General features: G+C 45.0%; 5 protein-coding genes across 8 annotated transcripts in view; 2 read left to right on the top strand and 3 right to left on the bottom strand.

Annotated features, from left to right (window-relative positions):
• Window positions 1–369: 369 nt before the first annotated feature.
• Window positions 370–51,157, top strand: LOC119194786 (disheveled-associated activator of morphogenesis 1-like). Of its 3 annotated transcripts, none has more exons than XM_037449161.2 (26): window positions 370–530; window positions 35,269–35,562; window positions 37,209–37,298; window positions 40,697–40,768; window positions 40,954–41,048; window positions 41,392–41,725; window positions 41,817–41,927; window positions 42,038–42,141; window positions 42,390–42,456; window positions 42,580–42,697; window positions 43,501–43,639; window positions 43,866–43,924; window positions 44,006–44,193; window positions 44,634–44,942; window positions 45,041–45,148; window positions 46,018–46,047; window positions 46,349–46,446; window positions 46,743–46,827; window positions 47,154–47,260; window positions 47,945–48,033; window positions 48,204–48,372; window positions 48,565–48,672; window positions 48,762–48,822; window positions 48,912–49,043; window positions 49,985–50,155; window positions 50,504–51,157. In XM_037449161.2, the coding sequence occupies exons 2-26, from the start codon at window positions 35,377–35,379 to the stop codon at window positions 50,714–50,716; spliced, it is 3,243 nt and encodes a 1,080-aa protein (XP_037305058.2). In that variant the 5' UTR covers window positions 370–530; window positions 35,269–35,376; the 3' UTR covers window positions 50,717–51,157. The 3 variants fall into 3 exon arrangements, with proteins under 3 accessions (XP_037305058.2, XP_037305060.2, XP_037305059.2); XM_037449162.2 differs by lacking the exon at window positions 370–530 and adding an exon at window positions 21,688–22,030; XM_037449163.2 differs by lacking the exon at window positions 46,018–46,047.
• Window positions 10,458–13,775, top strand: LOC134107838 (uncharacterized). Its single transcript, XM_062559755.1, has 3 exons — window positions 10,458–10,715; window positions 11,856–11,906; window positions 12,328–13,775. Exons 1-3 carry the CDS (start codon window positions 10,539–10,541, stop codon window positions 13,468–13,470), a joined length of 1,371 nt encoding a protein of 456 aa, XP_062415739.1. The 5' UTR covers window positions 10,458–10,538; the 3' UTR covers window positions 13,471–13,775.
• LOC134107839 (uncharacterized) lies at window positions 15,038–20,591 on the bottom strand. 2 transcript variants are annotated; one of them, XR_009942831.1, is made up of 7 exons: window positions 20,332–20,590; window positions 19,143–19,193; window positions 17,315–17,737; window positions 17,014–17,077; window positions 16,312–16,395; window positions 15,740–16,026; window positions 15,038–15,251 (listed from the first exon to the last, which is right to left on the bottom strand). XR_009942831.1 is itself a non-coding variant. In XM_062559756.1 (5 exons), exons 1-5 carry the CDS (start codon window positions 20,506–20,508, stop codon window positions 16,352–16,354), a joined length of 759 nt encoding a protein of 252 aa, XP_062415740.1. In that variant the 5' UTR covers window positions 20,509–20,591; the 3' UTR covers window positions 16,271–16,351. The 2 variants fall into 2 exon arrangements, 1 of the variants encoding a protein (XP_062415740.1); XM_062559756.1 differs by lacking the exons at window positions 15,038–15,251; window positions 15,740–16,026 and having other exon boundaries at window positions 16,271–16,395; window positions 20,332–20,591.
• A 930-nt stretch (window positions 51,158–52,087) lies between the features above and the next one.
• LOC119195400 (trans-L-3-hydroxyproline dehydratase) lies at window positions 52,088–54,881 on the bottom strand. The gene is made up of 7 exons (XM_037450314.2): window positions 54,766–54,881; window positions 54,632–54,687; window positions 53,213–53,697; window positions 52,966–53,135; window positions 52,759–52,881; window positions 52,554–52,691; window positions 52,088–52,374 (listed from the first exon to the last, which is right to left on the bottom strand). Exons 3-7 carry the CDS (start codon window positions 53,688–53,690, stop codon window positions 52,249–52,251), a joined length of 1,035 nt encoding a protein of 344 aa, XP_037306211.2. The 5' UTR covers window positions 53,691–53,697; window positions 54,632–54,687; window positions 54,766–54,881; the 3' UTR covers window positions 52,088–52,248.
• Window positions 54,882–58,640: 3,759 nt separating this feature from the next.
• LOC119195428 (potassium voltage-gated channel subfamily H member 5-like) overlaps window positions 58,641–69,819 on the bottom strand; it is an 11,875-nt gene continuing 696 nt past the window's right edge. The window contains exons 2-12 of the mRNA XM_037450362.2: window positions 69,065–69,188; window positions 68,786–68,892; window positions 68,557–68,685; window positions 67,690–67,805; window positions 67,043–67,435; window positions 66,860–66,952; window positions 66,267–66,696; window positions 62,937–63,136; window positions 61,939–62,191; window positions 61,650–61,846; window positions 58,641–60,449 (exon numbers count right to left, since the gene is read on the bottom strand). Coding sequence (XP_037306259.2) covers window positions 59,352–60,449; window positions 61,650–61,846; window positions 61,939–62,191; window positions 62,937–63,136; window positions 66,267–66,696; window positions 66,860–66,952; window positions 67,043–67,435; window positions 67,690–67,805; window positions 68,557–68,685; window positions 68,786–68,892; window positions 69,065–69,188 — 3,140 coding nt within the window. The 3' untranslated portion in view covers window positions 58,641–59,351. The remainder of the gene's footprint in view (window positions 60,450–61,649; window positions 61,847–61,938; window positions 62,192–62,936; window positions 63,137–66,266; window positions 66,697–66,859; window positions 66,953–67,042; window positions 67,436–67,689; window positions 67,806–68,556; window positions 68,686–68,785; window positions 68,893–69,064; window positions 69,189–69,819) is intronic.

Raw genomic sequence — 69,819 nt, forward strand, 5'->3', positions numbered from 1 at the left:
CACAACAAAAAGCAGCCTGCCTTGCATGTTTTGCAGAACATCTGTAGTACTCATTGTTTACATTTGACTTATTTTACCTGAAATAAGTGTGTAGTATTTTAGCCATTGCATATCTCACCAGATTCCCTTTTGATTTTTATGCGAAAGGGGATTATTGTCATGATTAGGTTTGATCATCAAGAAACAAGAATATCAACCATATAATAGAAAAAAATACAGACCACCAAAATTATATTTTATAAGATTTTACAGCTGCGACTGCCACGGTTCGTGAGAGGAGCATTACTGACGTCCTACACTACAATACCCATCAACCACCGCGAACAAAGGACCACGCATGCGCGTTAACCGCTCGACTAAATCGATGACATCACGAGCAGCTCGGACCAACCGGTCCGTTGAATTATCCTCGAGCCGTCCGGCCTCTCGCGTCTCTTCTGGGCTTTTTTTTTCCTCCTGCAGCTTCACTTTTCTGCCGACCCGATGAACTTGTGGACGCGGTGACCGAGGACAATGTTCAACGTGACGAGGTAAGGACGATGTCAAAAGTCTTCAACGTAACGGCTGAACAGAAAAGGGAGAAAAAAAAGAAAAAAAAAAAAAAAAACACAGACCGAGGTAACCTCCGTACCGGCGCCGCCAGGCAACACAACAGCCATCGTTAACGTGACCCTCGCCCGGTACGACGCACAGAGGAGTCGGTCGGCATTTGCATCTCTTTTGCAAACTTGTTTGTTTGTTTTGTTTTGTTTGGTGCGTGGGGGGAAGGCGGACCTGTCCTCACGGGGACACCGCGCGTCCAACGGCATTAAAAAAATAAATAAATCCAGGAACGGCTATCCATGCGGTGGTGCGGGGACCTTGCGGGGGTCCCCCTGAGAGGGTCCTCGGGGGTCTCCCATCAAAGAGAGGGAGAGAAAGGAAAGGTCGTTCCGAGCTCTGGCTTGGACGTGAAAGGGGGTGTGTGGATCCCTGTGATCGTTAATGTCTTGTAGATTTATGTAACTAAAGGTCGGGTCTTTTGTTCCCTTTACCTTTTTTTTTGGCATTTTGCTTTCACTGCGACATAAACCACACGCGGATTGAAGGTGTGCTGAAACACTGTTGTTGCTTCATGGGTATGAGGTGGGAAAGGGTCGATGTTTGGGAGCATAAGCAATGAAATAAAGCTGAGGATAGTAACTGATTAATAAACTTGGCTAGTGATTTCTTTTGTTTGACCCAGTGTCTAAAGTGTAGCGTGACTAATAGACAAAAACCAAACCAAACAAACCTTTTTGAAGTGTGACCAAGATGTTGGGCATTTTACAGTTAAATTATAGACGTATAATGGTGACTAATAGACTTACCGGTGGTTTTAAGGGGGTGAACTATGCAACTTTAGTGATTGCTGTTTTGCAACCTACTAATAAAATATTCAGCAATATTGATTACAATATTGTAACATATGTGCCGGGGCAGGTTTGTCAGGGAGTCTCTAATCTGCAGGCGAACTCTAACTTGCCCTCATTGGTTTTCGTGGGGATTATGTTTTGATTTGAGCTGTCAGTCGGGTGTGTTAAAAGTCGGTGTTGATTGTCTCTTTGCGTGTCCCAGTACCATGTTGTCAGTAAATTGACTTCACACGGTCTCCCGGGCCCTCGTAAAGCAACACGCTACCCACGATGAAAGGAACGCGACCCCTGGGCCTTTCAGACACGCGATACTTCACCTGTTCTCAGTTAATATTCGGTTCTATCGCTTCGCAGAGAAGTGGAACGACTCGCTTGTGAAAGCCACAAAGTTTACAGGTCAGTCACGAAGCCCTGCGCAGATTACCAGACCGCAATCCTTCCAGCGGGCGGCTTATTCTCATTTAGACGCTAGTCAGAAAAGTCTTGCATTCCCGAGAATTAAAAAAAGCACTAAATCATCGACGGAGGCCTGTGTGTGCTTGTAATGGGCCGCTGCGGTGCGATCCGCAGACGTGTTTTCACTGTCAACACGGGAGAAACCTGACGTGACGTACCGTGCTATTATTTTGTCCACAGCGTTGATGCTCAGACGGGGAGTCGGCTGGTGCCAGGTCAGCATTTGACGGCATTGAATCACAGGTCTTGTTTTTCTGAATAGGTGCACGCAACAGATGATTAGTATTTGTTTAGAACGGCATGCTTTCCCTCTGCAGATGATACGATGGACCTATCAAAGATATTGGTGTTGGCTCGTGTGCAATGGTTTTCTATAGTCCTGTTAAAGTAGAAGCCCATTTAATGCTATGCTCAATTCTGCCTCAAGCGTCTTTGCATTAGTGATTATACATATGGACATTCACACAGTGGCCTTCTTTAGGTAGCCAGTGTCTTGGCCTGACTGTAAACCTGAAGATTAGATCAGCAAACACAATAGGCTTCACGTTTAGTCAGACTAGCTCGTGCCCTGTCTAATGAGTTGACGTTGGCAGCCAAACCAGTCGCCTTTAACAATCACCAGCGCGCCAAGTGACGGTGCTCCCTCGTCACCGGCTACGGGCCTCCGGCTACACCCCCAGGTTCTTAGGCCGCGGTTGTTTGTTGACGTTTCGTCCCGTTGTCACGGGCGCCGACGAAAGCGGAGATGGATGAAGATAAAGAACTTTCTGTTGGCCCCGGTCCCTGATCGGCTCTATCGGTTGGATCACGGCCATGAACTGGGCCCCCGTCACCAGAGCTGGCGGCCCGCGGTAGCCGGCGGTGTGTTGCACCTCGCTGTGAAACGCTGCTGGAGCTCTCTCAGGCAACTGGGTTAATGAACTGAGTGTTACGTTTCACAGGAGTGGCATCGAACCCGGCATGGGAGAGGGCAGCGGTGTGTGTCTGGGGGAGGGGGGGGGGGTGGGGGTGGGGGGGGGGGGGGTAGCCAGCCTCCCTGGTTGGCTCTAGTTAAGCACTACAGAGAGAAATACAGCTCAATGGTGGATGTCATTAAGGCGTGAGCCCCAGCTGAGGCCCTCAGACCCCCCTCCCGCCACGCCTCATCTCAGCGTGGTCCCTGTACGTTGATGATGCTCAGAGGGAGCCGTCGAGCAGAAAACGGAGACGGTGCATCCTTATTTGAGGTGTCTTGTTTTTATGTCGGCTTTCTCTTTTTGGTGTCCCAATGATGTTAGTACGTAGTTGGTAGACTCGGTTTAGCTAATGACCGAGGATGCGTGTTTTATGCTTTCCTTCCTCTCCTCGCTCCACACAGCTGGTATCTCGTGACAATGTACCGTGTACTGGGAAACCATATGTTTGCCTTTACCATTTCTACATTTCCATGTCATTGTGTGTGTGGTCGAATATGGCGATGTTGGAATTTTAGATTAAATGTCAAGATGATGGACTTTATTTCTCTGGTATTTAAGTGGGTGCAGTTCCACCAAAGAAACTTCACTCATATTGTGCTTTGGTTCTACAATTTGTCCGTTTTACACATAGTGTTTCAGAACAAGCAGCTTGTCTTTCCTGTCAGACTAGAGTTTACCTTGACGAAGGGATCTAAAGCAGTTTGGGTCGGAGCTTCACGTTCTCAGATCCAGGGACAAACTGAGGACCTGCAGCAGCGCTCTGCCGGCCCGTCACAACAATAGGCCTGTGCGACTGTTTGAATGATCCTTTCTTTGTGCGGTGTGGTTCACTTGGGCCAGACAATGGCTTCATTTAGCATCCCTCCTCTGTCCTGAGCCTGCTCTGTCACCATGGCACCCCTGCCATGCTCCCCGACCCCCCCCTCCCCCGTCTGGTCCGGCTTTGCACTCGTCCTCGCTGTCGGGACAGCTGGGCTTCGACAGCCGCTTCTGGCCGCACCCCAGACCCCGCGCTCGCATTGTGAGGATAGCTGCCATGAAAAGTTGACCTCATTGTTAAAAGCCAACGGAAGGCAGCCAGCCACACCTGGGATGAGGACCAGCTCCTCTCTTCTGTATCGTGATACAGATGTAGATGTAGTACACATGTAGAAACACGGTATCTGGTGCAGCTATTGTTTAGCAAGTCACACACATACCAATAATATCACGAGACAAGAACATGGAGGGCAACTTTTCTTTTAGAACTTTACATATACAACTGGTGTATATTTCAGGAACACTCTGCTTATAGCTTGACCAATATGTACATTTTGCAATTTGATTTATTAAAAAAATAAAATAAAATGATGCCCTTCCTCTTTTACATTGGCGGGGGGGGTATTGATAAGGTTCAATACCTACTCAGCAGTTGCACACCGCACGTCCCCTCTCTAGACCGCTGACTCCTGACCCCCGGGATTGTTTAGAGGTCAAGGGGCAACGCGCCCTTCTTCCAGCTCGGCCTTCAGCGGTGGCAGATTTCTAATTAACGGCCTTAAGGTCGACCGCTTTCAGACCCTTTGGTGAGTAATTGATCCTTCATGGCAAGTCATTCCCTATTTCCCCAATTTTTTTTAAAACAATAAATCTAATTAAAAAAAAACAGCAATAACTGCCTACAGATGTCAATAATTACATTGAGATGAATCTGTAGGATCTTGAGAGTTTTGTGTTAAAACCTAACATGCCTGACTCCTTAGACACCCCCCCCCCCCTCCCCTCCATCCACTCTTCGGTGTGTCTTCAAAGCCCAGCCCATCACTTGTTGTTGCAGTACTGACTCATCTGCACCATGTAACTGCAGACTTTTGTTCTATTGCTAGAACTGGGTGACCTGTGAAAATGTATTCTGGGCCGATCTGAACTTGTTGCAGTTGTGCCTTCGACAGCCCAGCACAAGCTGTTCTACTTCTGATGCCTGCAGAGATGCTGCTTCTACTCTCTTCCAAAGTGTTTTTCTAGTCTAATTTTGGCAGAAAAGTTCTTTTGGACTCACAGGTGAACTATAGTGTAATTAGGACATTTTACACAAATCCACATTCCACTTGGATAAAAATAATGAAGCAATGAAATGTTGTACAAACATGGCTGGTAAACCAGAACATGACTGACTACCATATCTTCACTTGTTTTATTCTGCAGACAATCAAGTTTATCTGTTAAGAAAAAGGGTATTCCTTAAGAAAACATATAAGACCAAAGAACAGAATAAGTGAGGTCTTTAAATATACATTAATAGAGGACATAATGGTTTTGTGCACACTGAGCTGTAATTTACTCCCAAAGCTACAAAGATGAATTGCTGAATTTACGAAATGATGAAATGCTATTCACTGTAACAGACATTTTGTAATAAACACATAATTCCTGGTTGAGTGCCCGTCATCTGGACTGACATAATAGTCTCAGGCTGCTACAGTGTGTGTCGTGACCGAGCCTATACTTACTCGTCTGTCTTGTTCCCCGGCCAAAGTCTTTCCAACGTGTAACGCTTTACGGCTTGCGTCATATGTTTTTGTTGTTGATCGATTGGCTTTGTGTCTCCCTGCTCCAAAGTTAGAAAAAGTGACTGATCCCCAGGCGGACTGAGAGGATGGAGGCAAAACTCCGATTACCATGACAATGAGCATCCAAATGAATCACGTGTGGCCGTGGTGCGGCTCCAACAAAGGGGAGCGTGTGTGTGTGGGGGGGTGTTGTCCCATCACCGAGATGTTGGTCTAGCAGGATAGATGGAAGAGGCCAAGTGGGATTCATCCCCCTTTGTCTTCGGCACATGATCGGTGTTAATCCCCAAAAGCGGGGGAGCTGGAAGGAAGATCATTTTTTGGAGTGAGTTCACATTCGTGGTGGGTCTCTTACCGTCTTGGTGTTGTTTTAGGTTCCAGCTTCCAACTGGTCGGCCGCCAGCGTTCTGTGCGGCCATCAGTTAGCGCCGCTCCTGGTGTTTATTGCAATAACGACTCAATCACGGGAAAAAAAGAGAAGCTTGAGCTTTAATACGACCAGAAAACAAAGCTTACTTCAAAGGGGATAACCTTAAGGCATCATTTCAAGCCTCACAGGTATATTATATATATATAATGTGTGTATATGTATATGTTCATTGGACCTTTTTAGAAATAGCATTTGTGCATGGATTAGCAGAATATGCTGTGCATCCTGTTGGATTCATTCCTTTTGATTTAAGCGTGTCTGGTGCCAACGTGCTCTCTCTCTCTCTCTCTCTCTCTCTCTCTCCCTGCGAATCAAACCGGAGCTCGTCCAACGCGCCTGGAAACAGCCGGCGGGTGTCCGACTCGGCGGCGGGTCGTGCCGAAGCCTGGCATGCGTTTATGCTGCTCCTCTAGACACGCCGCCCCGCCCTGCGGACGACACGCTCAAGTTCTGACAAGTTATCAAGCAGAGAGAAAAGCTTCTATCTGTTAATCGTTGGTAAATTGTTGCTATTGTGTGAAATCCCAAAGTTCACAACAGCACAAAGCAAAGGATTAAGGATTAAAGGGCAAAAGTGAAATTCTTTGGACCTGAATGTGGTTAACTTGCTCTGCATGGTGGATGGCCTTGATTTAAGATAATCCTCTGCAAACATCATGGGAATAAATGCAGCCTTTGGTTTATTAGTTTGTGTGTGTTGTGTATGCAGGCCTCTTATGCTGAGATGTTGTTGGTATTTTGACCGTAGGAACGTTATTACCCGTTAGCTGAGTTGCCGTCTCTCTGGTGCCGGTGATGTTGGTCACGCACATTTCTCCTGAATTTTGTAGAATTGGGGATTGTTTCAGAAAGCGCCTGTTGTTTGTTATCCTTTTTTTTCCGTGGCTTCTTCCAAATGACTCCGGTTAAAGTAACGCACCCCGGCCAGCTTTATAAAAGCGACGCACCGCCGATCGGCAGGTAGGGAGCCGAGCGAGTGTCCTGGTTTCTCAGGGCGACCAGGTTTCCCACAGTATAACATGTCTGTGTGATAACATTACTGTAGAAAGGCCGTCAAAACAGTCGAACCAAACCAGCTGCGTCAACAGCTGGATGTTCTCCGGGAGCGATTGTGTTTCATGCTTTTCGTGGCAAACCGTTGTCCACGTCCATATTTCTCCCCTTTTTCTCACCACCCTGGGACTGGTTTCCCCCCCCCCCCCCCCCGTTATGATTTTGAGGGCGATCCCCTTTTTGAACGACCGGTTCATCCCGTCCGTTCTCCGACCCTGAGAGCAAAGTGTCCCATGAGTCTGTTTTCAGGAGGGTTAGTGAGTGAGTGAGTGAGTGACCCTGAGCCCAGGGTTGTTTGCGTTGCAGCCGTTGATAGCAGAGAGGCCACAGGGCCGATCCCGTTAAACAGCAGGTGGCTGCATCAGTGTCCCCTAACATCCCTTTTTTTTCTGCCATTGGTGTATTTTGGTTTCATTTTTCGTCGCACTGTCCGGCTTTGGGCTCAGCTTTAGATATTTAGCTCCGGCCCGTCTGGTCTCGGGTTGTTTTTCCTCTCCGCAGAGATTATAACACACTTCGAGATAAGCAGCTTTCAGCTCAGTCGCACAAGATGGCCGCAGGCGGTACCCCGGCTCGGTTTTGTACTCTGCCCGCGTGTCAGCCGATCGCTCCCGGGCCGGACATGAGCCAGTCCCGCACCCTCGCACATGAGGCGCAGACCTCTGGCCCTTTTTTTTCACATGGGTTTAGTCTAGTGAGCTAATTGGCAGAGCATCCATGTGTGACGTTAGCTAAAAGCCGTGCAACGTTTTGGAGCTGTCTTCACCCCCGGAGCTGATTGGCTTACGTGGGATTAGCGTTGACTCCATTTGATCTGTTTGTCCGTGTATATGTTTTTCTCTGCTGTAATGCTCGGCTGCTTTATGCTGCCTCCTCATTTTTCTTATCTCTCGGCTGAGATCGCTCACCGCTGGTTTCTCGGCGCGGTGAGCTTGGCCTACATCTGGAGGGATCAACAAGTTAAGCCGAAGCCTTTTAACCCTCACGTTGTGGCAATCCGTTTGCAGCCATTCACTCCACAATCCTTTTGCAGCAGTGTGAAATTACAGAAAATCATCAATAAGAAAGACCACGAGATGCGTTGAATGGTCCAGCTAAAGCTAAAAGCCAATAAGAATAGCAGACTCTCCCTCTCGATAATCATATGTATAATAACTGTATTGAATGAAATGTGAAGGGAGACCACTCTGACAATCTATTGAACTTTAACTAGCTCATGATCAATAACACAATGTGAGCTCACCATCCATGATTCAAAAGCCCCTCTTAATCTTTCCATCTTACATGTAATTGTCTAAGCTACAAAGTGTTGCCCGCTTATCCGAGCTTCCTTTTTAATGTTCTAAAGATTAGCGGACGCACGGCGTCGCCTTCTGGGACGGACCTTTCTATTCCAGTGGGTAAATTACAAGCTTTTCAGAGGGTGGGCCTCGACCAGCAGGACCGTTTATTTTTTTTTTCAATCCCGGCGTTTGATTTGTCAATGTTAGGGTCTCCTGCTAGGGAAGGGCTGCGTGGGTGGAATTTATGGCCATTGCCCCACCCAAAATAACACATGTACGGTGGAGCCCTGCTCCCTCCACCACATGACAGGAGCCAAAATACAGCGTCACCCCTTCACACATCCCTTGGCCGCTGTCAGAGAAAGTCTTTTGCTGTTATTGTGTAAGCGGACTTATCATTAGCATTTTCTTCTGTGTTTACCAGCACCAGTAAAACCTAAACCTCTGTCGACCGGCTTGTTATCGCAGCGGAACGTCTCGGGGTCGTCTGCAATCTGCAGCCAATCCGATTTTCCTGTCTCCTTCTCCCACCGTACCAACTGATAGCCACGCTTTAGCAGCTTTCAACTCTTTACTTCATTTTGCCCAATACGATATATCCCACCAGAGTAGTCGCATCTGTCATTGGGGGTTGTGTGTTTTTTCTTTTTTTTTTTGTCTATATTGCTTCTTGCAGGTCAACACGTGACACAAAATCGAAGAAGTCGCACAGCAGCAGAAAACGGTTGAAAACCCAAAGGGAAAAAGGTCACGTCGAATTTTTATCTCTTGGCAGCTTAATAATTAACAGGGAAATGCAGTAAAGAGAGAGAAGGTTCACACGGACACAATTCTCTCTTGTTTGAGTAGTTGACGAAGCGGATGTTGTGACGCTTCTTCTTATCCTTTTAAAGGGGAATATGCAACAGGCCGCTCCCAGCGCCATCTCAGCCTCCACTTGTCATCCACTGATGAGTCTGCAACGCCAGGCCATGCGCCGATGGACCGCACGGACCCCGGTGCCTTGATATGAAACGACGGCGCGGTCTCGGTTGTGGCGGTTTACCAAAAAAAAAAAAATGAAACGGAAAGTCTCGATACCTTCGTGGTGCATCGGCGACCATGACATGTGACTTGGGAGGGGTCCAGAAACATTTAAGCCGCTGGCAGCTGTGGGGAAACTTGGATGTTTTAATAGCCCCCAAATCACGTAAAATGACCATGATGGTCCATAATCCTAAATGGAAAGTGGTGTGTTTGTGCTGCTTTGTGGTTAAAGGGTAAAAAAAAAGCTGGGTTTTCAGACACTTGTTCAGGAAAAAGGCACAATTTTGCTTTTGGGATTTCCTTTTGGCAGAGAGGAAGTCCATACCCGCGTTAATAGTCTCCGTTACAAGGCATTTGATACTCTGCTGTGGTCCCACCACATTTCTTGATAGTGCTGATTGGACGATGCTATGTTGTGCGACAATAAGGCACAACAAATGCCCTTGTCTTGGGTTACGCCTGACTCACTTCTCAAAGAACAGGAAGTGCATTACGTAAAAAGGTGAAACTTACTCTGTCAACACCCGCGCACACACCTGAGGGGACACGACTTCTGTTCTCTCGTGGGAACTTGTTTGATTTTTGACATCTACCGCATTAACAAGGACAAAGCGGTAATCGGTTTGGGCGTCTTGGCTCACGGATGACCTCAGAGTTTAATCACCAGGCCCTCTAGTCTCAATAATACCGTGACGTCATGAACTTCTTCATAACAGAATGGACATCCTGACCCGCAGGGCTGTTAATGTTGGGTATTTAACCGCTCCAGCATCATCATGTATGGGGCGCCGTTTGTAAAATGTTGCACGTTCTAAAATCCTGCGCAGTTTTCGTACATTTAGCGTTATCATATGAATAAAAAAAGCAGGACAATATTCACATGTCACTTTTTCAAACATTTAGAGACAAAATCATGTAAATACATGCAACAACTTTTCCAAGTACAATGTTTGGCAGTAACAAAAAGTTGTTAAATAATATAAATATTAAATGTAAATATAAGTGTTAAATGTAAATCTAAATGTTAAATCTATATCTAAATGTTAAATCTATATCTAAATGTTAAATCTAAATCTAAATATTAAATCTAAATCTAAATGTTAAATCTAAATCTAAATGTTAAATCTATATCTAAATGTTAAATCTATATCTAAATGTTAAATCTATATCTAAATGTTAAATCTAAATCTAAATGTTAAATCTAAATCTAAATGTTAAATCTATATCTAAATGTTAAATCTATATCTAAATGTTAAATCTAAATCTAAATGTTAAATCTATATCTAAATGTTAAATCTAAATGTAAATCTAAATGTTGAGTTGGCATGTTAGACTCGAGGATCGAACATTCCCATATTTACGGTAATTGTGTTCCCGTTGTGTAACAACGCATGGAGAAAGCGCGGTATTTTAGTCACTTCATGCTGCAAGGCAAGATGGCCAGTCCTGAACTAGCCCTTGTCATAGAGCGAGCTGTTGCAGCTGGCGTTAGGGCGGCCCTCCAAGACCGACCGACGCCTACACCAGGAACAAGTCTCGTCGCAACAGACACCACATCATTGCCGTCGGTAAGTTCGTAAATACGGTTGTTTTTTAAGGGGGAAGGGTAGCTAGCAAGCTAACTATGCTAGCTAGCTAATTCTCCAATTAGCCATGTTGAAGCCTACAAAGCTACCACAGGGATTAATGGCAGGTCTTGACATTAGCACCCGCCAAATGCAGATACATTTCGGCTGCGGCGGGTAAAGCGGTCGCTCCCGTTAGCCACTTTGATGGGTGGAATTCTATATATCTCCGTGTACTTGTTATACGGACTGTCTCGTGTTCAGTGTGTTACGTCTAAGATATTATGTCCCTTAAAATGCTGCCGTAGGGGAAAACGGGTGGTTATAGGCAAAAGGGTGTTGGTACTGTGTCATGAGTGCATCCTCCACCAGCCCAGAATGCTCTGTTACTTTGGTGGCAGCGATGGTTCATGTGCACCGACTACGGCCCGCCTCGACTAAGTGACGCGTCGGCATCTATGCGCCTCCTCGGTTTAGCTTAGCTCTTTCAGATTAGCTAGTAGGCTGAATCCACTTCTGAGAGCTATGCGCCGCCGGAACCAGGCGTAGAGATGAAGACCCGTTTAACAGCTCATGGCTATTCGGCAGATGGTCGGCCAGCTGAGATCCATATTGACCTGCCTGCGCCGTTTTCTAAAATAATAAACTCATTGTAGGGTTGTCAAGCCTCACGCATTATCCGTGAGACACACGCATTTCAACCACCTCACACGCCACACTTTGATAAGGACACGCCAAACAAGTTGTCCTGCTAACGTTGATGCTGCGCACGTATCATTTTCCCCTCGGCGTACGCTCGTTACTAGGCAACATACAGCGCGAACACACGTGTCCGGTGGATGCTTTTGATGAAACAAGGCGCATTTAACATTTAGTGACTGTACATATACATATATATATATATACATATATACATAACTATATATATATATGTATATATATAGTTTTTTCTTGATTTGGCTGTTGCTGATTATTTTAACGGAACTGACAACCCGGTTCATAAATTAGACCAATTAATAAAATGTATGCAATACTGCATACTAAAAATAAAAACTCTACCTAGTCAACTAATGACGTGCCTGTGTCGATAGCAAATGTTATTATTTGGAGCACTGCATTAATGTGATGTTTTAATTTCTTTAGGTATCAGCAGTGATTTCATCACCAAGTACAGCGACCACATCACAGAGATCGGTAGGTTTTGAATTCATGAGAGACCTGGTACCAAGCCTGTTATGTTGTTATCAAAACCTCCTCCATCTTTTCACCAAATTCAAGACCTGTCATTTTTTGTAAGCGTGTTTTTTAGTCGTTTTCAAACGAGGTCCTGCGGGTACCATTGAGTAGTATGTAGCTGCAATTGCAAATCTATGAATTATCTAGGTCATATCTTGTCGGAAATGTTGCATTCATACATTTGCAAGAGTCAATTGCCCATATACATTAAGTTAATTTTTCAAGTTAGATAGAGAATGTTTGTTTCTGTTCAGTCACAATTGAAATTGTTTAAACACGGTTGTTGGAACTTAAATCTTTTGGTATCTTAAGTAAAAAGTGAATGACTGTAATTCAAAGCTGTATTATGTTTCAAGTATCCACTTTGCTGTTCTTCCAGGATGGTAACCTTGGACAGCAGAGCTACATTTCCAAACAAGATATCGAAAATGTGCTGTCATTAAAGACCACACTGACAGAAGTTGCTTCCATCCTCTGCATTTCCAGACCAACCCTGTACAAACTCATGAGGGAGCACAACATCTCAAGAACAAAGTTTGTACAATTTAGTGATGAGGAATTAGATTCTGCAGTATCTCAGATTAAAGCAGAACATCCTCATGTGGGAGAGGTCATGCTTAATGGACATATGCGTTCAAGGGACATTGTGGTGCAAAGAAAGAGGTTAAGAGAGTCAATTAAAAGGGTTGATTCTGGGGGTGTTGAGTCCAGGCGGAGAACAACGATATCCAGGCGTGTTTATTCTGTGCCATGTCCAAATTTTATCTGGCACCTGGATGGTAACCATAAACTGATAAGATGGAAATTAGTTGTACATGGTGCAATGGACGGCTACAGTAGGATGCTCATGTTTCTCCAGTGCTCTAACAACAATCGGTCTGAAACCGTTAAACAGCTTTTCACTACAGCAATAAGACAGTTTGGCAGACCTCTGCATATCAGAACTGACTTGGGGGGAGAGAATGTTCTTGTTTGGGAGGATATGCGGGAAAGCAGAGGAGAAGAATCTGTTTTAACAGGAAGCTCTGTACATAACCAGCGCATTGAACGTTTTAACAGGGACTTAAATAATAATTGCAGTCATGTCTACTCACCCATTTTTTATGAACTGGAGTCAATGAATGTGCTAGACTTGGACAATGAAACAGATATATTTGCTCTTCATTATGTTTACATTCCTAGAATTAATCGCACATTAAATGAATTCGGGGCTGCTTTTAATAATCATTCAGTGTCCTCAGAGGGAAACCGAACCCCTCTGCAGCTTTTCACATTAGACCGCCATCTGCAGAACCTCCACAACCCAGACACTGCATTAGAACAGCTCTGTAATGAGCCCGCAGCACCAACTCCTATGTATGGAGTAGATTCATTTTGCCCATTACAAAGATGGGATTTACAGGAGCTTTCCCTCACTGTAAACCCTCTTGAAAATGACCATAACAATGGAAAGACATTATTTCAAAGAGTGCAGCAGTTTGTTTTCAGTAAAATTGTAAGCTCACATTTGCATTCTGAGTAATGCCCTCTTGGATTTTCCCATCAACATTTACCATACATGTTCTGTTGATCAGTCTGCTTATTTTCTACTGTTACTTGTTTGGTTCCCCTCGGGTATTGAAGTTGTGTCATGTGTTCCCTGTCTGGTCGTCATCTAAAGTCTGTTAAGTGCCCATGTGGGATAAGTTTTGATTTGTTTTGTTTTTCCTTCTCTTGATGGAATTTTGAATTAATTTAACCCTTTTTGGAATCATTATTTTTCAGATACTTTGAGTGTAACCTTAATAAAAAAAAAAGTTTCTGCTCACATCTAGTCTTTATTTGGATCATATCCTACAAAACCATCACAGCAACATTTGTAGGTTATCCTAAACATTGTAAAGTTAACTATAGCCACTGGAACATAAATATACAATGCAGTTGACAGGTCAGTAGTCGAAACACACTTAAACCATGTGTGACAATGTGCCGTCACTACAAGTGTCCTTAAATGGTGCTAAACAAGGCTCCATTCATCAGGGCCACCACAAAGCAGTACTCAAATTCGTCATCATCAGCCATGTTTTTGGCATTGACAAATATGAGAAGCTCATTTGAGCAGGTGTGCGCAACCGGATGACGCTTAATCTCGTCATGAATGAAGACGATTTTGGGATTTGGCTGGAATCCAACAGCTGGAATTTTGCTGCTCCCTGTTGCAAAAGCCAGGATGTGACCGAGGCCCAAGTTCTGAACGAAGTCCTTCTCTTCTTCAGTCAGTGTTCTGGCCCCAAGGATTTCACCAAGCTCTTTATCTTAAAACAAAACAACCCACATATGAGAACAACATTATTGCAGCTTCAAAATAATTAGCACACGGTCTCTACAGACACAAGTGGCATGAAGTGAAGAGTGCATGTGCCCACTTACTCTCCACACACTGGAGAAATTCTCTGAACTTTACAACCATGAGCTCCTCTTTTGGCCTTTTGTTGCTGCCCAGGACAGAGTAGCTTGGCTTTAAGAGGCAAGCAAGAACTTCTGCTGTGACCTCATCTCTCTTCTCAGGCATGTCAAAAAAGATTCTCATGCTACGATGTTCCCTCAGAAGTGGAAGTACCTTTCGGGGGGAAGAAAGGAACCATGGGAATAGTTTTTGTTGCAGAACTCGCTGTTGTGTACACCATGGTTGATGTTTGTCCCATAAGTAATACATTACTTTCACTTACTCCATAGTAGGATAGACCATCCATCAGTTGATTGAAGCAACTTTGTTGATGCAAGATGACATGATACAATGTTGCATTCCTAATAAATTCATTTCTTCTGTCCATGGTGACTGGGTTTGGAAGACCCTCAATCTGAAATCTCCATGTGTCACAGCAGTCCAGCGCTTCCTCTAGCTCATCCACTGTGCTTGCTTGTTTGACGTGAAGATGAGATCAATTGCAGAATTTACTATTTAGAAATTACCTTTTCATGTAACAGCAAACTCAGGAAACAAGATAAGGCCCACATTACCATGGACATTCCAAGAAACAGACAACAGTTGAATCTGTATCCCATGCATATTAAAGCATAATTGGTTTTATACTAATACCTTCTTCAGAGAATCCCTTAACTCCGCGTCAGCTATGTCATCAGGAGTGACACGTACTTGCAGGATATCTTCAGTCACAATGTAGTCCACTACATGTGGTGCAAGGAATGCTGGTGGTTCACCACCTTGGACTATTATGGTAGACATCATCTTTCCAATGGTTCTGTACACTCCGTTTTGCACATGAGCTATGTTCAGCTTTGGAGTAAACCCGTTGGGAGACTCTGAGGAAAAGAAAAACAAACATAACAGCATTATACAACAAAATCAGCTCACCAGGTCAACTGGCATGCATGCTACTTTAAAAACATTTTAAAGACTGTTCAAGTTCAAACAAGCATCGGAGGAATATATTAACTAGTGTCAGTGGCCACCACTGTTCACACATTGCCCCCACAATTCAGTGGCTGGAATTGGAGTAAAGGTGTAGGAAACTAAAATCTTAAAGCTGCAGTGCGTAGGATTTAGTGGAAACTATTGGTGAGGTTTCACAAACGTCCTTTTGGCAAATCCTCAATGCAATGTATGTGTGTGTAAAACCACACACGTACAGTGAAAAATCCTGTAAAGTCCTCAAGAAACACCATCTCAATCGTGTGGCAACGTCAAACTGTGGGAATATTTCTCAAATGCAGGAACTGGAAACTTTAGGTATGGTGAGTGGAATTACAATCTACACAAAATAAGGATTTCCTAGACACGGATATTTTACCTTCAAATGCTCCACTGCCTTGGAAGATAGCCCTCACAAGCAAACGAAAGAACTCTCGTCGTGGCCCTCCCAAATCTTCAGCATCTTCCTCCATTTCATCACTTGCAAACGTGACATAAAGCATTCCAGAGCTCTCTGAAAATCTGGGTCTGTTGAATTGCCGAAAGGCAGTGGTCCAAACATTACTCCGGCTTATGAAGATTGGTCTCGGCGTTGGGGTAACAACCATTTCGGCATGTGCTTTCAGAATTCCAGTTATCTCTTCTCTGGTCAAAACTTCTGAAGACCTTGAAACCAAAACAAACTGAATATAAATAGGATATTTGTCACAGTGTTTTATAGCCTTGTGTACTTAATCCATTTAGAAAATCTGTGTTGCACAATTAAACTAAATACATAGTACTTTGGATAGAAATACGGTGTTAATTATTATAGAGGCACGTTCAATGTGATTTACTACATAAATGGAATAACTAGACAGGAAAATATGAATAATAGTTTGGATAGTATTGTTTAAAGATAATTCAACAGCACTGCATATAATACAAGACATTTTTTTATGAAAAATATACCTTGAATCAAGCAAGACCGACTCTTCCAAAAGACTGCGTCTTATGGCCTCATCCACAGCTTCATCTTCCTCATAATCCACAGGGCTGAAACAGGTGCATTGTTAAATAGTGGGAAATAATTGAAACAATTATTGAACTACTGGAAAAAAAAACATGTTTAACATGCAGTGTAATTTCGTAGATTAAATACTAGATAATATATTTGTAAAGGCAATATTATTATATAGTGAACATGCAGACATATACATATCACTGCAACATTTTATTGAACACAAAAAAGTACCGTACAAAAAATCTGCAAAGTGATTAGGGATCACATGTGCATCCAGCCTTCCAGTCTGTCCTTCCCTTCCCCACTCTGCCTGAGCTCTGGACTCTGCCTGCTGATCTGCCTGGGATCTGGACTCTGCCTGCTGATCTGTATGGGATCTGGACTCTGTATGGGATCTGGACTCTGCCTGCTGATCTGTATGGGATCTGGACTCTGCCTGCTGATCTGTATGGGATCTGGACTCTGTATGGGATCTGGACTCTGCCTGCTGATCTGTATGGGCTCTGGACTCTGCCTGCTGATCTCTTCCTTGAGTTTCCATCAGGGATGTACACAATGCCTCTCCCCGAGTCACTGAATGATAAAAAACACTTAGTCTCCCTTCAGATACAAGTCTCACTTCTTGTAATAGCACAAAAACATTGACCAACCTCTCCTTCTCCGTGGTGCAGGATCTTCAAAGTCACTGTCATCAGACACTGCTATAAATTCCTCCTGAGCAGAAAGAGGGTTGTTTACCATTAGCCAAAAAAGTTATTTCATATGTTTTTTATTTTTAATAATCAGATTTATTTCACTTCATGCAAACATTGACACACTGTGTGGGCCTAATATCTTAGAATATAGCAGGGACATACCTGAATATAAACTGTAATACCTCTTATATTACATATTTATGTAAATCAAAAAGAATAATAACTATACAAAAGATTGGAAGAGAAAAATGTTTACCTCGGCAGGTCTCTGCATTCCTGCTAAAATGTACAGGCATGTGTTTGAGCAGATGGACGCAACTTCTTTTCCTCCCCATGGAAAAGAGTTGGTGACCTTGGGTTTCATCAGTTTTTTACATCCCTTTATGGTGCATAAATATTCAAATGGGAATTCCTGGTTCTCCGACAATCCGAACGTGGCTCTAAAGATGGCTGTTATTTCCAATTTTAATTGGACTTCAGACCACTCGGATGAAAATGATATTTTGCCAATGAGGCCATCTTCCGCTAATTTCGTTCTGGTGTCTCCTCTTGGTATGGAGAAGATTGTGTTTGTCGACCAAGGCAAACACACAATGTCCTTTGTGAATGTTTTGTAAGGTCTTCGTCTTATTAACCCCGGTCTTGCACCACTTCGTTGGGGAAAAGATGGAAGAGGTACCTGTGTTAAGAGTGAACAATTTTAAATATGTGAAATCACAACAGGGTCAATGCCCTAACCTCTTCAGCATCTCTTAACATGCATTGCAGAAAGTTGTGGTGGAAGATTTTGCACAGATAATCGTAAAGTAAGAAACAAAGGCTCTGAGTCAAATATGTCTTTCTCTGTTTATTTCCTTGCAAGGGAGGAAAGGTCACAACAGCTACGTGCTCTGCAGACTGTCAAGAACCTCCTTGCCCCCTAACAGAACGAGGCAGTTCTTATACCTAAGTTCAGTTATCGGTGGCGTCAACAGAAACCTTGACCACCTTGTTGAGTATCTACTGCCAGGATACTGGGGACATCTAATCCATGTCATGACACGTCAGTTGTTTGTCCATGGCCAGTAATTTTATGGTTTTTACTAGGGCTGCAACAACGAATCGATGAAATCGATTAAAATCGATTATTAAAAGCGTTGGCAACGAATTTCATTATCGATTCGTTGTGTCGCGCGACTATTATGTTTGAGTATTAAAAGAAAGTTGCGCGCGCAGAGCTGAGAGAAAAAAAAAGTTGAGCGCTCGCGCAGCAGAGCGTTGCTAAGAAAAATAAATAAAAAAGAGCAGAGCTGAGGTAAAGGAAAGACCATCGGAGAGACCCTTAATACTGTTCTGAAACATGCGGAGGCAGAGAAACCAATGCGACCTAAATCCTCCCAGGTATTTCACACTGAAATGGGGGGTGCGGGTCCTAGCGGCAACGGGGGGGGGGGGGGGGGTGCTGCGGTTGTCTTTGCAGCGCCAGTAGTTTCACGTTCTAATCGCCGCGCTCGACTTCAAGGTGTAACCTTTATTATTGTTCGGTCTGAAACAGCGCGCCCAGTGACGGGTGGTGCAGCAATATTGTTGTCCGGGTGGAAATCAGGAGAAAGGTCGGTCCGGGATATTTTCGTGAGGGGCTTTGAAATTCGACATGGCCTGGTACGGGAGCACCACGGCAATGATTCATGATTTTGTGCCTAATATATTTAATTTGGCGGCTGTAAAGTATACATCATGCAATGTGTGTATGTTTTTTGTGTTAGTCCATTTTATTTGCTTACTTAGGGATGTTCAAGGAGCAATCTGTTTGTGCACTTTCTAAATATGTTTTGCACTGTCAGTTCTATTTTTCAATAAAGGGTTGGAAATTAATGTTTTTACATTTTTTATTTTTTTATCCGATTCATCGATTAATCGAACAAATAATCGACAGATGAATCGATTATTAAAATAATCGTTAGTTGCAGCTCTAGTTTTTACCATGTAGTTATTTATGGTGGTCAATCACAGGTTTACTATAATCGGGGCTGCCCCGCAGCCAAAAGGTTTTGATAACAACATAACAGGCTTGGTACCAGGTCTCTCATGAATTCAAAACCTACCGATCTCTGTGATGTGGTCGCTGTACTTGGTGATGAAATCACTGCTGATACCTAAAGAAATTAAAACATCACATTAATGCAGTGCTCCAAATAATAACATTTGCTATCGACACAGGCACGTCATTAGTTGACTAGGTAGAGTTTTTATTTTTAGTATGCAGTATTGCATACATTTTATTAATTGGTCTAATTTATGAACCGGGTTGTCAGTTCCGTTAAAATAATCAGCAACAGCCAAATCAAGAAAAAACTATATATATACATATATATATATAGTTATGTATATATGTATATATATATATGTATATGTACAGTCACTAAATGTTAAATGCGCCTTGTTTCATCAAAAGCATCCACCGGACACGTGTGTTCGCGCTGTATGTTGCCTAGTAACGAGCGTACGCCGAGGGGAAAATGATACGTGCGCAGCATCAACGTTAGCAGGACAACTTGTTTGGCGTGTCCTTATCAAAGTGTGGCGTGTGAGGTGGTTGAAATGCGTGTGTCTCACGGATAATGCGTGAGGCTTGACAACCCTACAATGAGTTTATTATTTTAGAAAACGGCGCAGGCAGGTCAATATGGATCTCAGCTGGCCGACCATCTGCCGAATAGCCATGAGCTGTTAAACGGGTCTTCATCTCTACGCCTGGTTCCGGCGGCGCATAGCTCTCAGAAGTGGATTCAGCCTACTAGCTAATCTGAAAGAGCTAAGCTAAACCGAGGAGGCGCATAGATGCCGACGCGTCACTTAGTCGAGGCGGGCCGTAGTCGGTGCACATGAACCATCGCTGCCACCAAAGTAACAGAGCATTCTGGGCTGGTGGAGGATGCACTCATGACACAGTACCAACACCCTTTTGCCTATAACCACCCGTTTTCCCCTACGGCAGCATTTTAAGGGACATAATATCTTAGACGTAACACACTGAACACGAGACAGTCCGTATAACAAGTACACGGAGATATATAGAATTCCACCCATCAAAGTGGCTAACGGGAGCGACCGCTTTACCCGCCGCAGCCGAAATGTATCTGCATTTGGCGGGTGCTAATGTCAAGACCTGCCATTAATCCCTGTGGTAGCTTTGTAGGCTTCAACATGGCTAATTGGAGAATTAGCTAGCTAGCATAGTTAGCTTGCTAGCTACCCTTCCCCCTTAAAAAACAACCGTATTTACGAACTTACCGACGGCAATGATGTGGTGTCTGTTGCGACGAGACTTGTTCCTGGTGTAGGCGTCGGTCGGTCTTGGAGGGCCGCCCTAACGCCAGCTGCAACAGCTCGCTCTATGACAAGGGCTAGTTCAGGACTGGCCATCTTGCCTTGCAGCATGAAGTGACTAAAATACCGCGCTTTCTCCATGCGTTGTTACACAACGGGAACACAATTACCGTAAATATGGGAATGTTCGATCCTCGAGTCTAACATGCCAACTCAACATTTAGATTTACATTTAGATTTAACATTTAGATATAGATTTAACATTTAGATTTAGATTTAACATTTAGATATAGATTTAACATTTAGATATAGATTTAACATTTAGATTTAGATTTAACATTTAGATTTAGATTTAACATTTAGATATAGATTTAACATTTAGATATAGATTTAACATTTAGATATAGATTTAACATTTAGATTTAGATTTAACATTTAGATTTAGATTTAATATTTAGATTTAGATTTAACATTTAGATATAGATTTAACATTTAGATATAGATTTAACATTTAGATTTACATTTAACACTTATATTTACATTTAATATTTATATTATTTAACAACTTTTTGTTACTGCCAAACATTGTACTTGGAAAAGTTGTTGCATGTATTTACATGATTTTGTCTCTAAATGTTTGAAAAAGTGACATGTGAATATTGTCCTGCTTTTTTTATTCATATGATAACGCTAAATGTACGAAAACTGCGCAGGATTTTAGAACGTGCAACATTTTACAAACGGCGCCCCATAATCATGTGGATAAATGTTGATTAAGTAGGTGGCGGACACGTTGCAATAACAGCAGTGGCCTTCTAAAGTCCACCTCATTTTCATCTACACGGATCCAACTAAACTTTTGATACAGCCGCCCCCCCCCACCTAAAAAAATTGTATTGTCCGTATTGTAGGGAATGTTGAGCGATATAATGCAACTGATTATGTGAAGGAGTCACGTTTGTGCTGTAAGTCCATTGTCTGGGATTGTTCCGATTCAACTCAAATTAAAGGCAGATCGTTGCAAGCGTGTTTTTGGATGGAGCGCGCGCGCCCATGTTTAAAGTGTGGTTCTAATGCAGCGGATCGATCCTTCTGGATGTCCGCTTCTGTCTGCCATCTCGCACCCACGTTTACACCGCACACGTTTTACACCTTGGCGAGGTTTCTCCTCTTCTTCTTCCACCCCCCCCCGCCTGCAGCTCTCCAAACAAACCCTTAAACAAGTTGCCCAAAGCCAGCTTGGGGGGGGGGGGCTGCATCCTAGTAGGACTGGGAGTGCTGAAAAGGGGTGTGGCCTGGAGCCCGAAACATCTGTGGTGCCTGTTCCCTCCGCGGAGAGAGACAGCGGAAAGGAGGCCAAGGGAGGGCGTGGATCGAGTTGTCTGCCGGCTGACCGTTTGCAAGATCATCCAACAACGCCTGACGCTGCACGGCTGCGCCCCCCCCCCCCGCCTCTCAACCCCCCCTGCATGTCCGCAGGGAGTTAAGAAAAAAAAAATCCTCCGCGGATGACACCCCTCGCGTAGGAAATGCCCAGCTGCGCGTTGTGTTTTTTTTCCTTCTGTCGACAGCGCAGAACGCCGGATACCGCAGCGAGCTGTGGGATTTAAAAGAGAAAAGAGAAAAGGGGAATGCAAACGGAGGCGCGCTCCCCCCGCAAAGGGTAAGACGAGCCCGGTGGATCTGCAGCCGGGAATCAAACAAGGGGAAGGGAACGCACGAGCCGGCTTGCTGCGTGCGTGCGGACTGCATGTGACTGCGACCTGGTAGATAGTTCGAGGGCTATCTGTGTGTGTGTGTGTGTGTGTGCGTGTGCGCGCGCGTGCTTTATCAGACTGGATTCCTTTTTTGTCACGTCTGTCTCATTAGGAGGTGTCAGTGCGGAAAAACGGTGTTTGCCCTAGTAACGGGAGGGGGGAGGTGGAGGGGGCAGGCTGGCTGCTCCCATCTGCCCCACCCCAGGGCTGAGTTCTTGGTGGGAGAGTTGTCCCGTCTATGCGGGGAATGCCCCGTAATGACAAGGCTGGTGTGGAGACGGGGCGAGGTGGTGGTAGAAATATGCCACAGGCTGCTGCCTCCCACCAGCTCCTCTCAGCCTCATTACCAGTGTCAAAACTGTGTGTGTGTGTGTGTGTGTGTGTGTGTGTGTGTGTGTGTAAGAGAGAGGATGGCCCACTTTTTCCAGGAGGAGTGGAAGCAAAGTGCAGATAATCGGGTCAACCTAAAGGAAAGTCACCTTGAGCACAGGGTGGGGGGGGGGGGGGGGGGGGCTGCTCGTTTCCTGTGGCTGCCCATCCTTCTCAGGTTCCACTCTCTCTTCCTCGGCCGCGATTACTCTACATCGCGTGTAAACACGATACCGGCCGGCGTATTATAGAGGGCCGGCTGGCTGATTGTGTGGCGTGGCGCTGCAGGATTTCGCGGCGCTGCTGAGTGAAGGCGAGCTCCGTCTTAGTAGTCAGAATTCCTTAATGGTTGTGTTGTTTGCTTTTTTTTTTCTCTGCTGAATTAGAGAGACAATCCTATTTTCTCTCCTATAAACATCCAGAGAAGATTAAAAGGGAGGATAATGTGCGGTGGAAGGGGGGGGCTTACATTTAAACGCTCGCCCGCCCGGCTAGCACCGGTCACCCTGCGCTCCGGTTACCATGGCAACAGAGAAAGAGATAGAGCTTTTTAGGACGGGCTGCAGCTCAGGGTGCCTTAGAAGAGATTGTGACCTCTCCACGCCCGATTCATCGATGATCTGTTTTATTTTTGACTGTATTCTGTTGTGTGCTCTGCTGAGGCGCTTATCTCCATGTTTACTGTTCCTACTCGCTCAGATAGAGGGGTCATAGGGACGGCTGCCGGGGCTCCTCATGTTTTCAGTCGTTCAAAGTCCACAGCTTGCGCCTCAACTCATCTGAGAACCATGTACTTCATGGTTTTAGCCATCTTTTTCTATTGTTCAACTTTTAACTTAAAATTACTTTTCTTTAATGTAATTATATTGACATAATATATCAAGATACCCAATACTATTGTCTAAATTGTTTAATAAGAACCATATTTTAATCAGAAAATCTAAATTCATGAAATTAGTGCATATCAGTCGGTTCATAGGTGGAGATATTTCAGATTTCTTTGAGCTGTGACTGATGTCTGATGGGCAGCTGTGCCCTGTGTGGTAGCTCCTGTCATCAGTGTATGAAAGGGTGTGAATGGCTGGATGGTGACATGTACTTTTTGTACAGTTTAAGTGCTTTGAGCCGACGGGAGAATAGAAAAGCACCACGCATAGTACATTCTACGCATAGTACAAATACTCAAACAATACAATACAAACACTCTCCGTAGGAGATTGTCTTTCTAATGATCAAAACATGCTGTTGTGAACTTCTCTTCTAATCTATTCTCATCTATTAATATGATAATGAGAAATACAAATAATAAAAGTAAGGCTGCTGTTGTGAAATAGGCACGTTTCCTCAAAAAGTCAACAACTATTCAGTTCTTTTCCTTTTTCTTCTTAATATTGTAACTGCAAAATTCGGTCTGGTCGCGCTATTTTTAAACCAAACTATTCTCTTTTCTTCCAGATCAAAGCCAACTGGCAAGTAAATTGTCGCCTGTTTTGAGAAGTTTCCTTCTTTGTAACCTCCACTCGAAGGGTTGACCCAAGGAAGAATGCTAACATGTTATGGGTGGGGGGTTGGAGAATCTGTCTGCAGAACGGGTTTGACAACGTTGCCTGCGGAAAGGAGCAGCCTCTAACCTGCTTTTTAATCTCTGTCCTCCCTACATTTCAGCCGCACACTCCCCGAGCCTAAACGTACATTTTTGGTCTTTGTGCCATCATTCATGCATGTGAGAGTTAAAGAGAAATACCACCGAATGACTCTCCAAAGGCAGTTAGATGACCGTGTGCTCGCCTCACAAACAAATTTGGGAGATACAGATCTACGTGTTCAGAGCATCCGGTAACTCCTGTGAATTGGACGTACGCTTGAAGTCTGCGTTCCTGCTCGGTATCCACACACTGGGTCTCTCAGTGAATGCACCCTAGGTCTTTTTAGCTCATTGCTGGCACCTCTGCAGAAATAACTTGTAACAGGCTAGCGGGCACCGCAGAATAAGAGCCTGAATCCCTCCCAGGCAACGAAACCACATTGACAGTTCATCGGCAGAGCGCTTGCACAGACCTCCTGTTCACAGAATGAAGCCTGTGGGCTCGGGCACCAAGAAGAACACAACGCGCCAGTCGGGCTTCCTGTGATCAGCGCCCTTATCTCCCCGCGCCCGTTCAGCCGCCATCTCGGTCTCGAGCTAATCGGAGTCATCGCGCACTGATTGAGAGTCAACGTCTCCGGATGAAACGTGTGAAGACCACGAGTCTGTTTAAATGAGGAAGGATGTGGATAATGATTAGATTACCTTAATGCCAGATGGCTGATAGAGGGCCCCTGTTTTCAGTCACAAAGGATACTGCAGAGCGCAGAATACAATTCAGCTCCAAACGTCACGCACATTTGGAATGATACAAACCTGGATGGAGGTATGATGAATCAGCTCCTATATTGTTGGGTCTGGTTCAAGCCTATTAGCTCATTTGTTATTGTTGGCTCCAAATCGATTCGCACGCGGGCCAACGTTGTCATGAAAACTGGAACAACTACCACACCAAAAAGACTCGAAAGGACCGCTTCCGTTTTCTGTCCGCGGCGCTCTCCCTCTCTCACTTTGTGTCTCTGCCTCTGTCCTGTAATCTGATTCAGCACGGCTCCCTTGTGTGACATTAACGCTGCAGAGGCAGGGCCTTTTTTGTCACATGTAGACGCGTGACCCCGTCGTGCAAAATGCACCACGAGCCCGGAGGCGCCCGCGACACTAGCTCTCGCGCCCGGGGGGGGGGGGGCGGCTTTTGACGGGCTCTGCGACGTCCGACCGACGGGTGAGATTTCAGTCTCCTCCCAATCTGCAAAAGCAGCATTTCTGTCTCTGCCGCTGATGTTTCTCTGATGTGTGTTCAAGTCCGCCGGGTTTTTCTTTTTTTACTTGGGGGCAACATTTAAGTAATTGGCGAAACAAGCGTGAACGCATGCTATTGGGGGACAATTGGACCCCAGTGAGGCTGGATCCGGAGTGGACCGGACAACGCGAAGCATCACTTCCAACATGAAAAAGTAGCCGGCGCGTTTTTAGAAACAAACACGAGTCCGTTCACTGTCAGCTGAGACTTGCGTTTTCTTCTGTTTTCGTTCCGTGCAGCTGCAGTGAGAAATGGGAGACTGTTTGGTTCCTTCTGACTGTTGCTTCTATTGAGCATTTCGTGGTGGATGTGGGTCAACAGCGTTTTGAGTTTCACAGGTTAAGCAAACGCTCCGTGTCCAAATACCGGGTTGCTGATTGATTTTCAGCAGGGCAGCGCCAAGCTGAAAGGACCGCCAGCCGCTTTCCCCCCGCGTGACTCCTGAGCCTTTTGTTTGCAGCTGTCCAAATTGATCCAATATAAATGAACAAATGTCGTGCACAACAGTCGAGGGGGTTTCCGAAAAAACCCCAAACCTTGTGAGCAGAGCTCACTGCAAATCCCTAAATGATGAACCGTCTTAATAGAAGTACACTCTGAATTGGTCAGTGGGGGGAAAACACCGTAACGCAGTGTCGAGCTGCCTTGCTTTGAAAATCCTGTGGTGGGATGATCACCAAATTGCAAGTCTGATCCATCCCAAATCCTAAATCAGAAAAGGAGATTAAACTTCTGTGCACCAAATGGATTTCTGGTCCGCCTATACAGCAGCTGCAGCCACACTTGGTCGGTTATCAGCGTCCACAGGGTTTTATTTTTCCCTCATTACGGCCAAATCCAAAACAGGGCATTAAGTGATGTTTTGTGTTGGGTAGAAAAGCACGAACGAATCGGCGCTCCCTCGGGTTAGAAGAACGGCATAAAGTCAGGATGGTAATAATTGTAACGTGACACTTAATTGACTATTATCCGTGACAATTTCTTGTTGTTTGCTTGCCGGCACAGAGAGGTCAAAGGTCAGGGTCGGCTGAGGCAAGGTCTCTGATGCAGGAAGGGGGTCCTACCCAAGGACTTTTCAAAGCGCAAGATTATTCATGATGATTAACTCAAGAGGTGAAGCAACCCCGTAGCCCATTGATTATTATTACTAGTCCAATACTCCCATTGTCCTTCTTTCAATCTGTTCTATTCCCGTCTTGTCCCAACCAACCCAACCCGGTGCTGCTGCTCATTCAGGCAGCCGCACATATCAAAAATTAACAGCACACATCAGTGTGCTAGAGAGAGCTGATGGATGCCAGCTGGTGCAAAAGAAGGTATTTCACACATCTGCTTTCAATACACTACTGTCCACTGTGCTCTCTCTCTCTCTCTCTCTCTCTCTCTCTCTCTCCAAGGGCAGATTCCTGCTCCGGCTTTAAGTGGACCTGTTAGTATCCAGAGATTATAGACACAAAGCTAGCTTTTTTGTGGCGGTGGCTAATTGATGACAGACTACTTAGTAAAGATTACATCATGTGTCTTTACTGTGATTTGTTTTGAAAGGATGCCGTTTGGATTGCACAGCTCCGCCGATCCCCTTCTTGTTTGGCAGTGTTGGATTTTGACTTTTTCCAAAGTCCTCGGAAACCAACACCACACGTTTCAATCAGTGAACGGGTCAATCTCAGGGCAATTAAGGCCATGTATAGTATGCAATAGGGTTGTTGCTAATAGGGTTGTTGCTAACATATATCTTACTGTCTCTCTCCCTCTGCGCATAGCGGTTTAAATGAACAACAACAATAAACAAATGTGGAGTGCCGATCAAGAGTTTTGTGCAAGCAATGTAAGTTTGCGATTCTTGTCCCAAATATGGCAGGCTTCATCCAGTGACTGAAACAAACATTATTAACATTAATTGAAGTCTACAGAACCGATGTTGAACGCTCCGAGCGAGCTGTGCTGTGGTAAACACAACCCAGTCTCCAAAAAAAGCGTGAAATGGCTACGTTGGTCCACCGTGATAAACGTAGTCATGTTACGTTTTCCCCCAAAATAACGTTACTATGTTACGTTTCTTTTGGCCCATTCATTTACATTGCTTTGCAAATAGGTCACGTGACTATCAAGTTTCCCGTTAGTGAAAAGAAAAACATGGCGGACGGTCAGCATAATCTCCGTGAAAAACACAATATTTTAAGAAAGCATCAGCATTTGTATGCATTTCGATGGCATTTCTAGCGAGAAGTATGCGTTATTCTTTCATAATCTTCTATCAGAGACTGTAGAAGACCTTCCGTTTATTCGTTTCTGCGAAGATTTGAGTGTCCCTTTGGGAAAGCGTGATTACGCAACGCCTTTAACGGCGCATTATTAAAAAAACACTTCCAGTGGGGGCGTTACCGTAAAGAAGCGTTCAGCCTTAAAGCCACTAATCGCCAAACAAAACAAACTCAAAGAACTCGAATCACATTATGACTTTTTAAACATAAATTCCGTTATTTTTATGAGTTTTCAATGAAAGAATGCATCATTTCCGGGGGTAGGCATGCCCGGGACATCCCGAATTATGGGCAATTTTGATTTGTCCAGCTTTTTGACAGCTCCAGTCCCGACTTCCAATCACAGCCTCCTAAGTCAATGACGCGCCTAAAACTCTCGGTTCGAACATTACGTCTTGTTTACATGGGAAAGGGGGGCGGGGCTTCGCCCTCAGAGCGGAGCGTCATTTCTCGCTCCACACGTCTCCTCTTTTTACTGGCCAGGAAAACGGGCGATCTATCCCACGTGGGTCTGGCTCCATTCCATTGGCTCTGACGAATCCATAGAGAGGCGGGACTTATAATTTGCCCGGCAAACGGAGAGATTTGAGCTGCATTGCTTCCACTGTGCGTGAAGTGGCCGTGAGGCCTCCACTAAAGTCTCTCTCTATTTGTTCTGCTTTACTCAATAAAAGTAAAACCTTTACAGATATACTGTCCACACACTAGGCTAACATAATGGAGACTTCCAGGCTTCGTCCTTTATGTTTTATGGGGATAAAGCCCCTGTAAGTAGTTTTTTCCCAAGCAAATCTGAGTTTCTTCTTTTTTTGTGTGTCCCATACAAATATCAAAATATATATACTGATTTTCACATCCAAACACACTCACTTATGTTCCCTTTTATCATGACAACAAGAAATTTCAAGATAAACCTTTTGCTTTCATAAATCATACAGTTTTAGTGTGTAAATGCCCAGCAGTGTACGGTCCGAGGGCCCCTATCGGGCCACTTGTTAGATGGGTTTGATGGGTTACCGACTAAAATATATGCCCCCACCCCCTAACTTGATTTAGGTCTGTTGCCTCAGGGTAACTTGTAAATATAATAAGTCAAACAAGCAATGTAAGCATTAAGAAAGTAGTGCATTTTGAGCACATTAACCACAAATGGATTCAAACATAAATTCAAAAATATTAAACAAAGAAATTAAATGACCAACACTGTATGTACAAAATCCACATACAAAACATGTAAACTTAAAGGGCTTGTTTGTGTCAAATTTTATGGCATACACATTCAACTGGCCTACAATAACCTGAAGAATGTCTTAAAATACTGAAGGGGGGGACATGATATCATTAGAAATGTTATGCCAGAGGGAGCACAGAATGTATTGTGGGGTGTTCAACAAGGAGGATTTTCAACCTCTACTATGTCTCCATCCTCATCTTGATCGACAGACTCACTGTCACTATCATCAGACATGCGTTATCCTAGTTTTAGTGTGTAAATGCAATTTCCAGCATGAGACCTAAAAAACGCCTACAGGAATAAAAGGGTTAAACCAGATACAACTTGCTTGTTTGACTTATTTGACTTATTATATTTACAAGTTTCCCTGAGGCAGTTAGGGGGTGGGGGCATAAATTTTAGTCAGTAACCCATCCAACCCATCTTAAAACTCAGTCGAAGGAGTCTAACGCCGGAGTCACAGGGTGCAATAAAACTCTGTAGTGAAAAAAGTGAAGGCCGAGGCATGCTGGGTGAGGTGCGATCCCGGCCCTTTTGGGACAGTGTTGTGCCTGAACGCGTTCATTGAACGATAGTTCATAAACTTGTTGATATTTTGGGCGAACGTGAACTGAACGTACTGTATTAATGCCCGATGAACGTCACTGTTCTCGTTCATTCTGGTGTCTATGAACGGCGCGTTCGTTCAGCTTAACATCGTTCAATGGGGTACCAGATTTCTATAGAAAACACACCATAAACGCGCATTAATAAGTGTAGCAAAGAGGCGGCGTATAATAATTTTAAAGAGTTTATGAAGTTACTGACAAGGTCGGTGAGGATGGGAGGAATCTGACCTTTCTTTGCAAACATTTGCACCTTAATGATTACTGTCCTGTTTTTCTTTTAATAATTCCTTATTTAAAAAAGACCATTTAAGCAGCATGTGTTTGAGAATGTAGTGTAGGGGTAAACTCTGCAACTGCTGCTAGTGTGGAGTGAATAGACAGCAACATAGCATCAAAGAATCATTAGGGAAATGCTGTCCCCTCAATGCTAATGTAAACCCTGGCTGGATAAGGATTCAAATTGGATAAGAAAATTAAATCTGATGCATCGCTTCAGTGTTAAAACTGATAAAATAATTGCTGTCTGTGGTTCTGGGCTGTGGCAATAATTTAAAAAAAAAATAGCTCGCAGCAACGTATGGAAAAAAAGAACTGAACTAGTTCATTTTTAAAATTTGTAAACTAAACTTTGAACTAGTTAATGTAGAAAGTAAACTTTCCCAACACTGGCTATAGGACCCCGGAAGATGATGAACTATGCCTGGGAAGGGCGAAGCCATGCCGGTACGAGCATGATGTGCAAATTAGTCGTCAGATCAAAGTATAGTAGTGATAGACTAATCGAACCATCTAACAAGTGGCCCGATAGGGGCCCCCGGACCGTACACTGCTGGGCATTTACACACTAAAACTGTATGATTTATGAAAGCAAAAGGTTTATCTTGAAATTTCTTGTTGTCATGATAAAAGGGAACATAAGTGAGTGTGTTTGGATGTGAAAATCAGTATATATATTTTGATATTTGTATGGGACACACAAAAAAAGAAGAAACTCAGATTTGCTTGGGAAAAAACTACTTACAGGGGCTTTATCCCCATAAAACATAAAGGACGAAGCCTGGAAGTCTCCATTATGTTAGCCTAGTGTGTGGACAGTATATCTGTAAAGGTTTTACTTTTATTGAGTAAAGCAGAACAAATAGAGAGAGACTTTAGTGGAGGCCTCACGGCCACTTCACGCACAGTGGAAGCAATGCAGCTCAAATCTCTCCGTTTGCCGGGCAAATTATAAGTCCCGCCTCTCTATGGATTCGTCAGAGCCAATGGAATGGAGCCAGACCCACGTGGGATAGATCGCCCGTTTTCCTGGCCAGTAAAAAGAGGAGACGTGTGGAGCGAGAAATGACGCTCCGCTCTGAGGGCGAAGCCCCGCCCCCCTTTCCCATGTAAACAAGACGTAATGTTCGAACCGAGAGTTTTAGGCGCGTCATTGATTTAGGAGGCTGTGATTGGAAGTCGGGACTGGAGCTGTCAAAAAGCTGGACAAATCAAAATTGCCCATAATTCGGGATGTCCCGGGCATGCCTACCCCCGGAAATGATGCATTCTTTCATTGAAAACTCATAAAAATAACGGAATTTATGTTTAAAAAGTCATAATGTGATTCGTGTGCTTTGAGTTTGTTTTGTTTGGCGATTAGTGGCTTTAAGGCTGAACGCTTCTTTAGGGTAACGCCCCCACTGGAAGTGTTTTTTTAATAATGCGCCGTTAAAGGCGTTGCGTAATCACGCTTTCCCAAAGGGACACTCAAATCTTCGCAGAAACGAATAAACGGAAGGTCTTCTACAGTCTCTGATAGAAGATTATGAAAGAATAACGCATACTTCTCGCTAGAAATGCCATCGAAATGCATACAAATGCTGATGCTTTCTTAAAATATTGTGTTTTTCACGGAGATTATGCTGACCGTCCGCCATGTTTTTCTTTTCACTAACGGGAAACTTGATAGTCACGTGACCTATTTGCAAAGCAATGTAAATGAATGGGCCAAAAGAAACGTAACATAGTAACGTTATTTTGGGGGAAAACGTAACATGACTACGTTTATCACGGTGGACCAACGTAGCCATTTCACGCTTTTTTTGGAGACTGGGTTGGTAAACATGGAACTTTGCCTTGGCATGAAACGGCAAATAATGAAACCAGTGCATGAAGCTGGTCTATTTTATGGTTCATGCAATATAAAGTCGGTACAGTAGCACGCCACCCGCAAAGCAGACAGTCACACCGCTGCTGCCGCTGTTTCGAATTTGAATATCTGTTTTTAACAACTATTGGAATATAGAATATTTGTTGACCGCCCTAGTATGCAAATACATCATCTTCACGGCATCAATGTTGAGGCCATTTGGTCACTAATATGGATGTGAAGCTTAAACAGGGCAGAACGAGAGGGAGGGAAGCCAGCTGGATGAAACGTGTCGGATCTTCTAAGAACTCTCGCTCTGTGTCCCTTCGCACACATGTTTCGGACCTGAAATGTGTCTCTCTGTTTGGCTTGAGATGCTCCTCTCTGCTCCTGCCTTTTCTCCAGCGGACGTGACTCTTGCGCCGGTCTCAGCGGAGATGTTGATCTTGTGCGGCCCCCGTGCTGCACGCGCTCCCTTTCACTTTACAAACACTGAGACTCTTTTTACAGTCTGGACCAGCGCCAGGTCACCCGCCAAACCACATGGTCACGAAAACAACAAGGCTATCCGGGGATAGAAATGTCCGGCAGACAAAGAGAGAAGTGTTTGGTGCACATGTGGGTGGGCGGGTTTTAATTATTTGATGTGTATGAATGAAGGAGCGCAAAAAGAAAGCCTGCAGACGGCCTGGTGTTTCTCCAGTTCGCCCCGGGGAGTTGATTTATCTCAGCGTAAACATCATTATTCATGATTTACATGGAAAGTGCAGCTGCTCCGTGGCATTAACATCAACTCGCAGACTGTTAACGTCTCATAACGGGGCCTGCTGCGAGGATCCTTCCTGGAAATACGCATCAATTCCGCTAACGTCTGCTGCTCGGACAGCTGAGGGTCAGGCTCACTGCGCGGGTTGTTCCTGCTTGTTTTGGGATTTTAAGTCATTTGTGCTTCTTGGGAGCAGGTGATGGTGGAAGGTGTTTGTGTGTGTGTGTGTGTGTGTGTGTGTGTTGTTCTGGGTCACAGAGCTCACCTGGCAACAAGAGGAATGTCTTGTCTTGTTCCAACAGGCCTCTTGTTTTGTGACCGTCTGACAGACAACCTCCGCGGGCTGCGGGCAGAGGACTGCGTTCTCACCGGTTAACAATTACACCACAAAATACAAAGCCTCGACGGCGTCGCCGTCTGCGTGCGCCGACCACGGCTGCGTGACCAGAACCGGCTGCAGCGCTTACTGGTGCATGAAGCGGAGGAAGGCTGACTTCCGAGGCGTGGAATGAAGGCGCAGATAGCTGCAGCCACAGAGCGGGCGCTTTCAGCTTTTCCTTTTAACCCCCCCCCCCCCCTCGCTTAGATTAGATTGGATTGGATTAGATTCAACTTTATTGTCATTACACATGTACAAGTACAGAGCCACAAAATGCAGTTTGGCATCCAACAGTGAGTGCAACAGTATAATAAACGGTATATACAGATTAAAACTAAATAAAGCGCCACAGAGAGGGTGGCGACCTGGTGCCAAAGCTCATGAACTGAGGAAGGAAGCTCTGCTTTTAGTGCTCTCTACGAAACTTGAGGAAATACTAATTAAAAAAAGATCTGTTCGAGTGTGTGTGCTGGAAAGTTTATTTACCCAATGAAAGCGTTTTGGGGTCACGCTACGGACTCGGAAGTTGTAATCCCCCCCCCAACCCCCCACCCCCCAGTTGCCTGGGGCTGGTCGTCAGGTTCCTGCAGCTGGACGGGGACCAGCGCTGTCCCCCCCCCCCCCCCCCCGCTCTGCCTCACGGGTTTATACAAAGTTTATAGTTCGCTTCAGCTAATGGAAAAGATGGACAGTTTTGTGGACTAATATGGTCAAAGGAGGCTCTGAATGTCTTCTTGCCTTCATGCTGGAATAGATGGTGAGCGTGAAGCCAAGCAGCTGCTGCTTCTGGTAGTCTATTTGAAAAAGTCAAGGATGTGTCAAAATAAATACACAGTCAGCGTTAGTAAAGGTAAGCTGCTGTGTACTCGATGTCATGTGTGGCCATTTGGCCTCAGTGCTTGTAAAGGGTTTTCTGTTGTTGTAGTGATGGAAAGTTGGCTATTGTTAGTTTTGTTTTACAGTTTGCCATTCTATGACTAGAAGGTTGGCCACCAGGAAACACCAGTGGTAATTTGGACAAATGTCTTGTGAGATTGATCAAGTGGTCATTGCAATACATTTAAAATGAGTTTACCTTGGATTTTGACTGAATTCTTTTGTGATGTTTGTTTGTTGTGATTTTGTCTGTGTCAGCATATTAAGGGGGATGTGAAATATGAAAATAAGAGATTTCAAGATTTTCTGGTGGGTGGAAAAAGCCTCTGGCAGATTTTGTGGCTGTTGCCTATTTGAAAAGTACTGCACATGAACCAAAAAAGTGACTGAAAGGAGACAGTGATGGCATCAGGCTTTATTTTGGTGGACCACAAAATGGATTTTCTATTTATTTTTTTGACTGATCACAGAAAATGTCATCTCTTCCAAAAGTGAAAAGTGAGAACTTCAGCTCTCTGTCGGCCCGATGAGCACATTGAACGGGACTCAAACACACACGATGCATTCTGTCTGGGTTCAACCTCCTGACTTTTAGTTTAAAAAAACAACAAGAGAGGTCAAGTGAGCTCGGCAACTGTGGGCAAGGCCTCTGGTTGTGCTACATCACAGCCGCAGAGCCGCTTTGGTGACGCGCCAGCGGCGGATTCCTCGCGGGGTATCTGCACTCGGCTTCTTTATTTGCCAGACAACGGAGAGGTCTTGTGCACTTTATTCCATTATTTGCGCTGGGACTGGAGCCAGCGGGCCTGAGCGCTCGCGCTGCAGCTGCCTGCTCTCCTACTCGGATGCGTTGGGACAAAAATAGAAGTCCAACACGTTTATGTTTTCCTTACTGAGAATCAAGGTCTGTCTTGCCTTAAAATGATTTCTTTTAGCAACCGAGTAAACTCCACACACAGTTCATCTGATCCCAGGTCTGAATAGAAAAGAGATGATGATTGAGGCGGTGGACCCCCCCATGTTGTGGATCGCACTTGTCCTTTGAGCACCACGCGGTCAGGCTTACACACCGTATCGTCTCAGGGTTTCAAAGAAGGCCTTTTTTTTTTTTTTTTGCCCTTAACCCAACTCATGAAACCACAAAAGGCTTCACACACCTCTCACCGTGGTCATTATAAACACGCCCCTCTAATCGTCCCTCGTTGGGTCTTTAGAGGAAAGCCGATGCTGAAGGAAGGGGAGACGAAAAGGCCTGAATAAACTAATCCTGGCAAATTATAGTCTCCATTTCAAACGCCACACTCTCCCCGGGGCCCTTTTGTGTAAACAACATAATGAAATCTTTCAGTGCTGGCCTCCACTGATGAGATGCATTGTACTTTTTTCCTCCAAACGTGCTGAACCTTCATCCACAGAGGCAGAGGGCCAGGTTGTAACGGTGAATACTCAAGGTCTTCCCTCTGCCAGTCAGCAGCAGTTCTAATGTCAACACGCACGTTTCTGAGCTTCAGATTCCAAGTATTAGTCCTTGTCCCTGTCGCCCTTATTGTGGTCTATTGTTCCTCTGTCTCTGAGAGAACTGCTGTTCACATGTTTGTGACACAACTTTAAAGCGGCCCTTCTCCCCTCCCACAGAACTCTCTGACGGAGGCCGGACCCTGAGGTGGAGGAGCCCGTAAAGAGGCCCCCGAAGGAGCCTCCAACGCTCCCTACCTGAGCAGCCCGGACGCCGTCGGGACAGCCATGGCGCCTCGGAAACGCGGCGGCGGCAACCGCGGCGGCCTGTCTTACATCTTCTGCTGTTTCAACAGCAACGATCACCCGGAGATCACCTACAGGCTCAGGGAGGACTTCGCCCTGCAGGCCATGGAGCCGGCCCTGCCGATGCCCGGATACGACGAGCTGGATGGGATGTTCTCCGAGTTGGTGGTAAGAAGCCATTCTGCTGTTTCTTTGACACTTATGATGTTTAATATTCAAGTCCGGGGTTATAATTTATGTTCCTAATAGCCTACGTGGGTGAAGTCCTACGTAGGCTATTGACCTTTTGCCTCCACTGTTCAAAACACAGAAATGAGCCGTGACATTGCACTGGGTGACTTGTTTTTTATTTCACCATGAGCATGACCACTATACTTTATTTTGAGTACCATTGTTACCGCGAACACATCGTTTATAAATGCCTAGCTGAAAATAGTCCCCCCAAAAAGCCCTAGTTGCTCTCGTTTGGGTACGTTCGCCAACAACTACAGTGTTTTAGGAAATGACCTTCCTTTTTAAAAAAAAAAATCTTGCGGTTGCGATGTCGATTTACAAGAACTTATTTATTTAGATAGACACAATTCCTGTTTAAAATTGAGCATAACAGACAGTGTAATGTTTTATTCAACTCTTTTAAATATTAACACACCTTGTGGTTTACACTGCCTGTTATATTAGAAGACTTTCCAAAATAAACGGTCACTTCCTCCCAATTCACACTGACTTGTGAATAACAGGGGCACGGCTCTTGTCTTATTGTCACTTCTAATTTGTTGTGCTCTCCCCTCTCTCGTGCCCCATTTCCCTCTCCCGTGGTGGCCGCTTAGTAATCTAAGCATGACATTTTTGCACATCAATAGACCTCATTCATGAGCTCTTAATGTCCCGGCCTCCCCAGTCTGCTAATTGGTCGCTTTTGTCTCCCACCCTTTCATGAAGATATAATTGAGTGAGTTGAGTGTGACGACGAGAGAGGCTTTTTTTCCAGTCGCTCTGTTTACTGAGAGAAAACGGCCACGTGCTTCTCTCTTTGCCCGCGAACGAACGTCAACGGCACGAAAGCACAAAGCCCCAACGAAAAAAAAAGGCCTTAAGTTTGATTCTGGATAGAAAACGGATCATTTTCCGCGTAACAATTGTCTCCCCGTGATACAAAACGCATTGACGTGCTGATATCCGTCCCCCAAACTTAAACGCATGCCGAATGCGCAAAACACACCTTGTCTGATGTTCTTTTTTTTTTTTAAATCTCACCACAGACGTGCATCTAGTGTTCCAATGCCCTCTGGTATTTAGTCTTCCCAGCAGCACCCTTTGCGTGCCTCTGTGAAATATCTGTTAAGACGCTGTGACGCATGTTGTCTCCAGATGTTTGTTGCCACATGTCGAGCAGGCAGACCACGCCCTTCTCCCCCCCCCCCCCCCCCCTCCAACCGTTACTCACGCGTCTGACGCCCGCGGGACATGTGATTTCATCCATATTGGATTCGACGACGGGAAGAGCGGGTGATATCCAACCGATCACAGGGAGATTGAGCACGAACCCAACTCAAACAGAGGGCGTGGCTCCTTTGCAAACTGCTCCCGGCTGGCACTTTCTTCGTTATTTTAGGGGATAAACCGAGTTGATTATTGTGGATATGTGTAAGCTGGCCGCATGGCGGTGTGACAGCTTGTCCGTATTCTCTGAGCTGGCGTCTGAGAATGACGCCCTCTCTCTAATCTTCTCCATACCGGCATTGGTGAAGGATTGTGAAGACGTGGTATCTCGCATTCTTCTTAACCGTATCTGCATTTTTGTCCCCACTTTGCAGGATGAGCTCGATCTGTCAGAGAAGCACAGAGAAGCCATGTTCGCTCTGCCTGCGGAGAAGAAATGGCAAATTTACTGCAGCAAAAAGAAGGTAAAAGACTTTGACTGTGCATTGTGTCAAACTCCACATCAGCCTCCACAAGCTTGCTGGTGCTGGCTGGCTGCTTCTGGCTATGAATAATATCTGCAAATATCCTGCCAAGTTTGCGTAATCGCCTCCCTCATTGATTTGTTGAAGCTCCTAGGTTTCTAAGACACACATCACAAAACCTTGTATCCCTGTATTCCTCTGCTCACATACGGCATGAGGTTTATACAAGCCATATAAGATTAAAATACACATATTGAGTTGCTGACCAGCTGCAACAACGCCCAAATTCCTCCCTGAGGGGCATCCATAAAGGAATACTTCTATCTTTTATATAGCAAGTGCCTGTAATGTGTCGTATTGGAATATATTTTGCAATTAAACATTAAACACATTTTAAACACACCACCCCAGTACCACCAAGAGTGCTTCCTAATAACTTTATGACCTTAACACATCTCTTCAGTCACTCTTCTCATCACTATATAATAAGTCAGCGCCGCCTCTCAAAAGCTCCACCACGAATAACTCACCTAAGTGGATGCTACACAAGGTGGATGTAAAAATAGTGATATCTAGTGGGAGTAGCATGAAAGGCTAAATTGAGCCTTTTCCATTAGTCCACTAACAGAAGGTCGTATCAGGTTTCTGGTGACCCCAAGTTGTGTTTGTGTTTTCTTCGTTGTTGTGGTCTCATTGTTTGACTGTCCTCCCCGATTCAAGGGAAGGATTTCTAATCATTCGGTTTCTCCTTTTTAGATAATACACCTGTCTCATCAAAGCATTTGTGTAGCCATAACATAGTCTACCACTCTGTGCCAGTGTCATATTTTATTATGTCTTGGCGTCATGATAAAAGGACTGTCAGCTGTTCCTCCTTTCCCTTTATATTCATTTCTGTTCTGCATGCAGGAAAACACAGTTGTCTGGTCTAGTTTAGATCAACTGGGGTTGAGCTTTGAAGCCGCCCTCACATTTTTACAGCAGTGTTTCTGGAGGCCCCAGGTACGAGAGTCTAGGATATCCTGCCCTGACTGATATGCAGAAATGACGTGCTCTTCCTACATCCGGTTACAAACCGGAGGTGAGGAAAGCTTGGTGTGATGAATGAAGAGTCCTCCTCGAAAAAAAACACGGCTGCAGAAACCCATCCCTTTTACAAAGTATTGCGCTGGCTGGAAAAATGCAAATTACAAATAAGGGGTAAATCATTTTTTGATAACATGTTTGTCCCTTTTTGTGTTGATTTAAATTGAGCCCACAGGGTTTAGATATGTAGGAAGAAAAAGTTCCCTCCTCCATCACTGCTGAACCCAGGTTTTCGATATTAATATTACTGACATTGTCTTTTTAAGTAAGGTGTTGGTAGGCAGATTTAGTTGCTTTTGAATGGAACCAGCTAGCTGTTGGAATTGCATATGCTATGCTAAGCTAACTTGCTCATCACTTTTACCACACGGACAGGAGAGGGGATTCAAAGGAGTCAGATAACTCAAGTTGCTCCTTTTTTAAAGATCCATATATGCCAATAATGTGTATTTATGTCAACAGCTCATAATGCAGAAACACTACGTCTTGAGTCAATGAATATGACCTAAAAAATGATATCAATTACCCCTTGTTGGCTTAAGACTAACTTTGATTGAGTACAGTTGCCGTAGCTGAACGCAGCTATACGGCGAGAGACGACAGTGGAAATGACGACTGCATGGTGTGTGCCCCCGTTTCTACCGTGTCCCAATTAGTGGCCTCATTAGGACGAGTCTCCAGGCCCGCTTTGTGCCGCCGTACGCCATTTTAGAGACCACGCACTCTAGTTGCAGCATCGGTGTGAAGGTGAAAACAAATCTTTATGAGCCGCATCGACCTGCAGGGGGAGGGGATACATCAATATTGCTGAGTCGGCAGCGGGCCCTGGACCTGACCCAGAGAGATACAAACGTGTGTGTGTGGAAAAGAGGCAGAGGACACGGCCGGTTGGCCAATGCAAACAGGAAGGCTTCACTTCCACAGGTGCAGCTTTAGTGTGTCTGGCAGGAGGGGGGGGGGGGGGGGGGGGGACATTAAGAGGGCGCTTTGAGTGATCAGGCCCCTCTTTTTTGGCAGTGGCTCGGGTTCGGCCCGGAGGAGATAAGTCAGTCGAAGCAGCAAAGCTTCAGCTGTTTGGCTTGGCCAAGTTGAGCCGACAAAATCATGCTGCAGAGAATCCCTCTTCTTCTTCCTCCTCCTCCTCCTCCTCCTCCTCCATCAGCTCTCTGGTAGACTACGTCATCCGCCTGGAGGCCGATTTACTGATCCGGTTGTTAGCAGAGATTTCACAGTAAGGCAAAAAGACCCTCCTTGTTATTTGTGAGAGGACAGAGCTGCAACTTAACTTCTCTTCAAGCAGACTCAAAAACGACTCCGAACGTGCCTTTTGGTCTTTGCTTTCTGGGTGTGAAATAAATAAACTGGAGACATGTTGCTGTTTTAGAGAGTGCGGATTTCCGAGTCGAAAGATGAGCTCTTTGAGATGCAAAAGGAAGTGGTTCCCCGGGCCTCCTGCGTCTGCTCCGGTAACGGACTGAACTTGGTCCAGGCTCCCGCCGGGTCGAGTTGGCACCGGACGTGGGTGGAACAGCCGGATCAGACCTCCCCCCCCCCCCCCCCCCCCCCCCCCGTTCCCCGCAGACCAGCCAAAGCCTGCAGATTCTGTCGCAGCGGCCAAGTCTCTGCAGGCCGCTTTATTAACTGACGCCCAATTAGTTTCTGCTGGTCACAGCTCGCTTGGGCTTAATGGAGCCAAAGTTAAAATGAAAGCTGGGGGCTCTTTTATGTGCGGGCCGAGTGAACGCTCAAGTTATTCCCTCCTTAGTGTTTTTCCCCTTGAGTAATGAAATGAAATCATCCGAAAACCAATGTCTCGGAAGTTATTTATTTTTTCGCTCATGATGCATGAATCAGGCCACGTCGTTAATCCAACGCTCTAACATTCATTTGCTAATCTCGAGATTTAGTCGAGCAGCTGTGCTCTCTTTTCTTCTGACCACCTCCTGAAACTCTGTGAAGCGCTGGATGATAAAATGGGTTGACTATCTACCTACTTTGACTCCCTGCTCCATTTTTGGCTTTTTGTTCCCAGAACCTTCCATTCCAGGTGTTATTTTGGGGGGGGGGGGGGGGTTATTTGTTTCACTTCTTTCCAAAATCTAAAAATGATGAAATTAAGTTCTCCATCTGGTTCAGAGTTTAATTAATTGATTGATTAATTCAAATATATGTGACATGAACCAGCAAACAAATGATCCGTAAGACCAAAACATATTTTTTTAATATTTAATTAGTGTGTGACATTCCTTAAAAACAATCCCCACGGGGATGACTGGTCAGAATTATTCACTCTCATTTATTCTGTTTTTCAGGAACAAGAAGAAAACAAAAGCGCAACTAGTTGGCCTGAATACTACATTGATCAGCTCAATTCAATGGCAGCTGTAAGTAATGACATTTATTCTTCTCTTTGTTCTTCTCTATATTAATAACACTGAATAACGTAGAACGTATCAACTTTTAAAGCCTGTCGGGAACTAACAAATACCTTGTAAAATTAGCTGGGAAACAAGTACGGTTCGCTTTATTGGGCCTTGACTTCAGACTACGTTTGATGTTTGTTGGACAGAGAACGACGCTCCTCGCTCTGGAGAAAGAAGACGAGGAGGAGAGGAACAAAACCATCGAGAGCTTGAAGACTGCTCTGAGGACGCAACCCATGAGGTGGGAAAACACTTCTTTTACCAAATCTCCTTAAAAAAACTCCATAACACACACTGTTCGGTTCCTCACATCGGTATGTTAATGAGTCCTTTTTAGAAGTGCACACCACTAAAGGTCACTGCAGTGTTTTTCCATTGATGCATTACAGAATTTCCATTTCAGGGACCCTGCGCTTTTCACCACCAAATATAGAGAGGAGGTAGAGGGCGGATTAACGGACACACAGACGCACACGTTTAGCTTTTTAGATTGTGAAACCTCAGCTTTACTATGGGACATTTGTGCATTGAAATATTCGCCATTGAAACTGAAACCAAATCAATTTCCCCCGATCTCCTCTCAGGTTCGTGACCCGCTTCATCGACCTGGACGGCCTGACGTGCATCCTGAACTTCCTGAAGAGCATGGACTACGAGACGACCGAGTCGCAGATCCACACGTCGCTGATCGGCTGCATCAAAGCTCTGATGAACAACTCGCAGGGGCGCGCCCACGTCCTCTCGCACTCCGAGAGCATCAACATCATCGCGCAGAGCCTGGCCACGGAGAACATCAAGACCAAAGTGGCCGTGCTGGAGATCATGGGCGCCGTGTGTCTGGTGCCCGGCGGCCACAAAAAAATCCTGGAGGCCATGATGCACTACCAGCGCTTCGCCTGCGAGAGGACGAGGTTTCAGGTGGGCGGGAGCCGTCGATGGGCAACGTCCTTTAAACAGAGCGGTGTGTGTGGGGATGGGCAGCTCCCGTAATGACCTGTCAATCCCGCAGACACTTATAAACGATCTGGACCGGAGTACGGGGCGATACAGGGACGAGGTCAACCTGAAGACGGCCATCATGTCCTTTATAAATGCTGTCCTGAGTCAAGGTGCCGGAGAGGTGAGTGAGATGCATCAGACAGATTTGAGGTCATCATGTCCCTCAAGAGACTCTTTAAAACATTTCTCACTGCTAATTTATTCTTTTCTTTTTTTCTTTTTTAAATACAGACAAGTTTGGAATTCCGTATCCACTTACGTTACGAGTTCCTCATGTTGGGGATCCAACCAGTGATCGATAAGCTGCGGTCTCACGAAAACTCCACATTGGACAGGTGAGACGGAGCAGAACATGAAGTGATGTCTGGAGCTGTGCAAGAATGTACCTGTGATGCCGATCAATGTTCAATGATCAGAACAACAGGAAATCAATGTATAGCTTCGTAGACTGGTGGTTGCATAGAACATTCTAGTCACTCCTGAAAACAGCTGATTATTATATTAATATTTTATATTCCACCACAAGTGCTCCACAATTGCAAGCTGCCCTTCTTATCTAATGTTTCTTCACTCCCACTCTCAGGCATTTAGACTACTTTGAGATGCTGCGGAACGAGGATGAGCTGGCTTTGTCGAAACGTTTTGAGTTGGTAAGCTGGAAGAAGAAGAAAAACACTAGAATTTTCCAGTCCTCTTTTTTGCATTATTTGTGTCCGTAAAATATTTAGTACAAAAGTATTCACAGGGCTGTTGTTTCACTCCTTTTCCCACAGGTACATATCGACACCAAAAGTGCTAACCAGGTTTTTGATCTCATCCGGAAGAAGATAAACCACACTGATGCACACCCGCACTTTATGTCCGTCCTGCATCACTGTCTCCTCATGCCACGTGAGTGTGTCCCCACAATGTGTGATACTGGGCTGCAGACTATAACACGTTGGGGCAACTACTGTCACGCTGAAACACAGTTCAGAATCTGTTGTGCTGTTGTAATCGGATCAAAGGCTGGTGAGTTTAGAAATGAAATGTAATGAGGTGGCAAACAAAGTAGCAGTATGATTCCTGCAAAATAAACAGCATCAGGACCTTCTGGTCTCTGGCCAGAAAGATAACTATGTTGACTTTGTGCTGATTAGTCACTCCAGATATTTAATAAGCACATTCCCATCCAACTTGAGTTTTTTTTTTTTTACTGGATTAGAGTTTCAGCCAGCTTTCTCACGCCTCTTGACTTGAAAAAAAGAGCCACTAAACGGCTGCGTCTCTCTCTCTCCTTCCCTTACGAGTGGCTTTTCTTAATGAGACTCCCCTCGGTTGCTTTCCTGAGGCACCGAGCGTGTGATTAACACTTGAGCCGCAAACACTGTGCCGCGGTCACACTCAGGAGTTAATAAAAAGCCAGCTTGTTATGGTGCTTAAATAAGGAATCCGGATAACATCACTGAATATCAAGTGATGAATAGAATGATTGTGTATGTGTGTGTGTTAAATGGTTTTCAAGCTAAATAATTCCACAACAGTAAACATGTTGTCCCTCACGATGAACCATCACCAGTCAGTAACAAATACAAAGTGCTTCTCTTCATTAGCTAATTTCAATTCATCATAATGAAACAGCCTCTGTGGATCCAGCTTCTCCTGTGCTTACACTAATGGAGAAATCCATTCTAATCACTGCCCTCTCTGCTCAGACAAGAGAAGCGGCAACACGGTGCAGTACTGGCTGCTGTTGGATCGCATCGTCCAGCAGATGGTCTTGCAGAACGACAAAGGTCACGACCCCGATGTCACGCCACTGGAGAACTTTAACGTGAAGAACGTCGTCCGGATGTGAGTCTTCATTTCTTTCCCCCCTCTGTAAAAAGACAGAATGACGACATGGAACGGATTACTCGGCTCTCCAGTTTGAAGAATGTAGAGCACTGTTGTGTTTGAGGAGAATTTAATAAGCCTTGTGTGCTGGTGGTCACAAGCAGCTTCACTTTTAAGTTCAGAAAAACAAAGCCTGGAGTCTATGTGTGTGTGTGTGTGATTATGTGTGTGTTCCTCTCTACAGGCTGGTCAATGAAAATGAGGTCAAACAGTGGAAAGAGCAGGCAGAGAAAATGCGAAAGGGTTAGTAAGACTATCAACGATCCAATCAATTTGAAATGAAAACCACGCTTTGAGTTAACGCGCCGCGGCCTCCCATCTCAGAGCACCACGAGCTGCAGCAGAGGTTTGAGAAGAAGGAGCGCGAGTGTGACGCAAAGACTCAGGAGAAAGAGGACATGATGCAGACGCTCAACAAGATGAAAGAGAAGCTGGAGAAGGAGAGCACCGAGCACAAGAATGTCAAGCAGCAAGTGGCCGAACTCACCGGCCAACTGCACGAGCTCAGCACCGTACGTCGTCCTTTGTGTACATGTATCAATATTTTTGAAAAACCAAGACAAAAATGTCTCTTTAAATGCATAGCGCAGAGGAAAGGGGTTGGGTTGAAATGGGCACCCCTTTTCTAGATGGGAGGCTGTTCCCTCTCTGTGTACCTCGTCCCCCTCATGTTGCTTAGAGGCCAAGATTCAGCATGTTCAAACAGAGGTTAACATGATTACATTGGGAATGATCAGGGGAATTTCCCTCCCAGGTCATATCTCTTTAATCCTCCTCGTACCTTCAGGGTTAGAGGCCACTGTTCCAGGACATAAATCATTCAATGGGGATTTGAAGGGAAACATTCAGTGTTTTATTATTGTAGTTGAAATGATGCGGCCGGCGACATCCTGTCTTTAATCGCAAGTGTTTTCCTGTCCATTGTTGAGATTGCGTAACGCTCTCCCTGCAGAGACGGGCAGCTGTTGTTCCTGGAGGCCCTCCCGTTGGCCCCGGACCCCCCGGAGGTCCTCTGCCTCCTCCACCCGTGCCAGCTTTCGGAGGGATGTGCCCACCTCCCCCGCCGCCCCCTGGAGGCATGATGCCTCCTCCACCTCCCCCACCACCTCCACCGGGTGGACCCCCACCTCCTCCTGGATGCCCACCCATCGGGGGTATCCCTCCCCCGCCGGGAGCCCCGCTGGGACCGTCCCTGAAGATGAAGAACATTCCCCAGCCGTCCAACGCACTCAAGTCCTTTAACTGGTCCAAGTTGGCTGAGGTGAGAACAGAAAAATACCTGAATATGTGATCTAAAGCAATCTGATACCTTGATGCTTTGTGTTAGAATACGAGATGTGAACGTCTTCTTGTCCTCAGAATAAACTGGAGGGGACCGTCTGGATGGAGGTGGACGATGCCAAGGTGTTTAAAATCCTGGATCTGGAGGACATTGAAAGGACCTTCTCAGCCTATCAGAGACAGCAGGTACTGAGGACGCTGCAGTTCACCTCCCAGCTCTTCAAGCCCCCCCTCTGGGCTCAGCTGGCTTGCAGTTTGGGATTTAGGCTTTGCTACTACTGCTGAGATTTTGTCTTGATTTGCAACTTCTGATTTGGGGAGGGGAAAGATCAAATAAACGGGGGCAGATAAATTGGCAGAAATATTTGGGGTTTTATTACATGCCAAACATTCGGTAGCACTTTGTGACTCCCAGATCTATAATGCATCGTAAGCTCTCTATAATTCGCTTATATTTTTTATTATAAGCACTCATAAACCTTCATACTGCTTTGTAAAAACGATCAAACAGGTCACAGGGCATTTTAATGGGATAAGCATAAGAGTTTAAATACATTATGGTCTTTACTAAAATGTGTGTTATATGAAGATTATAACGCACGATAAGTCTGTTTATAACTCATCATGTGTATGAATTCTGCTTTTGTGGTTGAAAATGCATGAGTGAGTTGCTCAGAATCAGTTCCTTCTTCAGTTTGCGGGGGATCAGTAGTGCGGTTGTTAGTTGAAGAGAATGAGCATGTCTTATCAAAGTTCAATATGCATGCCCAACATTCAAAAGTAGGTCTTTCAAAAAGACTTAACTGGGAGCTTCTCTGTTCACAAAGCGACAAAATATGCAAAATTTAGATTTCTTCTCTCTTTTGTTTTTGTGCACAGCATGTGCCCCACACACACTCGCGTCTCATTGCCGCTCCCTCCATTACTGAGGATCCGCCAGCACAGAATGAGCTTTGATTCATTAGGCGGTTTATTTTTATGGGCTGCAATCACGTAACTGCTTTACTTATTCTAATCAGTGCTTACATCTTCCCTGCTTCTTGCCTGCATTTTAGGACTTCTTTATGATCAATAACAGCAAACAGGTGAGTGCTCTTACGGTACAGTAGATGTACATAAGTCTAATTGTTGTATTGTTCTCTAATGTGTGCAATGAATACATATGACACGTTACACTGTCGAGTCAGCTGCTTTTATTTATGTCGTGTTTGCATGCACCGATTTCTACGTCTTTGTAATGCAGTTCAGCGTTGGTTTTTGGATTTTAGGCCATGTGTCCTCTTCTTTCCTGTCGTGTGTCTTTGGGGTGACGGTTACTAAAATGCTGATTGGTCCAGGTGTGAATAGCCCCATGGGGCTCTAACCTCCTCATCACTTTGCTCACAGAAAGAGGCAGAAGACGACGCGCTCAGCTCTAAAAAAGTCAAGGAGCTGTCGGTCATCGACGGCCGTCGAGCTCAAAACTGCAACATCCTTCTCTCGCGGTAAGTTTGCATCGGCGTAAAAAACACCTAGAAAGCATAAACAACACTGCAGGGGTTGTGATGGATATTTTCCTGTGGATGTAAAATCTTGTTTTTCCAAAAGTTAAATTTCAGTAATTGCCTTTTCAAAAAGCTGAATGAGAGATGAATAAAATTGACATCACATATAGTTCTATATTAGCATCAAAACATGTATTCACTCATCTATCATGCTTTAGGAAGTATTGCATTTCCATGCGATATGATTTAAATTGAACTAAAAGCGGTGGAAAGTAATGCACCTCTCTGCGCTGCAGGCTTAAACTTTCCAACGAGGAGATGAAGAGAGCCATTCTGACCATGGACGAGCAGGAGGACCTCCCCAAAGACATGCTGGAGCAGGTACGTCTCTGATGGATCAATCCAACACACTCATTCAGTGAGTGCACTATAAATAGCAGCCGAGTGAATTGATGCCTGTCGGCCCGACCTTCAGCATTAAGCCACGTGTCCCCTTATTTCCAGAGCTGTTACTGGAATTGCTGCAACAAAACAACAGTGTGCTTTGTTGGTTTTTCGACGGTGGGATGCGACAGCAGAGATAAACCCCTTTTCGGACACCTTAATATGTTTAATTGCTTCAACAGACCGCGTGATGAATCTCTCCAACACAAATGAGTACAGCTGAATGTTTGGGGGTTAATGAGTTTGGTTCTTTTTGTCATCAGCTTCTGAAGTTTGTCCCAGAGAAGAGCGACGTGGATCTTCTAGAGGAGCACAAACATGAGCTGGACCGAATGGCGAAACCCGACCGCTTCTTCTACGAGATGAGCAGGTACTTTTGCTTTTTTTTTTCTACATTCTTTTACCTTTTTTAAATTCTGTATTAAACGCATATTGTCATCAGACCTGACTGCACCGGGTCGGCGCAGCGCTCTGCAGACAAACAAAAGCCTCTCAGTCGGGGCAGATAAGAGTAATGACTCATGGGTTTCTATGTAGCCAGGAACAATGGCTGAATGTGTGAATCATCTTAATTCTGTTGGAGATAAAATCAAGTCTGTAACATAATAACAGTGATTACTGGGTCTGATAAAAAAGAACAAAGTCATTGTGTCACAACTCGGGAGCTAATTGCATAAATACATCTGAAACTAAAATAACTGTCATTCCCCACAGAATAGTGACAATAGAAACATATAGTTAGAGTTTGGCTTTATTGTTAATAATTCACCGCAGTTCGGGGGTTTTTGTTGTTGGAGTTTACTCAAGAGTATCAAAGTCACATTGGTATTCATTATCTGCCGAGTCAGCGGTTTATAATGAACAACACCGACCAAAATAAGCTTTGTTACCACAACTCTATGTGTGCGATTGAGTGAGCACGCAGGCGTTTTGCTTTATTTTATATGTCCCCGTTGGCGGCTTTGTCGACTTGGTGGGTTACGATGTTTTATAACATGTTATTCCTATTTCTATTTCTGTCTCATCTGATACACATTTTCTGCCCCCTGTCCAGAATAAACCACTACCAGCAGAGGCTGCAGTCTTTATACTTCAAAAAGAAGTTTGCAGAGAGGATAGCAGAGATCAAACCCAAAGTCGAAGGTAAAATAAAACATAATTGTGACATAACTCCTAACCGGAAAGTAAGAAATGATTCCCCTTTGAAGCGTTTCTGTGGTCGTAGTTTTATTTTTTAGAAGTGCCAAGCTCCCTTAGTCTAAAAATGAATCAGTCAGACACCTTTATTGTTGTTTGATGTGTTCCTGTCTCAGCTCTCAGCAGGGCGTCTAAGGAGGTTCTGCACAGCAGAAACCTGAAGCAGCTGTTGGAGGTGGTGCTGGCCTTTGGAAACTTCATGAACAAGGGTCAGAGGGGGAACGCCTACGGCTTCAAGGTGTCTTCACTCAACAAGATCGCCGATACTAAATCCAGTATCGACAAGTAAGAACTATTTTCCTCTTATTTGATGTTACCGTCTAATGAAATAAAATCGTCATGTCACTTGCTTTTAAAATGGATAGTTTAAAGGGACTCTCCCAAAGATACGGTTTTGAGGAATTGGAAAGATTATATGTGATACGTCCGCTGCCTCGGCGGTTTCTCCGCCTCACCGTGTCTCTACGTCTCTCGCAGGAACATAACCCTCCTGCACTACCTGATCACCATCCTGGAGAAGAAATATCCCAAAGTCCTGATGTTCCAGGAGGACCTGCAGAGTCTCTCTGACGCCGCCAAAGTCAAGTAGGTGGAGCTGCAAAGAACAAAGAACCTGCTGCCTGCCTCACAGCTCCCTCACAGCTGATTTCAACCACCGCTTTTGCCTTTCGCAGCATGACCGAGCTGGAGAAAGACATCGGCAACATGCGCAGCGGCTTGAGAGGCGTGGAGAGCGTGAGTCGCGGAGACGCCGCAGCGCACCTTCCTTCCTTCCGTCGTTCGTGCCGCCGTACGCTATTTGAGTGTTTGACCTTCTCTCGCAGGAGCTGGAATACCAGAAGAAGAGGCCGCAGGAGCCGGGCGACAAGTTTGTGTCGGTGGTGAGTCAGTTCGTCACCGTGGCCAGCTTCAGCTTCTCCGACGTGGAGGACTCGCTCGTCGAGGCCAAGGAACTGGTACGTGGCTGAAAGCTGAGGCCCCACAGACACACGGAGCCCCGCGTCCCCCCCTTTCCCCCCCCCCTCGGACGCCCGCTGTGGTTAATTGTGTTGGACCTTGCGTTATTTAATGTAAGCGGTTTTCTGATGGAGCCGTTGCGTCGCACTGTGGGTGTTCGGCGTGGATTTCGGAGTCCAACACAACGCGGTTTCACTCGGGACCAATTTGTAGTGCAAAAGGAAAAAAGGTGAACCTGGCAGACGTTTTATGATAAATAAGTCTTGTTTTACTACCAGAAACCTGAGCACGTTCACCTCTCTGGGAAAAGCTCGACACCCTGAAGTTAAATTCCGCCCACATGTATTGTTGAAGGGTTTTTATCCGCGAGCAGGTTTTTCACTCCATTGTTTGTGTTACGCCGACCCGAGAGCTCACAGACCTTTTGGTTTCTTTACTGTGTGCCACCGTGAAATGTGTCTACAGTGGTCCTCTCGGTTGGAAATCAGAGAACGTATTGACCTCTTTAAACTGTAAGAACGAAAGAACACGTTAACCAACTATTCATTTGCTAGAAATAAGTGAGTTAAATGCATCACTGCTCCACCTGATGTTGTTGTTTCATGGAGAGATGGCTTCCCATCTCAGGAGGACTATGTTCTCAGCACGGCCTCACATCTGGACGACCTATATTTTTCTACTTACTGTGAAAAACACTCCACATACACGTTGCCTTAATTTGGGCTCTGGCTCCAGTCTCAATCAGTAACTGGTCACATTTGAGTTAACGTGGGCTTCAAAGCCAAACTACTGGTACCCTGCTCTTATTTCAAAGGAACGCAGACCTAACGAGTCGCCTGTAAAACAGTCAAAGACGGAGTAAAACATGGTTCTGCTGTGTTCCGCTGTAAATCTAATCCCATGCGCCCCCCCTCCCCCCCACTTGTCTTTGCTTCTGCAGTTCCTGAAGTCAGTAAAGCACTTTGGCGAGGATGCCAGCAAGATGCAGCCAGATGAGTTCTTCGGCATCTTTGACCAGTTCCTGCAGTCGTTCGCTGAGGCTCAACAGGAGAACGAGAACATGCGGAAACGCAAAGAGGAGGAGGAGCGCAGGGCCAAAATGGAAGCTCAGGTAGGTTTACCATACAAACCAGTTACAAAACCATGGAGGACAAACTGACATATTGTGTAAACTCCGGCATTAAATCAGCGTTAAAGTGAGGCTTTACACTTCAGCTACTGCGTTGGTTGAAAGGAACAGTTTAACATTTTAAAGAAAACACATGAAGACGGCCCCCAGTTGGCTTGGCACAAGGACGGGGAACGAGGAGAGAAGGTACGACTGAGATAACAAACGCCACCTGCCAGGATCGGCAACAAAGGGCTTTTGAGGTGTTGACACTTTAGCAGAACTAACGGCTAGCCAGCTCAGCTGCTGCTTTCCTACTTTGTGCTGAGCTTTTTATTGGTGTGCCACCAGCTGAAGGAGCAGAGGGAGAGGGAGCGCAAGGCTCGGAAAGCGAAGGCCAACGGGGAGGACGACGGCGGGGAGTTCGACGACCTGGTGTCGGCGCTGCGGTCCGGCGAGGTCTTTGACAAGGATTTATCCAAGATGAAGCGCAACCGCAAGCGCATCAACAGCCAGACGACGGACGCTAGCAGAGAGCGACCGGTCACTAAGCTCAACTCCTAGGTTCCCCCGTGGGTCGAGCTGACATTGACATTCCTCCGCGCACCCCCCAAACCCCCCCCCCCACCCCCAGCTCGGCCTTGCATCATCGCGGCGACACCACACACACACACACACACACGCAGCACAACCAACGGATGTTTCATCCTCTGAGGTTTTCATGCTGAAAGAAATCGGAGAAGAAGCCAAAACTTGTTGACGACCAAATGTGACAATTCCCGCCGAAGGATCGGTTTGGTCAAGTGAAATGTTTTTACGCTGTTGCGTAAGAACTTGATGTTCTCCCTACGGGGGAGAAAAAGAAAAAAAAACCTCCAGGTGTAAGAGATGCTGATGCTTGTTGATAGAACAGTGCTGTGCTGTTTTTGTATGTCGGAATCTATGCACAGAGTGCAGCTAGCAGACTCTTTCTGAGCTTGATGCTCGATCTAAACGGGAAGACCATTCCTTTAAAAAATAAATAAAAAAACCACACACAAACGGGGCCATTTTGTACGGACTGATTTCATCGATTGAGGAGGCTGTTTTCATGCCTGAGAGATCATTGGGAGAAAGACTGAAGCTGAACTTCCTCTTGACCCCCCCGCTGTCCTCTTGCAGTCAGAAACCACCACAGGACTGAGACAGACGTGGTTTTTACTGCAAGTGACGCGGCCGAGAAGTTTTTCTATTCATCGTTATTGACATGCAGCATTTATATATCGGATCACCATGTTTTATTTGAAGTTGTTTCCTGTTAAGAGCTGGCCTTAACTCTGTTGTTATGTGTTGGGTGGGTACTCTCCAAAGGCCTGGGTCTAACCTGCCGTTTCACTACAAGTGTGGGCACTCATGTCATAGATTACATATATATCTCGATATATATATATATATATATATAAGGTTGCGTGCTTGTTACACATGCACATATAAATTCACAATTACTATGCTAAATGCTATTAAAACAAAACCCAGTCGATGCAATACACCTGTTGTCCCCCTCCCAAGGGAGTGCCCTCCTCCATGTTTTCGTTGACTAGATGGAAAATGTCTCCTGTGCACTGGCTGGATTCACTCTGCAAAGTGTGTGGACGTGAACCTGTCCCCTGTGTGAATCCATCCAGTGTCAAACACCTCCATTGGACTTTTATAATTTAAATATTGCTTTCTATTGTACCTGATGGTAATAAATGGGTGAAACAGTTGTGAGTTTTTGTTCTCAGTAGCTAAGCTCATGCACTTCACTCCCGATGCAGAGTCGGGTTAAAAAGACCACGATAGCGACCAGGCTCACGGCGCCATGTAGTGGTCAGTAGATGTAACTGAACAGAACACTTATTACGTTAAACCACATCAGTCTTTGTCAGTGAATCTTAAAATCAAACTGATTTTATTGATCTACTACTCGTACATATATTCATAGTAAACATTGGTTTCTTTGCAGTTTATTACAGATCCAATTCTTTTCTCTGAGAGCGTTAGGATTTAATAGTGTTTCAACTACAAAGTGCTATAATGCTCTAACATGTATAATCATGTTTGATGGCCATCGAGGCTCACTTCAGCAGAAAACCACCCGTCAGCTCGTCTTCAGGCTCCTGCACGAAGCACGAGGCTCCGGTGTAAAACGCTCTGCCGGCCACTTCCACCACTACCGCCTTGAAGTCTCCGCACTTGACCTCCTGAACAGAAAATCACAAAATGGACAAAAGAACGTGAAAGACTTTTCTGTGATAAAGACAAACGAGCCTACAAAAAGGGCAGAGTTGATCTGCTAAAGTCGTGATAAGCTGATTAGTGTCATAAAAGCATTTTATTTTGAAAAACAAGCCAAACCATGATTCATTTCAGAACTTCCCACCTCGACGGCTTTCCCCGTGAACCGGGACCCAGTGGCGCCGCTCTGGAAGGTCCTGCTCTGGTTCAGCTGGATGAGACCTTTGTGATACTGCAGAGCCACGCGGGCCGTCACGCCGGAACCGGTGGGGCTCCGGTCCACCTGGGAACACGTTTATTAACCCGGTCGAGTCTCAGACAGCTCTCAAAAACAAATGTCCGTGAAGTACCTGAGCCTCGGCGAACACGCAGATATTGGCGGTGGGCTCAGAGGAAAAGTCATCTTTGCCGTCGGTGAGGATGGTGCCGTAGAGGAAGGCCAGGTCGTCACTGGTCGGGTGGTGTAGCTTCACCTGGTGAGAGAACGCCGGAAACTGTGAAATCCACAAAAGCGCTTCGCTGGACGGAGCCCTCTAAATCCACATCCGTCCTCCCACCTGAGATTTCACCGCGCTGGTCACGGCCGCGGCGGCGTCGACCAGATCTCGAGACCTGGACGCGGTCACGTCCAGGCCGAACCTCTGGGCGTCCACGAAGGCGTAGAAGGCTCCTCCGTAGCCGATGTCGACCGTCACCTGGCCGAACCTTTCCACCGCCACCGTCACGCCTGGTCGGAAAAAAAAGGCATTTATCGATCCCAGGGGCCGTGGAAACCCGTTCCTTTCCGGAGCGGGGTCCTCCTACCTGTTGCGAACGCAAACGCAGGCACGCTGAGAAACCTCACCGCTCCCGTCTTGCCGCCGGAGTACTCGACAAAGGCCCTCACCAGGCCGCAGGGGCAGTGGATGTTCACCTGCGTCTCCGGCGAGCGCGGCTCCTTCACCAGCCCGTAGTCCACGGCGTAGCGGCCCAGCGCGATGACGGCGTGGCCGCACATGGTGCTGTAGCCCTCGTTGTGCATGAACAGCACGCCCAGGTCGGCCTCGGGCAGCTCGCTGTCCACCACGAGGGCCCCGTACATGTCGTAGTGGCCCCGCGGCTCGTGCATCAGCGCCTTCCTGAGGTGGTCCAGGTGCTCCCGGAAGTAACGGCGCTTGGACAGCACGCCGTCACCTTTGACCTCCGGGTAGCCGCCGCGGATGATGCGCAGAGGCTCGCCGCCCGCGTGCATGTCGACCACCGAGAGCTCGTCTCCCGTGTGAGGCGGGAGCTTCGTTTCCATTTCAATGCTGATAAGAGAAAATGTGATGATGAGTGATCTTTTCCTTGAGGTTTCTTTTTGTGATCGTAGTAAAGAGCCGTGTCATAACGTAGCGAGCGCTTTAAATCACAATCTGCTTTAGATGGTTCATCAATTACTCTGCCAGACCTCGTCATTCATAAGCGCTCTGTTTAGATCTTGTGCATCCACTCTGAATGCACCAACTGCACCTTGTGGCATCGCTTTAACTCTGGAATATCCAGATTAACAGCAGTGGCTTGTGGTCCAAGTCGGACGAATCGGATCCTTCTGAAGCCTCCTGCTCCTTGGATCCGCAGACCACCACCACCATTAAGTCCAAGTAGGTTCCTCTTTTTGTATTCTTTAACAGTTTCTTGTTAAACACTTGAATGATCTGTGTTAGTCCCTCTAACTCTTTTCTGTTCTCCTCCATGAAGCTTCTGTTAGTTGTGTTTTCTCCTCCCCCCCAGCTCACAGCTGTGTCTCCTTTATCTTCTTACTTTCCCCACCTTCTTTTCAGATTGTGGTGGAAAAGGGTTATTCTGTGCATTGTTCTTTTCTCCTTTTCTGCTATAACCTTTTATTGGATCTGTCCTGCTAAATAAAAACCATGTTACTAAGAACACGCCAATACCCAAAGCCCCAAAATAAAGATTTAGAAGAGTCTTTTCATCGGACTCTTCACGTTTCTTGTTGTTTAGCTCAACTTTGACTGTAAGCTTCTTCTTGTCGCAGAAGGAGTAGGTTACTGGTGGGAGTTGAAAGGATGACTGTGCAGACTTTTTTTTTTGTATGTCACCGAATCGTTTTTTGTGAAGACGGATTTTATTTTGAAAAACTTTATGTATGTAACGTCAATTGCGCAAATTGACGTGTTGCAGGCTTTTCTCTGAAAACACACTAAAAATGCGAAATTTTCGTAAAGTAATTATCATACGAACCGTTTTATGACGACACGACGTGTTTCCACAATGCGCGTGAGGTCTTCCTTTAAGTTCTGTAGACGGAATGGATTCTGTTTTACAAGCGAAGAAATCTATTAACAAAATACGACGTTACAATACTGTAAACGCACTAATTAAAACTGTACAACTCCCGAAATAACAGCTTCGTTGCTTAAAGACTTTTCTCTCCGATACACAAACCCATGTGACCCGTGGTTCGACTCGTTCTGCGCATGCGCGTTTTAGTTTGCAAACAGGAAAAATAAGACATTACCGCCACCTCGTGCTCTGAAGGGCACAACAAACCGTTCCCTGTATATGGAAGTAAATCTGTGCCATCGGGGGTTGAAATAAAAAGTTGATTGAATTTCTAGCACTGAATATTTATGCATTGAAATTATGTACCTGAATGTTTTTCAACATTAAAACACCGCAAAAAAATTCAACCTAAAAAAAAAAAATGTTGAAATATTCGAAATGGAGGCTACAATATTCAACCGCAAAAAATTCAACCTTGGCACACCAATATGCGGAGGCTACAATATTCAACCCAAATAAATTCAATCTTGGCACACCAACATCCGGGACACTAAGGTAGAGCAATCGATTCTAGATTCAAGATCAGTAGCGTGCGTCAAGCTGAAGGAGCGAGCACCCAAAACACCTTCGGCTTCGGATTGTATCCATGTCCAATAATAACGGGACTTTAACTCTTCTTCATGCCATCAGTGTGGCAACGTATGAAGAAATACATAAAAGAACATATAATGTTCACCCTAAACCAAAACGTTTGCTTGCCACTGACGATATACAACTCTATTAAATTATACAAATCAACTGAAATCGATTAAGCTCGGTTGGCCGAGTGGGTAGCACAGCCGCTCTGTGGCACTACGTAATTTTGCGCGACACGGTTCGAATCCCGGTTGTGGCGGACTTTTAATAAATGTTCTTTTATGTATTTCTTCATACGTGGCAGTGACGTAGTGCTCACTTATACAATCGTAATCGCTGCAATGGATATGGGATGCATTTTTGAACATTTTCAGAACAATATGTTTGCAAATGTGTGACGACTCAAGTGACGGAGGCAGACAACACCTGCCTGCCGGGGGGAAACAAACACGCACCCGTAGCCAAACCAGTAGGTTCAAAAACCAGTAGGCACGTAACACCGGGGGAAAACAAACACGCACCCGTAGCCAAACCAGTAGTTCAAAAACCAGTAGGCACGTAACACCGGGGGAAAACAAACACGCACCCGTAGCCAAACCAGTAGTTCAAAAACCAGTAGGCACGTAACACCGGGGGAAAACAAACACGCACCCGTAGCCAAACCAGTAGTTCAAAAACCAGTAGGCACGTAACACCGTCACTGAAAAATGGGTTCTCGTTTCAGACTTTACGAGCAAATACAGGATCCCTTTGAGATAAATTCTAAAGCCTCGCATTAAGACGTACATCCCTTTATGTAAGACTCTGCGCTACTTGCAGGTCGCTGTGTTGTGCCAGATCCTCAATAAAGTTTACCCATGGTCATGAAGACTCATTTAACGTTACGTGGACTTTGAATGTCGCTTAATACCCAACTGAGATCGGCTTGTGCCGCTGTGAAAAAGGATCCTTCCACCGACGCTACTGCGGTTATTCCTGCATGTCCTGTCGGGTTTATGCGTCTGCGCGCTCCGTTAAAGCCGCTGCCCCCCCCCCCCCCCCCCCACTACGATACAGCGGCTCATCTGCCTCTTCAAGCGCGTTCCTGGTTTTCAAAACTCCGCCAATCACTCCTAACAGCTTGTCGAAGGATCTCAGCATCATTAAATGAATTCAAAACTAGAAGAAGAGGCGTATTGTGAGCGGCTGTACGCTCTCGTTTAACTTCCGCTTAGTTCATGTCCAACACAGTCTGTTAATGTACAAATGTCAGCTGTCTATTACGGAATCTTACAGACACAAACCACACTGATGACATGAAGAAGAGTTAAAGTCCCGTTATTATTGGACATGGATACAATCCGAAGCCGAAGGTGTTTTGGGTGCTCGCTCCTTTAGCTTGACGCACGCTACTGATCTTGAATCTAGAATCGATTGCTCCTCCTTAGTGTCCCGGATGTTGGTGTGCCAAGGTTGAATTTATTTGGGTTGAATATTGTAGCCTCCGCATATTGGTGTGCCAAGGTTGAATTTTTTGCGGTTGAATATTGTAGCCTCCATTTCGAATATTTCAACATTTTTTTTTTTTAGGTTGAATTTTTTTGCGGTGTTTTAATGTTGAAAAACATTCAGGTACATAATTTCAATGCATAAATATTCAGTGCTAGAAATTCAATCAACTTTTTATTTCAACCCCCGATGGCACAGATTTACTTCCATACCTGTAGACTCAAAAAATATCAATCAATGATCCTTCTCATAATTAACAACTTATTATGTGTGTGTCGTCCATTCCTGTAGGTTTTGAAACAGTATTACTTTATATTGTCTTCAAATTAATATAATATATAACAAATGTGAAAAAATTAATCTTTTATTGAATATGGCAGAATGGCAGGTTCTAAAATAATTAAAGATTGGCATTACATTGAAATGGAAAACCCTCACCTACATGTCATACGTAATTTTTGAGATTTTCCTTTTAAAGATAATGTAAAATAAAAGAGGAGCGTAGACTCATGAATGATCTTTTAAAAGGCTTTGAATTTAAAATCCTAAATCAGAATGTCGCAAAATTCTCACTGTGGTTTGTTTGCTATTTCCCTACCTGGTGCCTGCTAATTTATATGTATATATTCATAAAATTGGATTCATATTTTTCCAGTTTGCATGCGGTTATCATTATTATTGCATAAGCTATTCATAAAATGCAGAATTTTTCATTCATTGATTTAATTGATTGATGTATAGATAAATGAATCAATGATATACCTCAAATGAATGTGATATTCCTCAAATCTTCACTGGACCTTGACTCTTATTTTGAAGTTCCTCTAATGCCTTCTAAAGGAGGCTTGCTTGACTGCAGCCCAAAACTGATTATGACTTCAAAGTTGGACACCTTTTGTTGTTCCCTGTTCCATCTCCCAAAATGTCCCTTTTCTGTAACCTTTGTCATCAATTGAATCGAAAACAGTCTGTAGAAAATAAGTCAACGGACACTGATATGACTCACTTTGATGAAGAAAATAAAACTGTAAAAGACAAGAAAAACAACCTTTATGCGGTTTTCTCTGTGTTGGATTTACATAGAGACTGACTTTAGTTGCATAACAAAGAAAACTAAACAGACGGTGAGGAGGCATCACTTTTTCATTACTCATTTCACTGTTTACAGGTTTCCCTGAATGCATGCAACGGCATTTATACACGTGATATAAAATAGATGAACGCATGCTTTCATACTCACAGTTCGTACGGAGATGATTCAGCCACACAAACATTTTTTTAAGAACATCTCAAACTAAAACGGTAACCATGGCGTGTGGTCATGTACATCATTGTAATCGTCTTTATACAAACGCAACAAACAAATGCAAACGTTTGCATCACAAAGAGCAGTGTCAGTTCATTCAGGCTTGCATAGCAGCGTGTCCTTAATGTTCTAAAAGGATTCATTGCAGCTTACAGTTACTCAAGGATAAAATCATTCATACTAAAATAAATACTGAAATTTTACAATAGAGCAAAGGAACCTGAGCAGGAGCTACAGTTACGTGATGGGATGCACAGTAAGGTTGCTCAAAAGTATTCTCATTTTGCCAAAAGAACACAAAAAATAAAGAATGATATTGAACGATCCAACTCTATTAAAGCAGCTCTTCCTATTTCACATGCATGGGAATGAAGCTCAGACACCATGTAAAGAGTTTCTAAACCATATATAAAATAAATGCATAGTGCGGTGACATATTCAAAGGAGAAAATCACCCCCAAAATATAGAAACTCTAAACAGAATAAACATTTCTACAGTAACATACGCTCAAAAAAATAAGAGTTGACCACGTCTCATTAATACAACCCTGAATGAGGCTTTATTATTATAAGGCACATATCATTACCTGACAATTAATACCGTACTAAAGGGTGAAATGTATTTCACATGTGCAAACGCTGACTCAGCTCCAGTTTGCTTTCTCCATCAGTGCCAGCTCTGTTTACATAACCATGACAGTCGTTGCAGGTGAACCTTCTTGCTTAACCTCTTCTCTGATGTTCTGCCAAAAACTATACATTAAAAATAAGAAATAAAAGTCAAGGAACACCGTGAAAATGGCAGCTTTACAAAAAGCCTTAAACTCAAAAAATATGTTTGTGACTTCAGCTCGTTTCAGGCAGAGGTTTCACCAAAAGCCTTCATCAGAGCATCAATCATGAGATATACAGCTATGCATTGTTTTTATAACGGTTCTCAAAATATATGTTTTTTTCCCGGCAAATAAGCGTTTGGTGAGTTATTGTTTGTGTTTCTTTTTTGGCATTCTTCAGTATACACACAAGCATAAAAGTGCCTATCAAGCCAAAGACCGGTTGTTAGAAAAACATTTTTTTTTTTTAAAGTCTTAGGGCAACATCCAAAAGGTATATCTGCATGCAGTGGTAGTGTTTGATGGGAGAGATTTCTTTTGCAGGCCAGAGTCCAGCAGGACATGCAAACCGGTGCTTTTTGAACATCAGTAGTTAAGATATACCTCCGGTCTCTGGCTTTTCAAATCTGTGACTTCAAAAAGGCCCGTCGTCGGCCTTTGGCTTCACCCGGGCCCTCGGGGACGAGGTCGGCGGCAGCGACAGTCTCCTCCTCATCGACAGCAGTCTGAGGATCTCGCTCACCTGCGACTCGAGCACCGACAGGCGGCCGCTCAGCTTCTGAATGTCTCCCTTCAGCTCCAGCTTGGCCTCCTGCAGGGTGGCCTGGAGGAGCGCCTGTTCGGACGCCGGCTGAGCCCAAGACTGTTTGAGTGGGTCGACCCCGAGGCCGTGCTCGAACGGGTTTCTCTCCAGGGGGCTCCTCTCCATCGGGCTCCTCTCGAAGGAGCTCCTCGAGAATCCCGCTCGGTCGATGCGCAGGTCGCTCTTGGTGATGCCGCTGTCGCAGGAGTCGGTTTTGTGCAGGGCGCTCGCTTCTTCAGCTGCTGCCTCTCCTGCACCGCTGCCCACCTCCGCGCTCCCCGTCTCTGCACTTTCCCCCAAATCCGGGTTCTTGTTGACGACAGCTAAGCGCTCTGAGGGCCCGGGTGCTTTCTGCCACTCCTCTGCTTTCTCCGGCTTCGTCTCCAGCTCCGCGGCGGGAGGCGGCGGGGGTGCAGCCGAAGCGGCGTTTCTGAACTTGGACCAGCCTCGGCCTGCGGGGCGGCCGCCGACGCCACCTGCAGCTCCCCCGCCGGCCGCACCACTGGCCCCCGCAGGGCTGCCGACCCTCCGACAGAGCTGACTCTCCGCAGCGGGCCTCGCCGCCTCGGCCTCGGCGTCTTGCGGCTTCTCGCCGGGGGCGAGCTCCGGGGCAGCCGGGCTGCAGCCGCCGCCGCCTCCGCCCGCGTTCCCGGCTCCTGAGCAGGACGGGTTATTCTCCTGCAGCAGAGACGATGCAGACTGACACTGTGTGTAGGAGTTTGATTCGTGGTGACGGTGGTGCTGCGGCTCCACCTGCACACAGTTGTGATCAAAGTAGGAGTGAGGCTCTCCCGGCGGCGGGGCGTCCCTCTGCTGCCGGAACCTCTGGAACAGCTTGCGGACCGGGTGGTCATCGGGAATGGAGAGGGTCACCTCGTTTTTTCGCCGCTCCTGCTCCCTCTTCACGTCGGCAATCTTTCTGAAGATTATCTGGATGAGGGAGAGAGAGTGCATGAGGGGAACCATGTGGGATATTCTCACCGAGGCCGGAATTTACATTCCAGCAGTAGCTGAGTGAAACAGTGCATTCGTACATATAATATATATATATATATACATATATGCATATAATTCAGCGTGAAAGCCCACATAAGCATGTAGACCTGTTGAAATATTAAAGAACTGAAAGCAGCGATGCATGAGGGAAACCGATAATGTGACATCTGTGCGCTAATCATTTCCCTAGGAAGGTTGATGATGTAACATATTAGAAATGCTACTTGAATTTACAAACATTTTCTGAGCGAACTCTGACAGCAAAGATACAATAACCTTGTGTTCATGAGCAGGTTAGCATAACTGACTAAGTACAAAACGCTGCCAGATTCCTTACCAAATAGCAATGATTTAAATCCCCCATGTTGAACGTTTACAAGACTTATGTTCATGAGTCTCATCCAGTGAATACAGTTATACAGCAGAGTACGTTTCCATTAACATAAGAACTATTCAAAATGTTTGTGAATAACATAAGAGGCATACGCAAGTTAACTGAGTACAAAAGCTGTTCACCACAAACCGTTCCTCATGCTGCCCATATCAATAATAGATTGCTGTGTTTTCACTGGTTACATTTGAAGAAAAATACATCAATCTTTCAACGTGTCGCCATTATTTGCCTTGAAATTGTTTAGATTTAGTACTGCTTCAGCGCTTCACTGACAGATTTCAGTATTTTTTATTACGTAAGACACTTTTCACAATGGAGAAACTGGAAAAGTAAGAGGAAAGCTAATCAAAACATCAAATATTTACACACCTCCATGTTCCTGTTGTGGCGTGAATGCATCCCTCATCTTTTCTCAATACAGAGATTAAATACAGTATGAATGCAACTCTAGCTTTATTACGTTGTGAAAGTTAAATCATTGTTCCTCAAAATATTCACAACGTTTTGTGAGGTGTTCAGATTTGTTTAAAGGAGGTAGATTTACAATTTGGAAAGCTCTTGACCTCCTGAGCTTGACGGTCTGAGTCGCTCCAACTTCCAACTCTACGTAGAAGCCGCATGATTTAAACTGCGCGTTGGCTTCTAAGGCAGCGGCCGATAAACTTCTAAGATGAGTTGGCTCGGACCGACCCACTCGATCGAATCTGCAGCCACAGCCGCGGCGTCCGCTCAAACGTTACCCGTTTGCGCAGGTTGCAGGTGAGGATGAGGTTGCGGGAGAAGGTGTTGGCGAACGCCGTGTAAAACTCCAGCACCCTCATCAGGGCGTCTCTCCTGATGACGTGCAGGTCGCAGTAGGTCAAAGCCCGGACGTTGGCACAGGCCCGGGCCTGCGTGGTCTCCTTCCAGAACACGTCTCCGAACACGTCGCCTTTACCTGGGTGGAGAGCGGTGCGTTTAAGGGACGGATAGTAAGACAAAACCCTGGGGGGGGGGGCTCCGGGGCTCCGGTCGGCGTTGTAACATTACCGAGTATCGCGATGACCTCGTCGTCCTGGATGACCTCTAGTGAGCCGGAGACCACAAAGCAGAGGGTGTCCACGCTCTCGCCGACGTGAAAGATGAGGTCACCGGGCGCGCAGTGGGTCGTCTGGAACTCCACGGCCAGAGAGCGCAGGCAGCCGTCGCTCGCCAGGCGGAAGGCCGGGTGGTCGTTGAACACCTGCCGGTTGAGGTGGACGCAGATGTCCGCCCGCATGTCCTTGGGGCAGATTGAGAGGACCTGCGAGAGGCGGAGATATCAGTGCACTTACGTCAGGTCGTGCGGTTTATCATTAGTAGTCGACATTTTGTCAAAGCCTGATTACCCTGCTTGGCACATCTTGTTTTGGGTTTATTTTGGTTACACGGACACACCTTATACATTACAAAAGATATGTTTAGTTTATACCTTTGTTAAATAAATCAACTCTGATCATTTACGCTGCCTCGTTCCCTCTTTTGTCTCCTGGCCCTTGAGCCAGGTTATGAATGGGGGCTATAAGGAAGGAAATAAGGAAGGTAGAGATTGACTTTAATCCATAGGAAGGATGTGTCATAAGGGGTTAAAACAATCTTTTTATAGATATGCCTGCTTTGTTATAAAAACACACCAACACACACTTCTGCTGTTTTTTTCCCCTTTCCTTTGAAGTAAATTCATTTTAAAAGTAAACCAATCTGCTCTTTGTAACACGTGGCAGCAGCACCATCCCTTTCTAAGACTGTACGATTAGTTCATTGAACCCAGAGTGCACTCAGTGATCTGCTGTGACCTTTGAGGCTCGTTACTGTTCATCATTTATGATTCTGGTTAAACTGAGAGCAGCCTCGCTCTCTGATAGCGCTCTTTAACTCGATAAACCCAATCAGCATACAGTTTTTCCATTGATAAACATTTTAATCACATTATATATTAGCATGAATCAGTTTTAGAGTTTTTTACTAAATTCATGAACTCCTACTGATACCAATAATAAGATTAATACCTTATCTGTGTCGATGCCTTTAGACATTGCCCAGGTGGAGACGATGAAGTCCATGACCCTCTCACTCAGACCTTTGGGAACCTGATAAAGCTTCAGGAAGTCACGCACGTTGTTCAGCATCTCGTGGTAGCGGTTTGTGTTGGTGTACATCTGCTGGAAGATAGTGGTGACATTTCCGAAGATGGTGGCATATAGTAGCGCTTAAAAACAAAAACATAAAAACAAACGGGGCAAAGTCAGGCACAAAGCGGCCGGCAGGGTTATTCCACAACATGCAAAGGAGATGTGTTTTATTCTAGGGAACCGTGTCGGATCATTAGGAGTTTGGTTCACGCGATGCCCTAAAAATTGTCATTATTGTTTTACTTGTTGCTACTTAGGGACCAAATTTAGCAAATTAAGGTACCTTTTACTCCTCAAAATATGTACATTAACCCTACATGGTCCATTAAAAATATCACACATCACATTAGATCGTTTGACTATTCCATTACCCTAATACCTGATATTAAAGAGTCCACTAATCCATCCATTCCTTCCATGGCATTCCTTCAGATTACCGTTTCCTCCTTAGTTGAAAACAAAAGTCTCGTAGATTAAAGAATGGTATAATGGTATACTGGTACATGTTTCTGTTAAACAATCCGGTTTTTTTGCTCCTCCTATGCAAATAATCTAAGTGGTGGATTGAGCGTTTACAAATGTTATTCATGAAGCACAAGTCCTCAGTGAGAGTTCTGTGCAGCGGTGACCTCAAAGAGTCAGTCAGCATCTCTTATCGTGAGGTTTTACCCACTCAAGAGGAAGGAGTTGTCTCCAGTCGCCACAGCAGGATCACAGAGGTCAGGATACATATCTAACGTGAAGGCTCATTGTCCTTTTAATACACCCGAGCCTGCAGGCACACTCCCCCCTTTCGTCTTTTCCTATCGCATAATTCCTGTATCTGTAGCAGGAGATTTTTCGGCCATGATTGAACCTGACACTTCAGTGTGACTGAGTGGCCTCCGTGATTGAAGCACCACGAGAAGGATGGGTGTTTCGTTTTGGATGTGCGGACCTTGAAGCGCGGCCGTCAGTTTGTGTTTCCCTCACAGTTTTTGATTGCATCACTTTACATGCTGTTTCAGAGGAATCGGCCAAAGGTTGGTGAAGGAAGGCGAGTCGTGACGGAGGAACTGTAAGCAAAGGCTGGAAGTGGAAGCAGTGACACTGAAGGTGAAGCTATTACTGTAACTGTGGGTGATGGAAATAAAACAGACACACGCATATAAATAGATTTCTATTTCAAGAGGTTCGGCGTTATTTAAATGAGGCCGGTTTTCACTTATTGTTTCAGATGTAATAACTTCACACAATCAAAAAAGCTTTCGAGGAAAAAATGGGATAGATTAGATTAGGAGAGGTTTATGTTCACTGCTACTTAAATGACATGTTGTAAATTAGAATGATGACACTGCGGGAGAGATTGTTTGAAGGCCAGCAGTGTTATACAACCAGCTACGGTCTTTAGCACTGCATCACTAGAGATTAGATGTTACTCAGGACCTTGACTTAATAAGCTTGATGTGATAAACAGTTCCACGAAAACGTCAATGGATCTGAATCAAATCCATACAACCGACATTTACAGAATGTAAAACATGCACTGTGTCTTTGTTGCTGTATAGGTGGTCTGTTTACTCGCCAACATCACTTTGCTACGCAGTAATTGTTCTTGACATGTTTCATTATGCATCTCTGACCAAGCAGAAACATGTTTATTCCTGGAGTTTAAAACCAATCTGCAGCAGATCATCTTGAAGCAGAGAATGGGCCTAGATAATTCAGCACCAGTGAATTAACTCAAAGACAACGCTATTCGGATAGAATAGTAACAATGACCAACCTTCAGACAGCTCCGCAGAGCAGGTTGTGACGGATGCTGAACATGTCACTTTTTATTATGGACAGAGCTCCAGAGTCCAGAACTCTTCCCAGTGGTTCAAACAACGAGGCTGCAGTTTAATGTGAATGACACGACTAGAGTCACTGAATACTGTAACGAATTCTTCATGTACCTGAAAGATGTGCATGTATCTGTACTTGCTTTGTGTTATTGCCGTTCATTTATCGTGATGAAATCATGCAAACCAAGATAGAAAATGTTTAGATGAACGTACCGCAGTGCTGATTTCTGCTACACCAAATGTTTTTCAGTAAGAACCAGCTATGAGTCGAAGATCCAGAGCTTGAATTTGACTTTGCATCTGTGCATAAACACCATATGCTGCTTCACTGGCAGCTGGCAGACAACCAGCCGGACCGTGGAGCTCATTACTGTGACTAGCATGCAAGTACATGCATCCAGGTTGGCTCCTGTAAGGTTGTACTAGCATATTAGAAACGGATGAACGCATTAACGGGATGGAAACAGCATCAAAGGATGAACGCATCGCACGCCAACGAGTGATGGGGAGATTGAGAAGTGGCTCATGCTCTGCAGCTGTTGTTGTACCGGCATAATCACTTCACACCTGCTGCTGCAGACATACACGGGAAGCTTATGTCACTTTAACAAGTGGCAGAGACCTCTGCCACTTGTTAAAGTGATTGAAGCTAGCTAGCATTAGCTATAGTTATGGCTATAGCTAGTCTGAAGATAAAACAATACAATTCTTGCACTCTCTTGTATTTGTGTTAATTACCCCATTGTCATCAAATAGTTATTTGGTTTTAAGTGTTGAGGTGCCGGTCGGGGATGAATTAATGTCCCCGAGGTAAAGCGCACAACTTCTCTAGAGAGGACAAAAAGCACGAATCACAACAGATGCAACCTTGTCTAATTCAGTGTGCTTCAGCGGACATCGTCTTCATACTGTAACAGTGTAGCTGCTGTTCGTTTGTCCTTTATTCAGCTTTATTCGGACTGTCAAGGTTTTCCTGTGCATCCATTGAAGTAGAAAAACAGCAGTCACTTTGATTTAGGCTCCTCTGAAAAGGATTCGCTTCGATTCCACTTGACAAACTGTCCACTCGCAATTGATAGATTAAGGATTTGTGGTGTTTGTCAGAGGCTTGGATGAACCCAGGAACGATTGGAGGCCTCGTGGTGATCGTTTAAATGTGCGTGTTCAAGTGATAGCAAGAGCTTGTATCCATACTAGACGACTGTGTGACTCCATTAACTGCTCCATTAACCACCAGTCTCTTTGTTATGCAAGATGAGATCTGTAAGACCTGTGATTTAGCAAAGGTCTTAATGTATTTAGATTTGAAATATTCCCTGAGATGTCATGATATGTTACAGAATGGATATTGAACAGTGCTTAATAGAGATTGAGTACTTACAGCCCACCATCATCATGGCCACAGAGAAGATTTTCTCTCCATCCGTGGCCGGAGCGATGTTGCCAAAGCCGATGGTGGTGAGACTCGTCATGGTGAAGTAGAGAGAAGAAATGTACAACGTGTCCTTGTTGGGGCCCCCCTCCCACTGCCCCGTGCCGCTGGCGTTGTAGCGGTAAGGAGTCCCGATGCTCAGGGCCAACTGGTAGAGCCAGCTGTCCGTCTTGATGGTGTTAGTAGCCACGTCGATGACTTCGTAGTCCCCGATGCTGTACCAGATGCAGGCCAGCCAGTGGGCCACCAGACCAAAGACGCACACCAGCAGAACCAGGACGGCGGCGCCGTACTCCAGGTAGTGGTCCAGTTTACGGGCCACGCGGCCCAAGCGGAGCAGACGGATCACCTTGAGGGAGCTGAACAGGCTGCTGAGACCCTACAATGATAAATGAGTCGGCTACATTCTTGAAAGGATCATCGAAGCCACAAAAATCCACTTGTGATGAATATTTTCTATGATTTAGAATCAGCACGATTGGCCATGTATGCGTACTACGATTGGTAAAAGCATTGTGTTGTGTAAGTAATGTATTTCCTACTGGGAGTAGAGAGTCCTCGGTTCGCGTGGTATTCCTGTGGAAAACCGAAGACTCGCGAAGATGACTTGCTTGAGATAAAGACGGCACGAAATCCTTAAATGCAAAACAGTCAATCAGCCACCTGCAGTGTAAAGTATCAACGCATACGCCATTTTAACGGTGCATTCGTATAAATTCACTCACGTCATTCACGTGTTCAAAGGCGTTGATGATGTCGTAGGGCAGACAGGACAGCAGGTCGATGACGAACCACGTCTTCAAGTAGTTCATTCGAATGAGCCTGGCGTCTGAAACGATCTCCCCATTAGCACCCACGAAGGTGGTGTGGAAGTTGAGCACAATGTCAATCAGGAAGACGATGTCCACCACGCTGTCCAGCACCAGCCAAGCCAGATTGTTTTGCTTGGTCTTGAAGGAGACGTTGTAGGGCACCATGATGGCCGTGTAGAAGGTGAGGATGAGGATGACCCAGTCCCAGGTGGTCTTGAAGGTGCAGTAGTGGAGGATGATGTGTGGAGGGGTCTTTGGGGCCTCTTGTTTGTACTGAGGGAGGATGTCTGATCCCAGCTGAAGAGCCTTTATCGAGAGGGGGTGTTTAACACGGTGAGTACACACACATAGAACACACTCCTCATAGACCCTTCAAGTTGTTCAACCTAGAAAACGCCAAAACATTTCTTGGTGGATTTATCCCTATTTCATGAAGAATGAAGAATAATCTCTGGATCTGGATCTTCAAAGCACTTTCTTGATTTAGCTTTGGGTATTTTTAGGTAGATGCCTCGCATTTGGAGCCAAACGCTTCTTTTAGACCCAGAGCGCTTCCTCACCTCGGCCAGTCTGGAGGGCTTGTGGCTGACCTCGGTGCTCAGGTCGGCTAACTGCTGCACGAGGTTGCGATTGTTGGACAGAGCCCGCGCCAGTCTGGCAAATTTGGTCCATCCCGCTTGGAGACAAAAAAGAGAGACCGTTTTATTTTAATTTTAGAAACAATCCTGCCGTTCCCTTTTTCAAAAGCACCATTGGCATTATAATGGTCCCTTTCTTTGTGAAGAAAAATCCTTTTCCCCAGTTTCCCAATTGTTGGGAAATGATTTCTTCTTCTCAGCACCAAAAGACTCATGCTGGCAGGTTACATTCTGTTAAGAAATATCATTTTTCAAATCCACACGACTACATGAATGCATCATCCTGGGAGTGTTCATTGTAAAACCATTTAAAAATCAGCTGCCTATAGAAGGATTATTTCATTCCCTCTGTTTACAGTAAGTGTATGTGATACATTTATCGTCCCCATGTGGACTGCGTGTCTTTTGTTCCTACTAGATGTATGTAAAAGGCACACCTAATCCCCTGGGACATGGCACCCTCAGAGACCAGTGCTCACTGACCCGCACACGCGACACCTGGACAGTTGCATGTTACATACCAGAAACAAAGGTCTTTTAAGTCACAGCCATTCGTATGCTCGAGAGATTCAGCTGCACTGCACCCTCGCTGCTGTAGATGGATGAAACTGAGCTTTGGAGGGGCCTTAGTGAGATATTTACCTAGTAAATCTGCGTTGCAACCCTTCGGTGTGTGGAATAAGACATACAAATGCCAGAAGCGGATGAATACAAATGGTTTTTCACGACTACTGAATGCAGTCTGGTTGACACCATTGAAACCAGAGACACAAATATGAACCGTCTCACCTCTATTTGTTTCATCTTCGATCGGCTGTTTGAACACCGTAATGTCTCGAAAGGTGCAGAGAAAAAGCACCACCTTGTTGTCCTCATTTCTGATTGGAGCTACCTGCATGTAGAGCCATATCGGTGTTCCTGTGCAAAACAGTTTAAATGAGATGTGAAAAAATTGAATGAAAATAAGTAAACACATTTAACGATTTATTTAATATAGTAAAGGTATAGTGAAACTTACTATTTTTTGTATACAGCAGCACCTCGTAGAATTGGGACTCATAGTTATCGAAGGTCTGTCTAATGTTGTCTATAGTCTTCTTATCAGTAAGGTCACCATACATGAAGCTGCAAAACAAGGGAGAGACAGATATCAAAAAGTAGAAGGGAGTGTGTTGTTGTTGTTGTTATAGTTGTTAGAAGAAAAACAAAGCAGACATCCCTAATTTTGATTGAAAGCCTTTTCTTCTTCATCTGTTTTGTTATGGGTTTGATCATTTTACAACAAAAGGCGTCTTACTTGCATGAGCTGCTTCTGTGCATGACTTCGGCTCTGTGGTACCCGGACAGCTTGCAGAACCCATCGTTGCTGTAAACCACTGGCCACTGCACGATCTGTGCATTTCCCAGAAGGAAACTGGTTTCTGCAAGAAAATACATGAAAAATACAGCAGTCTGAAACAAGACTAGTCAAAAATCAACAAACTTGCAGACTTAATGCACTTGATTTTAACAATGTGTTGCTATTGTTTTATATTTTTGACAAATATCTTATACATTGTAGGTAAAAAAATATTTTAATAAATCCTGCTGCTGACCATTATCATGAATCAGACGAAACGTCAACATATACAGCGGAATGTGTATCTAAAAAAAAGCAAACTCTTCCACTATAATAATAATCATATATAATGGGAAAAAGCGTATTACTATTTAAAGCACTAGTAAACAATGGCAATTAGACAAGTGCCTCAGCAGAAATAGGCATTGATAAAATGTTTATGTTCCACCCTTAATGTAGATTAAATATTGATGAAGAGCTGGAAAGTTTGCCAGCTTCACAGCAGTTTGGATAAAACTGCTGCCTCAATAGAAATTCCGGATGACATTTTCTCTACTTTACAGTTAGTATTGAAGCAGTCAAACTCAAAGCGAGTGTTACTTGAAATATTTACGCTGTTATCAATGCCTTCGTGTTTCAGGATCGGAAGTATTTAGACAATTATGTCTGAATTTCTGATGTTTTAACAGACTAAATTTACCTAAATTATACTA

Source organism: Pungitius pungitius, chromosome 20 (assembly GCF_949316345.1).
Source record: "Pungitius pungitius chromosome 20, fPunPun2.1, whole genome shotgun sequence".
Taxonomy (NCBI): Eukaryota; Metazoa; Chordata; class Actinopteri; order Perciformes; family Gasterosteidae; genus Pungitius; species Pungitius pungitius.

Coding starts and splice junctions, on each gene's coding strand:
- LOC119194786 (XM_037449161.2), top strand. CDS start 35,377: ATGGCGCCTCGGAAACGCGGCGGCGGCAACCGCGGCGGCCTGTCTTAC. Junction 41,049..41,391: donor CTGAGGACGCAACCCATGAG/GTGGGAAAACAC, acceptor ATCTCCTCTCAG/GTTCGTGACCCGCTTCATCG. Junction 48,823..48,911: donor GCTTGAGAGGCGTGGAGAGC/GTGAGTCGCGGA, acceptor CTTCTCTCGCAG/GAGCTGGAATACCAGAAGAA.
- LOC134107838 (XM_062559755.1), top strand. CDS start 10,539: ATGGAGAAAGCGCGGTATTTTAGTCACTTCATGCTGCAAGGCAAGATG. Junction 10,716..11,855: donor ACACCACATCATTGCCGTCG/GTAAGTTCGTAA, acceptor TAATTTCTTTAG/GTATCAGCAGTGATTTCATC. Junction 11,907..12,327: donor CGACCACATCACAGAGATCG/GTAGGTTTTGAA, acceptor CTGTTCTTCCAG/GATGGTAACCTTGGACAGCA.
- LOC134107839 (XM_062559756.1), bottom strand. CDS start 20,508: ATGGAGAAAGCGCGGTATTTTAGTCACTTCATGCTGCAAGGCAAGATG. Junction 19,194..20,331: donor ACACCACATCATTGCCGTCG/GTAAGTTCGTAA, acceptor TAATTTCTTTAG/GTATCAGCAGTGATTTCATC. Junction 17,738..19,142: donor CGACCACATCACAGAGATCG/GTAGGTTTTGAA, acceptor CTCTTAACACAG/GTACCTCTTCCATCTTTTCC.
- LOC119195400 (XM_037450314.2), bottom strand. CDS start 53,690: ATGGAAACGAAGCTCCCGCCTCACACGGGAGACGAGCTCTCGGTGGTC. Junction 53,136..53,212: donor TGCGTTTGCGTTCGCAACAG/GTAGGAGGACCC, acceptor TTTTCCGACCAG/GCGTGACGGTGGCGGTGGAA. Junction 52,375..52,553: donor TCACGGGGAAAGCCGTCGAG/GTGGGAAGTTCT, acceptor TTTTCTGTTCAG/GAGGTCAAGTGCGGAGACTT.